Source organism: Cetorhinus maximus, unplaced genomic scaffold (assembly GCF_964194155.1).
Source record: "Cetorhinus maximus unplaced genomic scaffold, sCetMax3.hap1.1 HAP1_SCAFFOLD_882, whole genome shotgun sequence".
Lineage (NCBI taxonomy): Eukaryota > Metazoa > Chordata > Chondrichthyes > Lamniformes > Cetorhinidae > Cetorhinus > Cetorhinus maximus.
The window spans coordinates 71,809-142,769 of NW_027596824.1; the positions used below are offsets into that span (position 1 = coordinate 71,809).

General features: G+C 51.9%; 1 non-coding gene and 9 pseudogenes across 1 annotated transcript; all 10 read left to right on the top strand.

Moving 5' to 3' along the window:
• Positions 1–4,805: 4,805 nt before the first annotated feature.
• Positions 4,806–5,000, top strand: LOC144674993 (U2 spliceosomal RNA). The gene has a single exon (XR_013574711.1). It is a non-coding gene; the product is annotated as a U2 spliceosomal RNA (small nuclear RNA).
• A 7,470-nt stretch (positions 5,001–12,470) lies between these two features.
• LOC144674989 (U2 spliceosomal RNA) lies at positions 12,471–12,648 on the top strand (annotated as a pseudogene).
• Positions 12,649–15,997: 3,349 nt separating this feature from the next.
• Positions 15,998–16,175, top strand: LOC144674997 (U2 spliceosomal RNA; annotated as a pseudogene).
• A 6,841-nt stretch (positions 16,176–23,016) lies between these two features.
• LOC144674996 (U2 spliceosomal RNA) lies at positions 23,017–23,120 on the top strand (annotated as a pseudogene).
• Positions 23,121–28,893: 5,773 nt separating this feature from the next.
• On the top strand, positions 28,894–29,069 carry LOC144674983 (U2 spliceosomal RNA; annotated as a pseudogene).
• A 7,468-nt stretch (positions 29,070–36,537) lies between these two features.
• Positions 36,538–36,716, top strand: LOC144674981 (U2 spliceosomal RNA; annotated as a pseudogene).
• Positions 36,717–44,189: 7,473 nt separating this feature from the next.
• On the top strand, positions 44,190–44,367 carry LOC144674998 (U2 spliceosomal RNA; annotated as a pseudogene).
• Positions 44,368–47,716: 3,349 nt separating this feature from the next.
• LOC144674999 (U2 spliceosomal RNA) lies at positions 47,717–47,894 on the top strand (annotated as a pseudogene).
• Positions 47,895–60,723: 12,829 nt separating this feature from the next.
• LOC144674986 (U2 spliceosomal RNA) lies at positions 60,724–60,904 on the top strand (annotated as a pseudogene).
• A 7,470-nt stretch (positions 60,905–68,374) lies between these two features.
• LOC144674979 (U2 spliceosomal RNA) lies at positions 68,375–68,552 on the top strand (annotated as a pseudogene).
• Positions 68,553–70,961: the final 2,409 nt, after the last annotated feature.

Consider the following 70,961-nt stretch of genomic DNA (forward strand, 5'->3'; position numbering starts at 1 on the left):
CCAAAGTCCAGGACTACGTGCTGAGGGACGCACTAAAGCTTGGGGCAGCTGCCGCAAAGGCGCAATGGGGAAGGGTCGCTGTCTAAGACCTTTCTACCACAGCGCACCGAGAGACTGGGAACTGTTTAGAGCCCCTCGGGCTGTACAGATCAAAATGAAAGGCTGTAAATGACTGTAATAGTGTTTGTACTGATGCACCTGGTGATACATTTTGTAAAAGTTTAACCTGGATTGTACCCTTGTAATGTTGTTTTTGAAATGGTTTTGAATGTGATTGAAGATTTTTATGAATAAAGTATATTTTTACAAAAAAAAAAAAAAAAAAAAAAATCTGTTCTTAGGAGGAGGCTCAGTCCATAGCACCCTCGCCTTTGAATCAGAAGGTTGTGGGTTCATGTCCCACTCCCGGAAACCAAGAACTGTGATTGTACTCAAAAGAGTTGCAATCCGTGACTGTTGATAACTCGATCTGTTCTTAGGAGGACACAGAGAGAGACAAGGTGGAGAAAGAGATTGAGGCAACAGAGAGCCAATCAACAGCACCACCCCCTGAACCTTCCAGTCCTCAGGACAGCGAATCAATGGAGGAGGAGGCAGCAGTGGAAAAGCAGCAGGGGGAGTGGCGGACGGTGAAGAACAAGAAAAGTAAGAGGGAGCGAAGAAGAAGCAAAGGCGTTTCCCAGAGAAGCGGCAAGAGGCGTCTCCCATCCGACACGGATGACAAGGGCAGCAGCTCTTCGGATGAGGAAGTGCCAGAGCGGCACCGACAGAAGAGGCGGCAAAGCTCCAGGGCGTTGGAGGACGAGACACCCGAGCTCCAGAAAATTGGAGACAACAAGGAGACCAACGCACCCCAACTTTGCCTGCAACCTGAGGAGGCCAGTGCACCACAGCCCCTGGAATCTGGGAGCAGTGAGGCAATCATCGCACCCCAGCTCCAGGAAGCCGGGAACAGCAACCCCCCAGAGGGGGTGAGTTTTGGAGAAGCTTCTCCAGCAAAGGTCATCTCAAAATCCGCTCACTACGTGAACCTCCAGATGCCACTGGAGCAGAACACGGCCAAGGAGATCTACCTCAGCCCATCCAAAGTGAAGGAATTTGAGCTCACTACGGGTATGAAGGAGCAGACTAAAGGTCTGGGACTCTCAGAGACAGTGGGTTTGGTAGGAGAATAAATGCTTTAATATGGGTTTAAAGATTGTATCCATAAATGTGCGTAGCATTAAATCTACTACGCGATGTGTTGCGACCTTGGACTACCTAGCCAAGGTCAAAGCTGACCTGTTGTTTCTGCAGGAGTGTGCGATACCGCACCTCAGCTCCTACAGGCAATGGTCACGATGGTGGTCCCACGGGCCATCGATCTGGTCGGGCGGAAACGACTCTCGTTCCTCCGGCCTGGGTATTCTGCTGCGGGGAGGCAACTTCACCGTCTCCGAGGTCAAGGAGGTGGTGGGCGGGCGACTCCTGGTAGCAGACGTAATGTACAAGAACGCTCCACTCCGGTTAATTAACGTGTACGGCCCGGCACAAGGGGCTGAGCGGCTGGAGGTTTTTCAGCAGCTCCCACTGCTGCTGGCGACCTCCAGGCCGGTCATTCTGGGCGGGGACTTCAACTGCATCATCGATGCGGCTGGACGATCCGGCAGGGCCGGAAGCAGATTGGACGCTACGTCCAGATCCCTGATGGAAACAGTTAAGGATGCCAAGCTGCACGACGTCTTCAGCAACCCTGCAGACGGAGCGCAGCGTAGATACACCTGGTCGCGGCCAGACGGGTCCATTCGTTCCAGGATAGACTTCCTGTTTGTGTCCCGTGCATTCACAGTCAGATCCACCGAGGTCAAGCCGGTGTTCTTCTCTGACCACTGCCTCCTACTGGCGGACTGCCACTTGGAGGAAGACCTGAGGGTGGGCAGGGGGGCATGGAAGCTAAATGTGCAACTGCTGACCCCAGAGAACATTGAGGAGCTCAAGAGGGATTACAAAGGTTGGAGAACCGTGAAACCCCTCTTTGAGTCCCTGACACACTGGTGGGAAGTGATCAAGGGAAGCATCAAGAGGTTTTTCATCCTCAAAGGCACCCAGAAAGCTAGAAAGGAACAGAGGGAAATGTCCCGACTCCAGGAAAAGATGCAGAATCTGCTCCGGCTGCGGTCGATGGGGGTCGATGTCAAGGAGGAGCTCCAAGAGGTGAAGGGCCAGCAAGCCTCGCACTTTGCCTCGGAGGCCTCCAAGATCATCTTCCGTTCCAGAGTCCGCTCCGTGGAGCAGGATGAGACGTGCTCACGTTTCTTCTTCCAAAAGGTACACAGAGAGCGCTCTGTGATCAGCAGCCTGAAGGAAGAAGACGGCTCAGTAAAGTCATCACGGTCCGACATTCTGAGGATCAGCAAATCCTTTTATGCCGGACTGTATGACGTGAAGCCCACGGACAGCACGGCCTCCCAGTCCTTCCTGTCCTCTATCACGGAGGTCCTAGACCACAGTACGCGGGAGAGCCTAGACAAACCGCTAACTCCTGACGAACTGACTAAGGCCCTCGAGTCCTTCGAGAAGAGTAAAACCCCCGGAAGCGACGGCCTGCCGGCGGAGTTGTATTCGGCTCTGTGGGACTTGATCGGCCCAGACCTGCTAGAAGTGTACGAGAGTATGCTCCTGGCCGGCAGCATGTCAGAATCCATGAGGAAAGGCATCATCACCCTCATCTACAAGCACAAGGGGGAAAGGGAGGAAATTAGAAATTGGCGACCCATTTCACTGTTGAATGTGGACTATAAGATTCTGTCCAAGGTCATCGCCAACCGGGTCAAATCCGCTCTGGAATTGGTGATTCACCCTGACCAGACCTGCTCTGTGCCAGGCAGGAAGATCTCTGACAGCCTGGCGCTGCTCAGGGATACGATTGCCTATGTACAGGACAGGGGTGTGGATACCTGCCTCATCAGCTTGGATCAGGAGAAGGCCTTTGACAGAATATCGCACACCTACATGGGGGATGTGCTCTCCAAAATGGGCTTTGGGGAGGGAATTCGAAATTGGATCCAACTGCTCTACACTAACATCAGTAGCGCAGTCTCAATCAATGGGTGGGAAACAGATAGCTTTCCGATTAAATCTGGAGTCAGGCAGGGCTGCCCTCTCTCGCCTGTCCTTTTCGTGTGCTGCATAGAACCCTTTGCCGAGTCCATCAGGAAGGATCCGGGCATAAGAGGAGTGACGATCCCAGGCAGTGGAGGCACTCAGGTAAAAGCCTCCCTGTACATGGACGACGTCGCCGTCTTCTGCTCGGATCCGCTGTCGGTGCGCAGACTGATGCACGTCTGCGACCAGTTCGAACTGGCCTCGGGAGCCAAGGTAAATCGTGGGAAGAGCGAGGCCATGTTCTTTGGGAAGTGGGCTGACCGATCCTTTGTCCCCTTCACTGTCAGGGCTGACGGCCTGAAGGTGCTGGGGATATGGTTCGGAGGGACCGGGGCATGCGTTAGAAACTGGAAGGAGCGAGTGGCTATGGTGAAAAGGAAACTGGGCATGTGGGAGCGACGCTCCCTCTCCATTGCGGGTAAGAACCTGGTCATCAGGTGTGAGGTACTCTCGCTGTTGCTGTACGTGGCGCAGGTCTGGCCCATTCCACACTCCTGCGCGATGGCGATCACTCGAGCCATCTTCCGCTTTATCTGGAGGTCGAAAATGGATCGGGTCTGCAGGGACGCGATGTACAAGCCTCTAGATAAAGGGGGAAAAAACGTGCCCAACATCGCCCTCATACTGATGGCCACCTTTGTGTGCGGCTGCATCAAGCGGTGCGTAGACCCTCAGTACGCAAACACCAAGTGTCACTACGTGCTGAGGTTCTACCTGTCCCCGGTGTTGCGAAGGATGGGTCTGGCCACGCTGCCGCGGAACGCTCCAAGTAGTTGGACCGTGCCGTACCACCTGTCCCTGGTGGAAAAATTGATGCAGAAAAACACCTTTGACCACAAGTCCATCAGGCAGTGGTCAGCACGTAACGTCCTAGAGGCCCTGAGGGATAAGGAGAGGGTGGACCCTGTGGGATGGTTCCCCGAGCAGACTGTCAAAGTCATTTGGCAGAATGCCTCATCGCCAGAACTTTCCAACAAGCACCAAGACGTAGCTTGGCTGGTGGTGAGAAAGGCCCTCCCCGTCAGATCCTTCCTACACGCCAGGAGTCTCACCCCCTCTGCACGATGCCCTCGAGGTGGCTGTGGTGGGGAAGAGACCGTTGTTCACCTCCTTGTGGATTGTGCCTTTGCAAAGAAAGTCTGGAGAGAGATGCAGTGGTTGCTGTCGAGGTTCATCCCGAGCAGTTCTGTGACACAGGACTCTGTGCTCTACGGGCTGTTCCCAGGGACACACACCGAGACAAACATCGACTGCAGCTGGAGGATCATCAACTCGGTGAAAGACGCGCTTTGGTCTGCCCGAAACTTGTTGGTCTTCCAGCACAAAGAGTTGTCCCCGACCGATTGTTGCGGACTGGCACAATCCAAAGTCCAGGACTACGTGCTGAGGGACGCACTAAAGCTTGGGGCAGCTGCCGCAAAGGCGCAATGGGGAAGGGTCGCTGTCTAAGACCTTTCTACCACAGCGCACCGAGAGACTGGGAACTGTTTAGAGCCCCTCGGGCTGTACAGATCAAAATGAAAGGCTGTAAATGATTGTAATATTGTTTGTACTGATGCACCTGGTGATACATTTTGTAAAAGTTTAACCTGGATTGTACCCTTGTAATGTTGTTTTTGAAATGGTTTTGAATGTGATTGAAGATTTTTTATGAATAAAGTATATTTTTACAAAAAAAAAAAAAAAAAAAAAAAAAAAAAAAATCTGTTCTTATCAGTTTAATATCTGATACGTCCCTTATCTGGGGACCATATATTAAATTGATTTTTGGAGCAGGGAGATGGAATAGGGGCTTGCTCCGTCCACTCCACGCATCGACCCGGTATTGCAGTATCTCTGGGAACGGTGCACCCTCCCCTTTCCAGGGGATTTTCAATGCTAAAAATAGTTTTCTTACAAACATCTGCTTTCTTTACTTCTCAACATGTACATGTTCCAAAATCCAACTTTCTTTGGAAAAACTCAGCAAGTCTGGCAGCATCGGCGGAGAAGAAACCAGTCAACGTTTCGAGCCCTCATGGCCCTTCAGCAGAACTGAAGCATAGTTTCAACAAGGGAGAAATATAAATTGGTTTAAGGTGGGTGGGGGGGAAGAGACACATTGAGGGTGTGGTGTGAGCAGATAATCAAAAGATGTCAGAGACAAAAGGGTCAAAGAGGTGTTGAAGGTGGTGGTCTTTGTCTGAGAAAAGTGCTAATTAAGAATGCAAGACAGGATATTCAAAGTACAGCTCTAGTGGGGGTGGGGTGGAAAGACTAAAGGTCTTTAGTCATTCTTAATTAGCACTTTTCTCAGACAAAGACCACCACCTTCAACACCTCTTTGACCCTTTTGTCTCTGACATCTTTTGATTATCTGCTCACACCACACCCTCAATGTGTCTCTTCCCCCCCCACCCACCTTAAACCAATTTATATTTCTCCCTTGTTGAAACTATGCTTCAGTTCTGCTGAAGGGCCATGAGGGCTCGAAACGTTGACTGGTTTCTTCTCCGCCGATGCTGCCAGACTTGCTGAGTTTTTCCAGGTAATTCTGTTTTTATTTTGTTTTGGATTTCCAGCATCCGCAGTAGCTTTTAGCTTTTTGTTTTTATCCAACTTTCTTTCTTTCTCTCTCTCTCTCTCTCTCTCTCACTCACTCACCCGCAGCAGCTACACACAAAAAACACGCACGCTCACCCAACACTCACAGACAGCACTCTCATCTCACAAACACTCTACCTCACTTATACAAAAACAGCTTTCACTTGCAAATACACCTCTCAAACACTCTCTCAGCTGCACCTTTCGCCTCACAACATTTTAAACCAGCTCTCTGCTGCCGCTGCCGCTGCTGCTGCTGACACAGCAACAATCAAAACTCACACCTCAAAGCTCACACACTTTACACAGCTACTCCGAAACCTCTACATCCACATTCACACAATCCTTACATTGCACAAGGAGCCCATTCCGCCCGTCGTGCCTGCACCAGCTCTCCCGGTGAACATTTCACCTCGTGCCTTTCTCCTGCCTTCTCCACGTAACCCGGCACATGCTTTCTTTTCAAATAATCATCTCATTCCCTCTTCAATTGAACCTGCCTCCGCCGCGCTATCAGGTGGTGCATTCCAGACCCTGACCGCTCGCTGCTCCTATCGCTTTTGCTTCTTTTGCCAGTTACTTTAAACCTGTGCCCTCTCCTTCTCGATCCTTGCCCCGGTGCAAACAGTTTCTCCCTATCTACTCTCTCCAGACCCCTCATGATTTTCAATACCTCTATCAAGTCTCCTCTCAGACTTCTTTTCCCCAAGGAATACAGTCCCAACTTCTCCAATCTTACTTCATAACTCAACTTCCTCGCCCCTGGAACCAAACTCGTAAACCTCTTCTGCACTCTCTCCAATGCCTCCACTACCTTCCTAAAATGCAAGTCAAAATGCAATCCCTCAGAGTCGGCATGGCTTTACGAAGAGTAAATCGTGTTTGACTAATTTGCTAGAGTTCTTTGAAGATGTGACAAGCAAAGTGGATAACGGGGATCCTGTAGATGTAGTATGTCTGGACTTCCAGAAGGCATTTGATAAGGTGCCGCACAAAAGATTAATACACAAGATAAGATCACACGCAGCTAAGGGTAATATATTAGCTTGGATAGAGGATTGGCTAACCAACAGAAAGCAGAGAGTCAAGATAAATGGGTCTTTTGTGGATGCCAAGCTGTAACTAGTGGGGTGCCACAGGGTTCGGTCCTCGGGCCCCAACTATTTACTTGGATTCAGGAGTAGAAGGTACTATAGCTAAATTTGCAGATGACACCAAAATAGGTGGGAAAGTAAGTTGCAATGAAGAAATAAGAAATTTACAAATGGATATGGACAGGTTAGGTGAATGGGCCAAAATTTGGCAGATGGAGTTTAACTAAGTTAAATAAGTTTAATAAGTGTGCGGTTATCCATTTTGGTCAGAAGAATAAAAAGGCGACTTATTATTCAAATGGAGAGAAACTTCAGAAATGCTTCAGCACAGAGGGATCTGGGTGTCCTCGCGCACGAATCGCTGAAAGCTAGTATGCAGGTACAGCAGGTAACAAGGAAGGCAAATGGAATCGCTTCTCGGCCTTTTGGCTAAGATCAAGTGTTGCAGGGGCGACACCATGGTCCTACCAAGGCAAGGTCGGGATGGAAGGGCTATAACCAATCGCAATCGAAATCCATACCGTGGGTTACCTATCACCGTCCGAGTCACGGTGAACCACAGCGAAGGAGGATCACCTATGGATCGGGGCTTCTTCACCAGGAGGATCCTGTTGAAGGCGTGCGGCTTCCAAGCTACGGAGATCTTCACCCTGCACGACTCCCGCAAAGGCGGTTATTTTGACGTGACGTTCAAGCGGGTGGCAGACTGCGTCCGGCTCCTGAGGGTGTTCGAGGAGAAGAGAGACCTGCCGGAGATGAAGATCCTGACGGCGGAGCCGCACTTTTCTCTGCCGTTGCAACGGGAACGTGAGGTGATGGTGCATGTGTACAACCCCTTCGTCCCTGTCGCCGACGTGGTCACCTTCCTCACCAGGTACTTCGATAAGGTGGGGAGCGGCACTGAGATTCGAGACGACTTGGGGATCTGGACAGGCAAACGCCTGTTTAAGGTCACGCTAAAGACCGATGGTAAGGGAGCCATTTTCCACCCTCCTTCCAGTTTCGCAATCGGGGGAAACCGTGGCTACCTGGTCTACGCTGGGCAACCCAAGCATTGTCGCTCATGCGGCAAGGCTGGTCATGTGGCGGCCAACTGCAGCGCCTCCCTCTGCAAGATCTGCAAACAGGAAGGGCACCAGACAAAAGACTGCAAACAGGCCAAGTGCTGCAACCTGTGTGGCGAGGCAAGTCACCTCTACAGGACCTGCCCCAAACGCTGCCGTACTTACGCACAGGCAGCCAAAGCCGACCACGGGGAAGCAGAAGAAATGTTTCGTGTCACTCCAACCACCAAGGCCCCCAGGGAGCTCAACGGGACAAAGGAGGACACAGAGAGAGACAAGGTGGAGAAAGAGATTGAGGCAACAGAGAGCCAATCAACAGCACTACCCCCTGAACCTTCCAGTCCTCAGGACAACGAATCAATGGAGGAGGAGGCAGCAGTGGAAAAGCAGCAGGGGGAGTGGCGGACGGTGAAGAACAAGAAAAGTAAGAGGGAGCGAAGAAGAAGCAAAGGCGTTTCCCAGAGAAGCGGCAAGAGGCGTCTCCCATCCGACACGGATGACAAGGGCAGCAGCTCTTCGGATGATGAAGTGCCAGAGCGGCACCGACAGAAGAGGCGGCAAAGCTCCAGGGCGTTGGAGGACGAGACACCCGAGCTCCAGAAAATTGGAGACAACAAGGAGACCAGCGCACCCCAACTTTGCCTGCAACCTGAGGAGGCCAGTGCACCACAGCCCCTGGAATCTGGGAGCAGTGAGGCAATCATCGCACCCCAGCTCCAGGAAGCCGGGAACAGCAACACCCCAGAGGGGGTGAGTTTTGGAGAAGCTTCTCCAGCAAAGGTCATCTCAAAATCCGCTCGCTACGTGAACCTCCAGATGCCACTGGAACAGAACACGGCCAAGGAGATCTACCTCAGCCCATCCAAAGTGAAGGAATTTGAGCTCACTACGGGTATGAAGGAGCAGACTAAAGGTCTGGGACTCTCAGAGACAGTGGGTTTGGTAGGAGAATAAATGCTTTAAAATGGGTTTAAAGATTGTATCCATAAATGTGCGTAGCATTAAATCTACTACGCGATGTGTTGCGACCTTGGACTACCTAGCCAAGGTCAAAGCTGACCTGTTGTTTCTGCAGGAGTGTGCGATACCGCACCTCAGCTCCTACAGGCAATGGTCACGATGGTGGTCCCACGGGCCATCGATCTGGTCGGGCGGAAACGACTCTCGTTCCTCCGGCCTGGGTATTCTGCTGCGGGGAGGCAACTTCACCGTCTCCGAGGTCAAGGAGGTGGTGGGCGGGCGACTCCTGGTAGCAGACGTAATGTACAAGAACGCTCCACTCCGGTTAATTAACGTGTACGGCCCGGCACAAGGGGCTGAGCGGCTGGAGGTTTTTCAGCAGCTCCCACTGCTGCTGGCGACCTCCAGGCCGGTCATTCTGGGCGGGGACTTCAACTGCATCATCGATGCGGCTGGACGATCCGGCAGGGCCGGAAGCAGATTGGACGCTACGTCCAGATCCCTGATGGAAACAGTTAAGGATGCCAAGCTGCACGACGTCTTCAGCAACCCTGCAGACGGAGCGCAGCGTAGATACACCTGGTCGCGGCCAGACGGGTCCATTCGTTCCAGGATAGACTTCCTGTTTGTGTCCCGTGCATTCACAGTCAGATCCACCGAGGTCAAGCCGGTGTTCTTCTCTGACCACTGCCTCCTACTGGCGGACTGCCACTTGGAGGAAGACCTGAGGGTGGGCAGGGGGGCATGGAAGCTAAATGTGCAACTGCTGACCCCAGAGAACATTGAGGAGCTCAAGAGGGATTACAAAGGTTGGAGAACCGTGAAACCCCTCTTTGAGTCCCTGACACACTGGTGGGAAGTGATCAAGGGAAGCATCAAGAGGTTTTTCATCCGCAAAGGCACCCAGAAAGCTAGAAAGGAACAGAGGGAAATGTCCCGACTCCAGGAAAAGATGCAGAATCTGCTCCGGCTGCAGTCGATGGGGGTGGATGTCAAGGAGGAGCTCCAAGAGGTGAAGGGCCAGCAAGCCTCGCACTTTGCCTCGGAGGCCTCCAAGATCATCTTCCGTTCCAGAGTCCGCTCCGTGGAGCAGGATGAGACGTGCTCACGTTTCTTCTTCCAAAAGGTACACAGAGAGCGCTCTGTGATCAGCAGCCTGAAGGAAGAAGACGGCTCAGTAAAGTCATCACGGTCCGACATTCTGAGGATCAGCAAATCCTTTTATGGCGGACTGTATGACGTGAAGCCCACGGACAGCACGGCCTCCCAGTCCTTCCTGTCCTCTATCACGGAGGTCTTAGACCACAGTACGCGGGAGAGCCTAGACAAACCGCTAACTCCTGACGAACTGACTAAGGCCCTCGAGTCCTTCGAGAAGAGTAAAACCCCCGGAAGCGACGGCCTGCCGGCGGAGTTGTATTCGGCTCTGTGGGACTTGATCGGCCCAGACCTGCTAGCAGTGTACGAGAGTATGCTCCTGGCCGGCAGCATGTCAGAATCCATGAGGAAAGGCATCATCACCCTCATCTACAAGCACAAGGGGGAAAGGGAGGAAATTAGAAATTGGCGACCCATTTCACTGTTGAATGTGGACTATAAGATTCTGTCCAAGGTCATCGCCAACCGGGTCAAATCCGCTCTGGAATTGGTGATTCACCCTGACCAGACCTGCTCTGTGCCAGGCAGGAAGATCTCTGACAGCCTGGCGCTGCTCAGGGATACGATTGCCTATGTACAGGACAGGGGTGTGGATACCTGCCTCATCAGCTTGGATCAGGAGAAGGCCTTTGACAGAATATCGCACACCTACATGGGGGATGTGCTCTCCAAAATGGGCTTTGGGGAGGGAATTCGAAATTGGATCCAACTGCTCTACACTAACATCAGTAGCGCAGTCTCAATCAATGGGTGGGAAACAGATAGCTTTCCCATTAAATCTGGAGTCAGGCAGGGCTGTCCTCTCTCGCCTGTCCTTTTCGTGTGCTGCATAGAACCCTTTGCCGAGTCCATCAGGAAGGATCCGGGCATAAGAGGAGTGACGATCCCAGGCAGTGGAGGCACTCAGGTAAAAGCCTCCCTGTACATGGACGACGTCGCCGTCTTCTGCTCGGATCCGCTGTCGGTGCGCAGACTGATGCACGTCTGCGACCAGTTCGAACTGGCCTCGGGAGCCAAGGTAAATCGTGGGAAGAGCGAGGCCATGTTCTTTGGGAACTGGGCTGACCGATCCTTTGTCCCCTTCACTGTCAGGGCTGACGGCCTGAAGGTGCTGGGGATATGGTTCGGAGGGACCGGGGCATGCGTTAGAAACTGGAAGGAGCGAGTGGCTATGGTGAAAAGGAAACTGGGCATGTGGGATCGACGCTCCCTCTCCATTGCGGGTAAGAACCTGGTCATCAGGTGTGAGGTACTCTCGCTGTTGCTGTACGTGGCGCAGGTCTGGCCCATTCCAGACTCCTGCGCGACGGCGATCACTCGAGCCATCTTCCGCTTTATCTGGAGGTCGAAAATGGATCGTGTCCGCAGGGACGCGATCTACAAGCCTCTAGATAAAGGGGGAAAAAACGTGCCCAACATCGCCCTCATACTGATGGCCACCTTTGTGTGCGGCTGCATCAAGCGGTGCGTAGACCCTCAGTACGCAAACACCAAGCGTCACTACGTGCTGAGGTTCTACCTGTCCCCGGTGTTGCGAAGGATGGGTCTGGCCACGCTGCCGCGGAACGCTCCAAGTAGTTGGACCGTGCCGTACCACCTGTCCCTGGTGGAAAAATTGATGCAGAAAAACACCTTTGACCACAAGTCCATCAGGCAGTGGTCAGCACGTAACGTCCTAGAGGCCCTGAGGGATAAGGAGAGGGTGGACCCTGTGGGATGGTTCCCCGAGCAGACTGTCAAAGTCATTTGGCAGAATGCCTCATCGCCAGAACTTTCCAACAAGCACCAAGACGTAGCTTGGCTGGTGGTGAGAAAGGCCCTCCCCGTCAGATCCTTCCTACACGCCAGGAAGCTCACCCCCTCTGCACGTTGCCCTCGAGGTGGCTGTGGTGGGGAAGAGACCGTTGTCCACCTCCTTGTGGATTGTGCCTTTGCAAAGAAAGTCTGGAGAGAGATGCAGTGGTTGCTGTCGAGGTTCATCCCGAGCAGTTCTGTGACACAGGACTCTGTGCTCTACGGGCTGTTCCCAGGGACACACACCGAGACAAACATCAACTGCAGCTGGAGGATCATCAACTCGGTGAAAGAGGCGCTTTGGTCTGCCCGAAACTTGTTGGTCTTCCAGCACAAAGAGTTGTCCCCGACCGATTGTTGCGGACTGGCACAATCCAAAGTCCAGGACTACGTGCTGAGGGACGCACTAAAGCTTGGGGCAGCTGCCGCAAAGGCGCAATGGGGAAGGGTCGCTGTCTAAGACCTTTCTACCACAGCGCACCGAGAGACTGGGAACTGTTTAGAGCCCCTCGGGCTGTACAGATCAAAATGAAAGGCTGTAAATGATTGTAATATTGTTTGTACTAATGCACCTGGTGATACATTTTGTAAAAGTTTAACCCTGGATTGTACCCTTGTAAGGTTGTTTTTGAAATGGTGTGGAATGTGATTGAAGATATTTTATGAATAAAGTATATTTTTACAAAAAAAAAAAAAAATCTGTTCTTATCAGTTTAATATCTGATACGTCCCTTATCTGGGGACCATATATTAAATTGATTTTTGGAGCAGGGAGATGGAATAGGGGCTTGCTCCGTCCACTCCACGCATCGACCCGGTATTGCAGTATCTCTGGGAACGGTGCACCCTCCCCTTTCCAGGGGATTTTCAATGCTAAAAATAGTTTTCTTACAAACATCTGCTTTCTTTACTTCTCAACATGTACATGTTCCAAAATCCAACTTTCTTTCTTTCTCTCTCTCTCTCTCTCTCTCTCACTCACTCACTCACCCGCAGCAGCTACACACAAAAAACACGCACTCTCACCCAACACTCGCTGGCAGGGCCGGCAGCAGATTGGACGCTACGTCCAGATCCCTGATGGAAACAGTTAAGGATGCCAAGCTGCACGACGTCTTCAGCAACCCTGCAGACCGAGCGCAGCGTAGATACACCTGGTCGCGGCCAGACGGGTCCATTCGTTCCAGGATAGACTTCCTGTTTGTGTCCCGTGCATTCACAGTCAGATCCACCGAGGTCAAGCCGGTGTTCTTCTCTGACCACTGCCTCCTACTGGCGGACTGCCACTTGGAGAAGGACCTGAGGGTGGGCAGGGGGGCATGGAAGCTAAATGTGCAACTGCTGACCCCAGAGAACATTGAGGAGCTCAAGAGGGATTACAAAGGTTGGAGAACCGTGAAACCCCTCTTTGAGTCCCTGACACACTGGTGGGAAGCGATCAAGGGAAACATCAAGAGGTTTTTCATCCTCAAAGGCACCCAGAAAGCTAGAAAGGAACCGAGGGAAATGTCCCGACTCCAGAAAAAGATGCAGAATCTGCTCCGGCTGCAGTCGATGGGGGTGGATGTCAAGGAGGAGCTCCAAGAGGTGAAGGGCCAGCAAGCCTCGCACTTTGCCTCGGAGGCCTCCAAGATCATCTTCCGTTCCAGAGTCCGCTCCATGGAGCAGGATGAGACGTGCTCACGTTTCTTCTTCCAAAAGGTACACAGAGAGCGCTCTGTGATCAGCAGCCTGAAGGAAGAAGACGGCTCAGTAAAGTCATCACGGTCCGACATTCTGAGGATCAGCAAATCCTTTTATGGCGGACTGTATGACGTGAAGCCCACGGACAGCACGGCCTCCCAGTCCTTCCTGTCCTCTATCACGGAGGTCTTAGACCACAGTACGCGGGAGAGCCTAGACAAACCGCTAACTCCTGACGAACTGACTAAGGCCCTCGAGTCCTTCGAGAAGAGTAAAACCCCCGGAAGCGACGGCCTGCCGGCGGAGTTGTATTCGGCTCTGTGGGACTTGATCGGCCCAGACCTGCTAGCAGTGTACGAGAGTATGCTCCTGGCCGGCAGCATGTCAGAATCCATGAGGAAAGGCATCATCACCCTCATCTACAAGCACAAGGGGGAAAGGGAGGAAATTAGAAATTGGCGACCCATTTCACTGTTGAATGTGGACTATAAGATTCTGTCCAAGGTCATCGCCAACCGGGTCAAATCCGCTCTGGAATTGGTGATTCACCCTGACCAGACCTGCTCTGTGCCAGGCAGGAAGATCTCTGACAGCCTGGCGCTGCTCAGGGATACGATTGCCTATGTACAGGACAGGGGTGTGGATACCTGCCTCATCAGCTTGGATCAGGAGAAGGCCTTTGACAGAATATCGCACACCTACATGGGGGATGTGCTCTCCAAAATGGGCTTTGGGGAGGGAATTCGAAATTGGATCCAACTGCTCTACACTAACATCAGTAGCGCAGTCTCAATCAATGGGTGGGAAACAGATAGCTTTCCCATTAAATCTGGAGTCAGGCAGGGCTGTCCTCTCTCGCCTGTCCTTTTCGTGTGCTGCATAGAACCCTTTGCCGAGTCCATCAGGAAGGATCCGGGCATAAGAGGAGTGACGATCCCAGGCAGTGGAGGCACTCAGGTAAAAGCCTCCCTGTACATGGACGACGTCGCCGTCTTCTGCTCGGATCCGCTGTCGGTGCGCAGACTGATGCACGTCTGCGACCAGTTCGAACTGGCCTCGGGAGCCAAGGTAAATCGTGGGAAGAGCGAGGCCATGTTCTTTGGGAACTGGGCTGACCGATCCTTTGTCCCCTTCACTGTCAGGGCTGACGGCCTGAAGGTGCTGGGGATATGGTTCGGAGGGACCGGGGCATGCGTTAGAAACTGGAAGGAGCGAGTGGCTATGGTGAAAAGGAAACTGGGCATGTGGGATCGACGCTCCCTCTCCATTGCGGGTAAGAACCTGGTCATCAGGTGTGAGGTACTCTCGCTGTTGCTGTACGTGGCGCAGGTCTGGCCCATTCCAGACTCCTGCGCGACGGCGATCACTCGAGCCATCTTCCGCTTTATCTGGAGGTCGAAAATGGATCGTGTCCGCAGGGACGCGATCTACAAGCCTCTAGATAAAGGGGGAAAAAACGTGCCCAACATCGCCCTCATACTGATGGCCACCTTTGTGTGCGGCTGCATCAAGCGGTGCGTAGACCCTCAGTACGCAAACACCAAGCGTCACTACGTGCTGAGGTTCTACCTGTCCCCGGTGTTGCGAAGGATGGGTCTGGCCACGCTGCCGCGGAACGCTCCAAGTAGTTGGACCGTGCCGTACCACCTGTCCCTGGTGGAAAAATTGATGCAGAAAAACACCTTTGACCACAAGTCCATCAGGCAGTGGTCAGCACGTAACGTCCTAGAGGCCCTGAGGGATAAGGAGAGGGTGGACCCTGTGGGATGGTTCCCCGAGCAGACTGTCAAAGTCATTTGGCAGAATGCCTCATCGCCAGAACTTTCCAACAAGCACCAAGACGTAGCTTGGCTGGTGGTGAGAAAGGCCCTCCCCGTCAGATCCTTCCTACACGCCAGGAAGCTCACCCCCTCTGCACGTTGCCCTCGAGGTGGCTGTGGTGGGGAAGAGACCGTTGTCCACCTCCTTGTGGATTGTGCCTTTGCAAAGAAAGTCTGGAGAGAGATGCAGTGGTTGCTGTCGAGGTTCATCCCGAGCAGTTCTGTGACACAGGACTCTGTGCTCTACGGGCTGTTCCCAGGGACACACACCGAGACAAACATCAACTGCAGCTGGAGGATCATCAACTCGGTGAAAGAGGCGCTTTGGTCTGCCCGAAACTTGTTGGTCTTCCAGCACAAAGAGTTGTCCCCGACCGATTGTTGCGGACTGGCACAATCCAAAGTCCAGGACTACGTGCTGAGGGACGCACTAAAGCTTGGGGCAGCTGCCGCAAAGGCGCAATGGGGAAGGGTCGCTGTCTAAGACCTTTCTACCACAGCGCACCGAGAGACTGGGAACTGTTTAGAGCCCCTCGGGCTGTACAGATCAAAATGAAAGGCTGTAAATGATTGTAATATTGTTTGTACTAATGCACCTGGTGATACATTTTGTAAAAGTTTAACCCTGGATTGTACCCTTGTAAGGTTGTTTTTGAAATGGTGTGGAATGTGATTGAAGATATTTTATGAATAAAGTATATTTTTACAAAAAAAAAAAAAAATCTGTTCTTATCAGTTTAATATCTGATACGTCCCTTATCTGGGGACCATATATTAAATTGATTTTTGGAGCAGGGAGATGGAATAGGGGCTTGCTCCGTCCACTCCACGCATCGACCCGGTATTGCAGTATCTCTGGGAACGGTGCACCCTCCCCTTTCCAGGGGATTTTCAATGCTAAAAATAGTTTTCTTACAAACATCTGCTTTCTTTACTTCTCAACATGTACATGTTCCAAAATCCAACTTTCTTTCTTTCTCTCTCTCTCTCTCTCTCTCTCACTCACTCACTCACCCGCAGCAGCTACACACAAAAAACACGCACTCTCACCCAACACTCGCTGGCAGGGCCGGCAGCAGATTGGACGCTACGTCCAGATCCCTGATGGAAACAGTTAAGGATGCCAAGCTGCACGACGTCTTCAGCAACCCTGCAGACCGAGCGCAGCGTAGATACACCTGGTCGCGGCCAGACGGGTCCATTCGTTCCAGGATAGACTTCCTGTTTGTGTCCCGTGCATTCACAGTCAGATCCACCGAGGTCAAGCCGGTGTTCTTCTCTGACCACTGCCTCCTACTGGCGGACTGCCACTTGGAGAAGGACCTGAGGGTGGGCAGGGGGGCATGGAAGCTAAATGTGCAACTGCTGACCCCAGAGAACATTGAGGAGCTCAAGAGGGATTACAAAGGTTGGAGAACCGTGAAACCCCTCTTTGAGTCCCTGACACACTGGTGGGAAGCGATCAAGGGAAACATCAAGAGGTTTTTCATCCTCAAAGGCACCCAGAAAGCTAGAAAGGAACCGAGGGAAATGTCCCGACTCCAGAAAAAGATGCAGAATCTGCTCCGGCTGCAGTCGATGGGGGTGGATGTCAAGGAGGAGCTCCAAGAGGTGAAGGGCCAGCAAGCCTCGCACTTTGCCTCGGAGGCCTCCAAGATCATCTTCCGTTCCAGAGTCCGCTCCATGGAGCAGGATGAGACGTGCTCACGTTTCTTCTTCCAAAAGGTACACAGAGAGCGCTCTGTGATCAGCAGCCTGAAGGAAGAAGACGGCTCAGTAAAGTCATCACGGTCCGACATTCTGAGGATCAGCAAATCCTTTTATGCCGGATTGTATGACGTGAAGCCCACGGACAGCACGGCCTCCCAGTCCTTCCTGTCCTCTATCACGGAGGTCTTAGACCACAGTACGCGGGAGAGCCTGGACAAACCGCTAACTCCTGATGAACTGACTAAGGCCCTCGAGTCCTTGGAGAAGAGTAAAACCCCCGGAAGCGACGGCTTGCCGACGGAGTTGTATTCGGCTCTGTGGGACTTGATCGGCCCAGACCTGCTAGGAGTGTACGAGAGTATGCTCCTGGCCGGTAGTATGTCAGAATCCATGAGGAAAGGCATCATCACCCTCATCTACAAGCACAAGGGGGAAAGGGAGGAAATTAGAAATTGGCGACCCATTTCACTGTTGAATGTGGACTATAAGATTCTGTCCAAGGTCATCGCCAACCGGGTCAAATCCGCTCTGGAATTGGTGATTCACCCTGACCAGACCTGCTCTGTGCCAGGCAGGAAGATCTCTGACAGCCTGGCGCTGCTCAGGGATACGATTGCCTATGTACAGGACAGGGGGGTGGATACCTGCCTCATCAGCTTGGATCAGGAGAAGGCCTTTGACAGAATATCGCACACCTACATGGTAGATGTGCGCTCCAAAATGGGGTTTGGGGAGGGAATTCGAAATTGGATCCAACTGCTCTACACTAACATCAGTAGCGCAGTCTCAATCAACGGGTGGGAAACAGATAGCTTTCCGATTAAATCTGGAGTCAGGCAGGGCTGTCCTCTCTCGCCTGTTCTTTTCGTGTGTTGCATAGAACCCTTTGCCGAGTCCATCAGGAAGGATCCGGGCATAAGAGGAGTGACGATCCCAGGCAGTGGAGGCATTCAGGTAAAAGCCTCCCTGTACATGGACGACGTCGCCGTCTTCTGGTCGGATCCGCTGTCGGTGCGCAGACTGATCCACATCTGCGACAAGATAGGATATAAAGCAGTGTAAAGTAAGTTAATAACAAATTGAGAAAGTAAATATGGAACACAAAATATTTTAAAACGAGGGCACAGATTAAAAACATGATCCTAATTTCTGTTGAACTGAATGAGGCGAGTCATTACAGTGCGTGACCGATTTGTTTAAGTGTGCGGGCCCATTAAATTTTTTGCACAGCCGCGCAAATTTAAAGGGGCTTATGTGGCGGTGTGTCTGTGAGGAAACGTTGACTGTGACCTCTCCTCATATCTTGTATCCCACTGTGAAACCATCTTCAGCTCCCAAATTGCACTCAGACAATGTGCTACATTTGCATATTGTGCAGGAGTCGGGGGAGGGGTCATGGGGCTGCCCCTTGTCTCTGTACTTGAAAACTGTCTCTAATGGCAGCCAGGCAGCAACTGTTGTGCTTACTCAAAGCCAACCTGAAGAAAAGGCAAGACATGTTGGGTGCTGAGAGGGAGAAGCATTGCCACTTTAGGTTCTACTTGGATTTTACTGAGGTAAAAGGTGATTGAAAAAGTCAAGCATTTCTCCCCTAGCAGTTACCACTGAGGACAAATAATAGCGAGCGCTGATCTGTCACTGAGCACTGAGGCCGGCCAAGGGGAGGCATCTGAAAGCTGCAGAGAAAGCAAGAAGCCAGGATGGACGACTGAGAATACAGAAAAATACTGGCTGAGGTAGACAGCAAAAACTGTGACACAAGCTCAGGTAAGCGTGGTGTTTTGCAGTTCAAGTGCATCACTTTGTGACAGTATAGATATTTTTCACTTTCCTAGGATAAGGCTGTTCCCTTTCTAGAAGTTAGAAGCAGCCGTGCAGATGTATTTTCTGCGCTCCTTTGCTTGCCTGCTGAATAGGACTGATTGGAGGTGAAAAGGTGATTAAAAGAGAGCCGACATCATTGCAGGCTGGCAGATACTGTGCTGTGCTGTGCTGTGCTGTGCATGCAGGTGGTTTTGTTGTTTGGCTTGTATGTGACTTCTGGTTGAAGCTGAAAGATTTCTAAAATTTTGAAGGAAATAATCTTTGAGAAGGGGAGAAACATTTTCAACATTTTAACAGGATCTAAGGCTGTTCACTGTGTCGTACCTGTACTTATCCTTGCTGCCACCTGTCTTCTCACTGCTGATCATCATCTTGTGTTATTATAATGATATAATGCATTGGACTTATTTACTGTGACTTCATAACATGACACATTTCCCTTCTGGTGATGTCATGCTGACATCCCGTAAAGGAAATAGACCAACAGTCAGCCCAAAAGAAGGCCCAATGCCAAGCAAAGGAAGCCCATAACGAGGATGCTAGACAGCTCGTACAAAAGAAAGCAGGGCATCAGGAAACAACTCAACAGCAGCTGACGTAGTACTCTCCAGGTTCAGTGCAGGAGAAGTACTGGAATCAGTAAAAACTAATGCCCCTACATGTACGAACATACAACTTAGGAGCAGGAGTAGGCCACTGGGCCCCAAGAGCCTGCTCCACTATTCAGAAGATCATGGCTGATCTGATTGCAACCTCAACCCCACATTCCTGCCTACCACCGATAACCTTCCACCCCGCCTTGTTAATCTATCCAGCTCTGTCTTGAAAATATTCAAAGACCCTGTTTCCACCACCTTTTGAGGAAGAGAGTTCCAAAGACTCACTACGCTCTGAGAGAAACGCTCCTGACTTTGCCTTCCCTGTAGATGTGGAAGGAGTTTAGCTGCATGCCAGGTCAGCCGGCAAGCTCCACAGACTGATCGGCGCAGGCTTGGAGGGCCGAAATACATGTTCCTGTGCTGTACGTTTTTTTTGTTCTTTGTTCTTTGACTGCCCAAACTGAAAGCAAAGACAAAAATACAGCAGGCCTCGATCGAAGAACTCCTCTGCGCTGTGAGCTAGTTGCTCACACGGAAACTCAGCTACAAAGACTCGTGGATTGTCTCTCATGCCTGTCACGTGTTCTCCCTTGTGACTGACCGTTTCTCGAAATTTCCCATTACCTGCCAGTTACACGACACATCTAGCGCAACCATTGCAGGAAGGAACATTGCAGACATTTCAAAATGGTCATAACAGACAGTCAGACAGTGCAATGGTATTTAAGTTGCCTACATAGATCATGTTTCACTCTGAGGTGCTTCAAGGCAAAAGTGATACATGTAGTATTCACTGGAAACATTCACCGTGTGTCTTACAGCCCGAGGAGCCTATGCAAATCCCAGCCCCTTGGTGCACTATGGCTGAAAGGTCGTAGACAGCCACCTTTCCCCATTGCGCCTCTGCCCCAAACTTTAGTGCGTCCCTCAGCACGTAGTCCTGGACCTTGGAATGTGCCAACTCTTTGCAATGGAAGACCAAGAAGTTTCAGGCAGCCAAAGAGCGTCTTTCACCGAGTTGATCCTCCGGCTGCAGTTGATGCTTGTCTCGGCGTGTGTCCCTGGGAACAGCCCGTAGAGCACAGTGTCCGGACCTGTGTCACGGAACTGCTCGGGATGAACCTCGACAAGAACCACGGCCACTCTCTTCAGACCTTTTCTGCAAAGGCAGATTCCACAAGGAGGTGGGCAACGGTCTCTTCCCCACCACAGCCACCTCGAGGGCAACGTGCAGAGGGGGTGAGGCTCCTGGCGTGTAGGAAGGACCTGACGGCAAGGTCCTTTCTCACCACCAGCCAAGCTACGTCTTTGTGCTTGTTGGAAGGTTCTGGTGATGAGGCATTCTGCCAAATGACCCTGACAGTCTGTTCGGCGAACCATCCGACGGGATCCACCATCTCCTTTTCCCGCAGGGCCTCTAGGGTGATACGTGCTAACCACTGCCTGATGGACTTGCGGTTCCTCTGCATAATTTTTCCACACGGGACAGGTGATATGGCACTTGGAGCTTTCCGTGGCAGCGTGACCAGACCCATCCTTCGCAACACCAGGGACAGGTAGAACCTCAGCACGTAGTGACGCTTGGTGTTTGGGTCTACACACAGCTTGATACAGCCATACACAAAGGTGGCCATCAGGATGAGGGTGATGTTGGGCATGTTTTCTCCCCCTTCATCCAGAGGTTTTTTACATCATGTCCCTGCAAACATGGTCCACTTTTGACCTCCAGACAAAGCGGAAGTTGGCTCGCGTGATCGCCACAGCGCAGGAGTGAGGAATGGGCCAGACCTGCGCCATGTACAACACTGAGAGTGCCTCACGCCTGATGAGCAGGTTCTTACCCGCAATGGAGAGGGAGCTTTGCTCCCACAAGCCCAGTTCTTTTCTCACCATGGCTACTCGCTCCTTCCAGTTTCTAACGCATTCCCTGGTCCCTCCGAACCATATCCCCAGCAGCTTCAGGCAGTCTGACCTGCTGGTGAAAGGGACAAAGCTTAGTTCAGTTCCCAAAGGGCACGGCCTCGCTCTTGCCACGGTTTACCCTTGGCACCCGAGGCCGGTTCGAAGTGGTCGCAGGTGTTGATCGGTCTGCGCACCGATGTGTGAAAAGTGGGGAGTTGACCGTACTACCGCATCACCACACTGCCCCAGGTCCAATAGCATGGCGGAATGTATATACTGTAAAGTGCTTACTTATGAAATGTCAGCAAAGTAAACAAGGCTTGTGACGGCCTGTCACAATGCTACACCTTAGAGCGACAGCGCTCAGTGCAACCACTCCTTCACCAGCAGAATTACAGTGCGAACAACCCTTCCCAGTCATCATTGGACAAAAGGTATGACTACAACACCCAACCGATGGAACATGAAATCCGGCAGAAATCAGCAGCATCTGTCCAGAACCATGATCAGATCAAGTACGAGCACCCATTGTGAAGAAACCGATGGCGAATCAGGGAAGTACCAGAACAAGAAACACCAAGTAACCCCATCGCAAGCAGAACGCGATCTAAGACACGATCCCAGCGCAAGACTCCTACAGACAACCAGAATTGTGAGAACGTACGGCAATCTCAAACCAACTTCACAGTATCAACGAACCACCATTCCGTCCCAGGGACTCATAAGGTGATCACTTTGTACAATTGTAGGTTCAAACACAGAAGAGCAATTTGTTGTAATGTAAATAGTTCTTATTATTTAAGGGTACAGCTTGGAGTTGTTGTGGTATACCTTTAAAGAGCGTATCTAAAATTGCTGTGCATCGCCAGGCAGGGTGTGACGTGTATATACTCATGTATAATTCTCGGGCCGATGATAGGAGCTGTCCTAGAGACCTAGATATTGTTGTATATATTTCATCTCTTCAAATCAAAGAATTGAGTTAGCGATCCTCTTTGTGTCGTCGGTGTGTTTGCGTAAGGTGGAAAACACAACATGGAGGACCCCCATTTAAAGTGAATGGCAAAAGAACTAAGGCGACATGAGGAGAAACCTTCTTGCGCAGCGAGTGGTTAGAATCTGCAATGCACTGCCTGAGAGTGTGCTGGGGGCACTTTCAAGAGTGGCTTTCAAAAGAGAATCGGATAATTATCTGAAGAGAAAATATTTGCAGGGCTATGGGGAAAAGGCAGGTGAGTGGCACTAGGGGAGTTGCTCTTGCAAAGAGCTAGCACAGACACGACAGGCCGAATGGCCTCCTTTTCTGCTCTAACCAATCTAGGACTCTATGTGTGCAGCTCTGCACACTTGCTTGCTGCATTGTCACTCACGCCCTGCAAGACACGCAACTGCTTTCAAAAGCTTCTTCCACAGCAGCCTCTGACACTGACGTCCATGTGGATAGGCACAACCCTCTCCCATCTGATTGGTGGAATACTGCCGATCTACATAACTCTGATGCAGTCTCACTGAAAGAGAGAGAACAAAGGCAACTTTTCCAATTAGAAATCCCGGGACAAATATGCCAACAGTGAAACCGTCAGTGCTTAGATATATATATACATAAGTCTTTGAACGCTGTCAGTCTGCTTTAAAGGAGGGAAGGCAGATGGCACTCGGGGAAGTCAAGGGCGGCGCCGGCATCGCTTCTCGGCCTTTTGGCTAAGATCAAGTGTAGTATCTGTTCTTGAAAGGCTGTAAATGACTGTAATATTGTTTGTACTGATGCACCTGGTGATACATTTTGTAAAAGTTTAACCTGGATTGTACCCTTGTAATGTTGTTTTTGAAATGGTTTTGAATGTGATTGAAGATTTTTATGAATAAAGTATATTTTTACAATAAAAAAAAAAAAAAAAAATCTGTTCTTCAGAGAGAGACATGTGGGAGCGACGCTCCCTCTCCATTGCGGGTAAGAACCTGGTCATCAGGTGTGAGGTACTCTCGCTGTTGCTGTACGTGGCGCAGGTCTGGCCCATTCCACACTCCTGCGCGATGGCGATCACTCGAGCCATCTTCCGCTTTATCTGGAGGTCGAAAATGGATCGTGTCTGCAGGGACGCGATGTACAAGCCTCTAGATAAAGGGGGAAAAAACGTGCCCAACATCGCCCTCATACTGATGGCCACCTTTGTGTGCGGCTGCATCAAGCGGTGCGTAGACCCTCAGTACGCAAACACCAAGTGTCACTACGTGCTGAGGTTCTACCTGTCCCCGGTGTTGCGAAGGATGGGTCTGGCCACGCTGCCGCGGAACGCTCCAAGTAGTTGGACCGTGCCGTACCACCTGTCCCTGGTGGAAAAATTTATGCAGAAAAACACCTTTGACCACAAGTCCATCAGGCAGTGGTCAGCACGTAACGTCCTAGAGGCCCTGAGGGATAAGGAGAGGGTGGACCCTGTGGGATGGTTCCCCGAGCAGACTGTTAAAGTCATTTGGCAGAATGCCTCATCGCCAGAACTTTCCAACAAGCACCAAGACGTAGCTTGGCTGGTGGTGAGAAAGGCCCTCCCCGTCAGATCCTTCCTACACGCCAGGAGTCTCACCCCCTCTGCACGATGCCCTCGAGGTGGCTGTGGTGGGGAAGAGACCGTTGTTCACCTCCTTGTGGATTGTGCCTTTGCAAAGAAAGTCTGGAGAGAGATGCAGTGGTTGCTGTCGAGGTTCATCCCGAGCAGTTCTGTGACACAGGACTCTGTGCTCTACGGGCTGTTCCCAGGGACACACACCGAGACAAACATCAACTGCAGCTGGAGGATCATCAACTCGGTGAAAGAGGCGCTTTGGTCTGCCCGAAACTTGTTGGTCTTCCAGCACAAAGATTTGTCCCCGACCGATTGTTGCGGACTGGCACAATCCAAAGTCCAGGACTACGTGCTGAGGGACGCACTAAAGCTTGGGGCAGCTGCCGCAAAGGCGCAATGGGGAAGGGTCGCTGTCTAAGACCTTTCTACCACAGCGCACCGAGAGACTGGGAACTGTTTAGAGCCCCTCGGGCTGTACAGATCAAAATGAAAGGCTGTAAATGACTGTAATATTGTTTGTACTGATGCACCTGGTGATACATTTTGTAAAAGTTTAACCTGGATTGTACCCTTGTAATGTTGTTTTTGAAATGGTTTTGAATGTGATTGAAGATTTTTATGAATAAAGTATATTTTTACAAAAAAAAAAAAAAAAAAAAAAAAAAAATCTGTTCTTCAGAGAGAGACAAGGTGGAGAAAGAGATTGAGGCAACAGAGAGCCAATCAACAGCACCACCCCCTGAACCTTCCAGTCCTCAGGACAGCGAATCAATGGAGGAGGAGGCAGCAGTGGAAAAGCAGCAGGGGGAGTGGCGGACGGTGAAGAACAAGAAAAGTAAGAGGGAGCGAAGAAGAAGCAAAGGCGTTTCCCAGAGAAGCGGCAAGAGGCGTCTCCCATCCGACACGGATGACAAGGGCAGCAGCTCTTCGGATGAGGAAGTGCCAGAGCGGCACCGACAGAAGAGGCGGCAAAGCTCCAGGGCGTTGGAGGACGAGACACCCGAGCTCCAGAAAATTGGAGACAACAAGGAGACCAACGCACCCCAACTTTGCCTGCAACCTGAGGAGGCCAGTGCACCACAGCCCCTGGAATCTGGGAGCAGTGAGGCAATCATCGCACCCCAGCTCCAGGAAGCCGGGAACAGCAACCCCCCAGAGGGGGTGAGTTTTGGAGAAGCTTCTCCAGCAAAGGTCATCTCAAAATCCGCTCACTACGTGAACCTCCAGATGCCACTGGAGCAGAACACGGCCAAGGAGATCTACCTCAGCCCATCCAAAGTGAAGGAATTTGAGCTCACTACGGGTATGAAGGAGCAGACTAAAGGTCTGGGACTCTCAGAGACAGTGGGTTTGGTAGGAGAATAAATGCTTTAATATGGGTTTAAAGATTGTATCCATAAATGTGCGTAGCATTAAATCTACTACGCGATGTGTTGCGACCTTGGACTACCTTGCCAAGGTCAAAGCTGACCTGTTGTTTCTGCAGGAGTGTGCGATACCGCACCTCAGCTCCTACAGGCAATGGTCACGATGGTGGTCCCACGGGCCATCGATCTGGTCGGGCGGAAACGACTCTCGTTCCTCCGGCCTGGGTATTCTGCTGCGGGGAGGCAACTTCACCGTCTCCGAGGTCAAGGAGGTGGTGGGCGGGCGACTCCTGGTAGCAGACGTAATGTACAAGAACGCTCCACTCCGGTTAATTAACGTGTACGGCCCGGCACAAGGGGCTGAGCGGCTGGAGGTTTTTCAGCAGCTCCCACTGCTGCTGGCGACCTCCAGGCCGGTCATTCTGGGCGGGGACTTCAACTGCATCATCGATGCGGCTGGACGATCCGGCAGGGCCGGAAGCAGATTGGACGCTACGTCCAGATCCCTGATGGAAACAGTTAAGGATGCCAAGCTGCACGACGTCTTCAGCAACCCTGCAGACGGAGCGCAGCGTAGATACACCTGGTCGCGGCCAGACGGGTCCATTCGTTCCAGGATAGACTTCCTGTTTGTGTCCCGTGCATTCACAGTCAGATCCACCGAGGTCAAGCCGGTGTTCTTCTCTGACCACTGCCTCCTACTGGCGGACTGCCACTTGGAGGAAGACCTGAGGGTGGGCAGGGGGGCATGGAAGCTAAATGTGCAACTGCTGACCCCAGAGAACATTGAGGAGCTCAAGAGGGATTACAAAGGTTGGAGAACCGTGAAACCCCTCTTTGAGTCCCTGACACACTGGTGGGAAGTGATCAAGGGAAGCATCAAGAGGTTTTTCATCCTCAAAGGCACCCAGAAAGCTAGAAAGGAACAGAGGGAAATGTCCCGACTCCAGGAAAAGATGCAGAATCTGCTCCGGCTGCGGTCGATGGGGGTCGATGTCAAGGAGGAGCTCCAAGAGGTGAAGGGCCAGCAAGCCTCGCACTTTGCCTCGGAGGCCTCCAAGATCATCTTCCGTTCCAGAGTCCGCTCCGTGGAGCAGGATGAGACGTGCTCACGTTTCTTCTTCCAAAAGGTACACAGAGAGCGCTCTGTGATCAGCAGCCTGAAGGAAGAAGACGGCTCAGTAAAGTCATCACGGTCCGACATTCTGAGGATCAGCAAATCCTTTTATGCCGGACTGTATGACGTGAAGCCCACGGACAGCACGGCCTCCCAGTCCTTCCTGTCCTCTATCACGGAGGTCCTAGACCACAGTACTCGGGAGAGCCTAGACAAACCGCTAACCCCTGACGAACTGACTAAGGCCCTCGAGTCCTTCGAGAAGAGTAAAACCCCCGGAAGCGACGGCCTGCCGGCGGAGTTGTATTCGGCTCTGTGGGACTTGATCGGCCCAGACCTGCTAGAAGTGTACGAGAGTATGCTCCTGGCCGGCAGCATGTCAGAATCCATGAGGAAAGGCATCATCACCCTCATCTACAAGCACAAGGGGGAAAGGGAGGAAATTAGAAATTGGCGACCCATTTCACTGTTGAATATGGACTATAAGATTCTGTCCAAGGTCATCGCCAACCGGGTCAAATCCGCTCTGGAATTGGTGATTCACCCTGACCAGACCTGCTCTGTGCCAGGCAGGAAGATCTCTGACAGCCTGGCGCTGCTCAGGGATACGACTGCCTATGTACAGGACAGGGGTGTGGATACCTGCCTCATCAGCTTGGATCAGGAGAAGGCCTTTGACAGAATATCGCACACCTACATGGGGGATGTGCTCTCCAAAATGGGCTTTGGGGAGGGAATTCGAAATTGGATCCAACTGCTCTACACTAACATCAGTAGCGCAGTCTCAATCAATGGGTGGGAAACAGATAGCTTTCCGATTAAATCTGGAGTCAGGCAGGGCTGCCCTCTCTCGCCTGTCCTTTTTGTGTGCTGCATAGAACCCTTTGCCGAGTCCATCAGGAAGGATCCGGGCATAAGAGGAGTGACGATCCCAGGCAGTGGAGGCACTCAGGTAAAAGCCTCCCTGTACATGGACGACGTCGTCGTCTTCTGCTCGGATCCGCTGTCGGTGCGCAGACTGATGCACGTCTGCGACCAGTTCGAACTGGCCTCGGGAGCCAAGGTAAATCGTGGGAAGAGCGAGGCCATGTTCTTTGGGAAGTGGGCTGACCGATCCTTTGTCCCCTTCACTGTCAGGGCTGACGGCCTGAAGGTGCTGGGGATATGGTTCGGAGGGACCGGGGCATGCGTTAGAAACTGGAAGGAGCGAGTGGCTATGGTGAAAAGGAAACTGGGCATGTGGGAGCGACGCTCCCTCTCCATTGCGGGTAAGAACCTGGTCATCAGGTGTGAGGTACTCTCGCTGTTGCTGTACGTGGCGCAGGTCTGGCCCATTCCACACTCCTGCGCGATGGCGATCACTCGAGCCATCTTCCGCTTTATCTGGAGGTCGAAAATGGATCGTGTCTGCAGGGACGCGATGTACAAGCCTCTAGATAAAGGGGGAAAAAACGTGCCCAACATCGCCCTCATACTGATGGCCACCTTTGTGTGTGGCTGCATCAAGCGGTGCGTAGACCCTCAGTACGCAAACACCAAGTGTCACTACGTGCTGAGGTTCTACCTGTCCCCGGTGTTGCGAAGGATGGGTCTGGCCACGCTGCCGCGGAACGCTCCAAGTAGTTGGACCGTGCCGTACCACCTGTCCCTGGTGGAAAAATTTATGCAGAAAAACACCTTTGACCACAAGTCCATCAGGCAGTGGTCAGCACGTAACGTCCTAGAGGCCCTGAGGGATAAGGAGAGGGTGGACCCTGTGGGATGGTTCCCCGAGCAGACTGTCAAAGTCATTTGGCAGAATGCCTCATCGCCAGAACTTTCCAACAAGCACCAAGACGTAGCTTGGCTGGTGGTGAGAAAGGCCCTCCCCGTCAGATCCTTCCTACACGCCAGGAGTCTCACCCCCTCTGCACGATGCCCTCGAGGTGGCTGTGGTGGGGAAGAGACCGTTGTTCACCTCCTTGTGGATTGTGCCTTTGCAAAGAAAGTCTGGAGAGAGATGCAGTGGTTGCTGTCGAGGTTCATCCCGAGCAGTTCTGTGACACAGGACTCTGTGCTCTACGGGCTGTTCCCAGGGACACACACCGAGACAAACATCAACTGCAGCTGGAGGATCATCAACTCGGTGAAAGACGCGCTTTGGTCTGCCCGAAACTTGTTGGTCTTCCAGCACAAAGATTTGTCCCCGACCGATTGTTGCGGACTGGCACAATCCAAAGTCCAGGACTACGTGCTGAGGGACGCACTAAAGCTTGGGGCAGCTGCCGCAAAGGCGCAATGGGGAAGGGTCGCTGTCTAAGACCTTTCTACCACAGCGCACCGAGAGACTGGGAACTGTTTAGAGCCCCTCGGGCTGTACAGATCAAAATGAAAGGCTGTAAATGACTGTAATATTGTTTGTACTGATGCACCTGGTGATACATTTTGTAAAAGTTTAACCTGGATTGTACCCTTGTAATGTTGTTTTTGAAATGGTTTTGAATGTGATTGAAGATTTTTATGAATAAAGTATATTTTTACAAAAAAAAAAAAATCTGTTCTTATCAGTTTAATATCTGATACGTCCCTTATCTGGGGACCATATATTAAATTGATTTTTGGAGCAGGGAGATGGAATAGGGGCTTGCTCCGTCCACTCCACGCATCGACCCGGTATTGCAGTATCTCTGGGAACGGTGCACCCTCCCCTTTCCAGGGGATTTTCAATGCTAAAAATAGTTTTCTTACAAACATCTGCTTTCTTTACTTCTCAACATGTACATGTTCCAAAATCCAACTTTCTTTGGAAAAACTCAGCAAGTCTGGCAGCATCGGCGGAGAAGAAACCAGTCAACGTTTCGAGCCCTCATGGCCCTTCAGCAGAACTGAAGCATAGTTTCAACAAGGGAGAAATATAAATTGGTTTAAGGTGGGTGGGGGGGAAGAGACACATTGAGGGTGTGGTGTGAGCAGATAATCAAAAGATGTCAGAGACAAAAGGGTCAAAGAGGTGTTGAAGGTGGTGGTCTTTGTCTGAGAAAAGTGCTAATTAAGAATGCAAGACAGGATATTCAAAGTACAGCTCTAGTGGGGGTGGGGTGGAAAGACTAAAGGTCTTTAGTCATTCTTAATTAGCACTTTTCTCAGACAAAGACCACCACCTTCAACACCTCTTTGACCCTTTTGTCTCTGACATCTTTTGATTATCTGCTCACACCACACCCTCAATGTGTCTCTTCCCCCCCCACCCACCTTAAACCAATTTATATTTCTCCCTTGTTGAAACTATGCTTCAGTTCTGCTGAAGGGCCATGAGGGCTCGAAACGTTGACTGGTTTCTTCTCCGCCGATGCTGCCAGACTTGCTGAGTTTTTCCAGGTAATTCTGTTTTTATTTTGTTTTGGATTTCCAGCATCCGCAGTAGCTTTTAGCTTTTTGTTTTTATCCAACTTTCTTTCTTTCTCTCTCTCTCTCTCTCTCTCTCACTCACTCACCCGCAGCAGCTACACACAAAAAACACGCACGCTCACCCAACACTCACAGACAGCACTCTCATCTCACAAACACTCTACCTCACTTATACAAAAACAGCTTTCACTTGCAAATACACCTCTCAAACACTCTCTTAGCTGCACCTTTCGCCTCACAACATTTTAAACCAGCTCTCTGCTGCCGCTGCCGCTGCTGCTGCTGACACAGCAACAATCAAAACTCACACCTCAAAGCTCACACACTTTACACAGCTACTCCGAAACCTCTACATCCACATTCACACAATCCTTACATTGCACAAGGAGCCCATTCCGCCCGTCGTGCCTGCACCAGCTCTCCCGGTGAACATTTCACCTCGTGCCTTTCTCCTGCCTTCTCCACGTAACCCGGCACATGCTTTCTTTTCAAATAATCATCTCATTCCCTCTTCAATTGAACCTGCCTCCGCCGCGCTATCAGGTGGTGCATTCCAGACCCTGACCGCTCGCTGCTCCTATCGCTTTTGCTTCTTTTGCCAGTTACTTTAAACCTGTGCCCTCTCCTTCTCGATCCTTGCCCCGGTGCAAACAGTTTCTCCCTATCTACTCTCTCCAGACCCCTCATGATTTTCAATACCTCTATCAAGTCTCCTCTCAGACTTCTTTTCCCCAAGGAATACAGTCCCAACTTCTCCAATCTTACTTCATAACTCAACTTCCTCGCCCCTGGAACCAAACTCGTAAACCTCTTCTGCACTCTCTCCAATGCCTCCACTACCTTCCTAAAATGCAAGTCAAAATGCAATCCCTCAGAGTCGGCATGGCTTTACGAAGAGTAAATCGTGTTTGACTAATTTGCTAGAGTTCTTTGAAGATGTGACAAGCAAAGTGGATAACGGGGATCCTGTAGATGTAGTATGTCTGGACTTCCAGAAGGCATTTGATAAGGTGCCGCACAAAAGATTAATACACAAGATAAGATCACACGCAGCTAAGGGTAATATATTAGCTTGGATAGAGGATTGGCTAACCAACAGAAAGCAGAGAGTCAAGATAAATGGGTCTTTTGTGGATGCCAAGCTGTAACTAGTGGGGTGCCACAGGGTTCGGTCCTCGGGCCCCAACTATTTACTTGGATTCAGGAGTAGAAGGTACTATAGCTAAATTTGCAGATGACACCAAAATAGGTGGGAAAGTAAGTTGCAATGAAGAAATAAGAAATTTACAAATGGATATGGACAGGTTAGGTGAATGGGCCAAAATTTGGCAGATGGAGTTTAACTAAGTTAAATAAGTTTAATAAGTGTGCGGTTATCCATTTTGGTCAGAAGAATAAAAAGGCGACTTATTATTCAAATGGAGAGAAACTTCAGAAATGCTTCAGCACAGAGGGATCTGGGTGTCCTCGCGCACGAATCGCTGAAAGCTAGTATGCAGGTACAGCAGGTAACAAGGAAGGCAAATGGAATCGCTTCTCGGCCTTTTGGCTAAGATCAAGTGTTGCAGGGGCGACACCATGGTCCTACCAAGGCAAGGTCGGGATGGAAGGGCTATAACCAATCGCAATCGAAATCCATACCGTGGGTTACCTATCACCGTCCGAGTCACGGTGAACCACAGCGAAGGAGGATCACCTATGGATCGGGGCTTCTTCACCAGGAGGATCCTGTTGAAGGCGTGCGGCTTCCAAGCTACGGAGATCTTCACCCTGCACGACTCCCGCAAAGGCGGTTATTTTGACGTGACGTTCAAGCGGGTGGCAGACTGCGTCCGGCTCCTGAGGGTGTTCGAGGAGAAGAGAGACCTGCCGGAGATGAAGATCCTGACGGCGGAGCCGCACTTTTCTCTGCCGTTGCAACGGGAACGTGAGGTGATGGTGCATGTGTACAACCCCTTCGTCCCTGTCGCCGACGTGGTCACCTTCCTCACCAGGTACTTCGATAAGGTGGGGAGCGGCACTGAGATTCGAGACGACTTGGGGATCTGGACAGGCAAACGCCTGTTTAAGGTCACGCTAAAGACCGATGGTAAGGGAGCCATTTTCCACCCTCCTTCCAGTTTCGCTATCGGGGGAAACCGTGGCTACCTGGTCTACGCTGGGCAACCCAAGCATTGTCGCTCATGCGGCAAGGCTGGTCATGTGGCGGCCAACTGCAGCGCCTCCCTCTGCAAGATCTGCAAACAGGAAGGGCACCAGACAAAAGACTGCAAACAGGCCAAGTGCTGCAACCTGTGTGGCGAGGCAAGTCACCTCTACAGGACCTGCCCCAAACGCTGCCGTACTTACGCACAGGCAGCCAAAGCCGACCACGGGGAAGCAGAAGAAATGTTTCGTGTCACTCCAACCACCAAGGCCCCCAGGGAGCTCAACGGGACAAAGGAGGACACAGAGAGAGACAAGGTGGAGAAAGAGATTGAGGCAACAGAGAGCCAATCAACAGCACTACCCCCTGAACCTTCCAGTCCTCAGGACAACGAATCAATGGAGGAGGAGGCAGCAGTGGAAAAGCAGCAGGGGGAGTGGCGGACGGTGAAGAACAAGAAAAGTAAGAGGGAGCGAAGAAGAAGCAAAGGCGTTTCCCAGAGAAGCGGCAAGAGGCGTCTCCCATCCGACACGGATGACAAGGGCAGCAGCTCTTCGGATGATGAAGTGCCAGAGCGGCACCGACAGAAGAGGCGGCAAAGCTCCAGGGCGTTGGAGGACGAGACACCCGAGCTCCAGAAAATTGGAGACAACAAGGAGACCAGCGCACCCCAACTTTGCCTGCAACCTGAGGAGGCCAGTGCACCACAGCCCCTGGAATCTGGGAGCAGTGAGGCAATCATCGCACCCCAGCTCCAGGAAGCCGGGAACAGCAACACCCCAGAGGGGGTGAGTTTTGGAGAAGCTTCTCCAGCAAAGGTCATCTCAAAATCCGCTCGCTACGTGAACCTCCAGATGCCACTGGAACAGAACACGGCCAAGGAGATCTACCTCAGCCCATCCAAAGTGAAGGAATTTGAGCTCACTACGGGTATGAAGGAGCAGACTAAAGGTCTGGGACTCTCAGAGACAGTGGGTTTGGTAGGAGAATAAATGCTTTAAAATGGGTTTAAAGATTGTATCCATAAATGTGCGTAGCATTAAATCTACTACGCGATGTGTTGCGACCTTGGACTACCTAGCCAAGGTCAAAGCTGACCTGTTGTTTCTGCAGGAGTGTGCGATACCGCACCTCAGCTCCTACAGGCAATGGTCACGATGGTGGTCCCACGGGCCATCGATCTGGTCGGGCGGAAACGACTCTCGTTCCTCCGGCCTGGGTATTCTGCTGCGGGGAGGCAACTTCACCGTCTCCGAGGTCAAGGAGGTGGTGGGCGGGCGACTCCTGGTAGCAGACGTAATGTACAAGAACGCTCCACTCCGGTTAATTAACGTGTACGGCCCGGCACAAGGGGCTGAGCGGCTGGAGGTTTTTCAGCAGCTCCCACTGCTGCTGGCGACCTCCAGGCCGGTCATTCTGGGCGGGGACTTCAACTGCATCATCGATGCGGCTGGACGATCCGGCAGGGCCGGAAGCAGATTGGACGCTACGTCCAGATCCCTGATGGAAACAGTTAAGGATGCCAAGCTGCACGACGTCTTCAGCAACCCTGCAGACGGAGCGCAGCGTAGATACACCTGGTCGCGGCCAGACGGGTCCATTCGTTCCAGGATAGACTTCCTGTTTGTGTCCCGTGCATTCACAGTCAGATCCACCGAGGTCAAGCCGGTGTTCTTCTCTGACCACTGCCTCCTACTGGCGGACTGCCACTTGGAGGAAGACCTGAGGGTGGGCAGGGGGGCATGGAAGCTAAATGTGCAACTGCTGACCCCAGAGAACATTGAGGAGCTCAAGAGGGATTACAAAGGTTGGAGAACCGTGAAACCCCTCTTTGAGTCCCTGACACACTGGTGGGAAGTGATCAAGGGAAGCATCAAGAGGTTTTTCATCCGCAAAGGCACCCAGAAAGCTAGAAAGGAACAGAGGGAAATGTCCCGACTCCAGGAAAAGATGCAGAATCTGCTCCTGCTGCAGTCGATGGGGGTGGATGTCAAGGAGGAGCTCCAAGAGGTGAAGGGCCAGCAAGCCTCGCACTTTGCCTCGGAGGCCTCCAAGATCATCTTCCGTTCCAGAGTCCGCTCCGTGGAGCAGGATGAGACGTGCTCACGTTTCTTCTTCCAAAAGGTACACAGAGAGCGCTCTGTGATCAGCAGCCTGAAGGAAGAAGACGGCTCAGTAAAGTCATCACGGTCCGACATTCTGAGGATCAGCAAATCCTTTTATGCCGGACTGTATGACGTGAAGCCCACGGACAGCACGGCCTCCCAGTCCTTCCTGTCCTCTATCACGGAGGTCCTAGACCACAGTACGCGGGAGAGCCTAGACAAACCGCTAACTCCTGACGAACTGACTAAGGCCCTCGAGTCCTTCGAGAAGAGTAAAACCCCCGGAAGCGACGGCCTGCCGGCGGAGTTGTATTCGGCTCTGTGGGACTTGATCGGCCCAGACCTGCTAGAAGTGTACGAGAGTATGCTCCTGGCCGGCAGCATGTCAGAATCCATGAGGAAAGGCATCATCACCCTCATCTACAAGCACAAGGGGGAAAGGGAGGAAATTAGAAATTGGCGACCCATTTCACTGTTGAATATGGACTATAAGATTCTGTCCAAGGTCATCGCCAACCGGGTCAAATCCGCTCTGGAATTGGTGATTCACCCTGACCAGACCTGCTCTGTGCCAGGCAGGAAGATCTCTGACAGCCTGGCGCTGCTCAGGGATACGATTGCCTATGTACAGGACAGGGGTGTGGATACCTGCCTCATCAGCTTGGATCAGGAGAAGGCCTTTGACAGAATATCGCACACCTACATGGGGGATGTGCTCTCCAAAATGGGCTTTGGGGAGGGAATTCGAAATTGGATCCAACTGCTCTACACTAACATCAGTAGCGCAGTCTCAATCAATGGGTGGGAAACAGATAGCTTTCCGATTAAATCTGGAGTCAGGCAGGGCTGCCCTCTCTCGCCTGTCCTTTTTGTGTGCTGCATAGAACCCTTTGCCGAGTCCATCAGGAAGGATCCGGGCATAAGAGGAGTGACGATCCCAGGCAGTGGAGGCACTCAGGTAAAAGCCTCCCTGTACATGGACGACGTCGCCGTCTTCTGCTCGGATCCGCTGTCGGTGCGCAGACTGATGCACGTCTGCGACCAGTTCGAACTGGCCTCGGGAGCCAAGGTAAATCGTGGGAAGAGCGAGGCCATGTTCTTTGGGAAGTGGGCTGACCGATCCTTTGTCCCCTTCACTGTCAGGGCTGACGGCCTGAAGGTGCTGGGGATATGGTTCGGAGGGACCGGGGCATGCGTTAGAAACTGGAAGGAGCGAGTGGCTATGGTGAAAAGGAAACTGGGCATGTGGGAGCGACGCTCCCTCTCCATTGCGGGTAAGAACCTGGTCATCAGGTGTGAGGTACTCTCGCTGTTGCTGTACGTGGCGCAGGTCTGGCCCATTCCCCACTCCTGCGCGATGGCGATCACTCGAGCCATCTTCCGCTTTATCTGGAGGTCGAAAATGGATCGTGTCTGCAGGGACGCGATGTACAAGCCTCTAGATAAAGGGGGAAAAAACGTGCCCAACATCGCCCTCATACTGATGGCCACCTTTGTGTGCGGCTGCATCAAGCGGTGCGTAGACCCTCAGTACGCAAACACCAAGTGTCACTACGTGCTGAGGTTCTACCTGTCCCCGGTGTTGCGAAGGATGGGTCTGGCCACGCTGCCGCGGAACGCTCCAAGTAGTTGGACCGTGCCGTACCACCTGTCCCTGGTGGAAAAATTTATGCAGAAAAACACCTTTGACCACAAGTCCATCAGGCAGTGGTCAGCACGTAACGTCCTAGAGGCCCTGAGGGATAAGGAGAGGGTGGACCCTGTGGGATGGTTCCCCGAGCAGACTGTCAAAGTCATTTGGCAGAATGCCTCATCGCCAGAACTTTCCAACAAGCACCAAGACGTAGCTTGGCTGGTGGTGAGAAAGGCCCTCCCCGTCAGATCCTTCCTACACGCCAGGAGTCTCACCCCCTCTGCACGATGCCCTCGAGGTGGCTGTGGTGGGGAAGAGACCGTTGTTCACCTCCTTGTGGATTGTGCCTTTGCAAAGAAAGTCTGGAGAGAGATGCAGTGGTTGCTGTCGAGGTTCATCCCGAGCAGTTCTGTGACACAGGACTCTGTGCTCTACGGGCTGTTCCCAGGGACACACACCGAGACAAACATCAACTGCAGCTGGAGGATCATCAACTCGGTGAAAGAGGCGCTTTGGTCTGCCCGAAACTTGTTGGTCTTCCAGCACAAAGATTTGTCCCCGACCGATTGTTGCGGACTGGCACAATCCAAAGTCCAGGACTACGTGCTGAGGGACGCACTAAAGCTTGGGGCAGCTGCCGCAAAGGCGCAATGGGGAAGGGTCGCTGTCTAAGACCTTTCTACCACAGCGCACCGAGAGACTGGGAACTGTTTAGAGCCCCTCGGGCTGTACAGATCAAAATGAAAGGCTGTAAATGACTGTAATATTGTTTGTACTGATGCACCTGGTGATACATTTTGTAAAAGTTTAACCTGGATTGTACCCTTGTAATGTTGTTTTTGAAATGGTTTTGAATGTGATTGAAGATTTTTATGAATAAAGTATATTTTTACAAAAAAAAAAAAAAAATCTGTTCTTATCAGTTTAATATCTGATACGTCCCTTATCTGGGGACCATATATTAAATTGATTTTTGGAGCAGGGAGATGGAATAGGGGCTTGCTCCGTCCACTCCACGCATCGACCCGGTATTGCAGTATCTCTGGGAACGGTGCACCCTCCCCTTTCCAGGGGATTTTCAATGCTAAAAATAGTTTTCTTACAAACATCTGCTTTCTTTACTTCTCAACATGTACATGTTCCAAAATCCAACTTTCTTTGGAAAAACTCAGCAAGTCTGGCAGCATCGGCGGAGAAGAAACCAGTCAACGTTTCGAGCCCTCATGGCCCTTCAGCAGAACTGAAGCATAGTTTCAACAAGGGAGAAATATAAATTGGTTTAAGGTGGGTGGGGGGGAAGAGACACATTGAGGGTGTGGTGTGAGCAGATAATCAAAAGATGTCAGAGACAAAAGGGTCAAAGAGGTGTTGAAGGTGGTGGTCTTTGTCTGAGAAAAGTGCTAATTAAGAATGCAAGACAGGATATTCAAAGTACAGCTCTAGTGGGGGTGGGGTGGAAAGACTAAAGGTCTTTAGTCATTCTTAATTAGCACTTTTCTCAGACAAAGACCACCACCTTCAACACCTCTTTGACCCTTTTGTCTCTGACATCTTTTGATTATCTGCTCACACCACACCCTCAATGTGTCTCTTCCCCCCCCACCCACCTTAAACCAATTTATATTTCTCCCTTGTTGAAACTATGCTTCAGTTCTGCTGAAGGGCCATGAGGGCTCGAAACGTTGACTGGTTTCTTCTCCGCCGATGCTGCCAGACTTGCTGAGTTTTTCCAGGTAATTCTGTTTTTATTTTGTTTTGGATTTCCAGCATCCGCAGTAGCTTTTAGCTTTTTGTTTTTATCCAACTTTCTTTCTTTCTCTCTCTCTCTCTCTCTCTCTCACTCACTCACCCGCAGCAGCTACACACAAAAAACACGCACGCTCACCCAACACTCACAGACAGCACTCTCATCTCACAAACACTCTACCTCACTTATACAAAAACAGCTTTCACTTGCAAATACACCTCTCAAACACTCTCTCAGCTGCACCTTTCGCCTCACAACATTTTAAACCAGCTCTCTGCTGCCGCTGCCGCTGCTGCTGCTGACACAGCAACAATCAAAACTCACACCTCAAAGCTCACACACTTTACACAGCTACTCCGAAACCTCTACATCCACATTCACACAATCCTTACATTGCACAAGGAGCCCATTCCGCCCGTCGTGCCTGCACCAGCTCTCCCGGTGAACATTTCACCTCGTGCCTTTCTCCTGCCTTCTCCACGTAACCCGGCACATGCTTTCTTTTCAAATAATCATCTCATTCCCTCTTCAATTGAACCTGCCTCCGCCGCGCTATCAGGTGGTGCATTCCAGACCCTGACCGCTCGCTGCTCCTATCGCTTTTGCTTCTTTTGCCAGTTACTTTAAACCTGTGCCCTCTCCTTCTCGATCCTTGCCCCGGTGCAAACAGTTTCTCCCTATCTACTCTCTCCAGAGCCCTCATGATTTTCAATACCTCTATCAAGTCTCCTCTCAGACTTCTTTTCCCCAAGGAATACAGTCCCAACTTCTCCAATCTTACTTCATAACTCAACTTCCTCGCCCCTGGAACCAAACTCGTAAACCTCTTCTGCACTCTCTCCAATGCCTCCACTACCTTCCTAAAATGCAAGTCAAAATGCAATCCCTCAGAGTCGGCATGGCTTTACGAAGAGTAAATCGTGTTTGACTAATTTGCTAGAGTTCTTTGAAGATGTGACAAGCAAAGTGGATAACGGGGATCCTGTAGATGTAGTATGTCTGGACTTCCAGAAGGCATTTGATAAGGTGCCGCACAAAAGATTAATACACAAGATAAGATCACACGCAGCTAAGGGTAATATATTAGCTTGGATAGAGGATTGGCTAACCAACAGAAAGCAGAGAGTCAAGATAAATGGGTCTTTTGTGGATGCCAAGCTGTAACTAGTGGGGTGCCACAGGGTTCGGTCCTCGGGCCCCAACTATTTACTTGGATTCAGGAGTAGAAGGTACTATAGCTAAATTTGCAGATGACACCAAAATAGGTGGGAAAGTAAGTTGCAATGAAGAAATAAGAAATTTACAAATGGATATGGACAGGTTAGGTGAATGGGCCAAAATTTGGCAGATGGAGTTTAACTAAGTTAAATAAGTTTAATAAGTGTGCGGTTATCCATTTTGGTCAGAAGAATAAAAAGGCGACTTATTATTCAAATGGAGAGAAACTTCAGAAATGCTTCAGCACAGAGGGATCTGGGTGTCCTCGCGCACGAATCGCTGAAAGCTAGTATGCAGGTACAGCAGGTAACAAGGAAGGCAAATGGAATCGCTTCTCGGCCTTTTGGCTAAGATCAAGTGTTGCAGGGGCGACACCATGGTCCTGCCATGGCAAGGTCGGGATGGAAGGGCGAAAACCAATCGCAATCCGAATTCATACCGTGGGTTACCTATCACCGTCCGAGTCACGGTGAACCACAGCGACGAAGGAGGATCACCTATGGATCGGGGCTTCTTCACCAGGAGGATCCTGTTGAAGGCGTGCGGCTTCCAAGCTACGGAGATCTTCACCCTGCACGACTCCCGCAAAGGTGGTTATTTCGACGTGACGTTCAAGCAAGTGGCAGACTGCGTCCGGCTCCTGAGGGTGTTCGAGGAGAAGAGAGACCTGCCGGAGATGAAGATCCTGACGGCGGAGCCGCACTTTTCTCTGCCGTTGCAACGGGAACGTGAGGTGATGGTGCATGTGTACAACCCCTTCGTCCCTGTCGCCGACGTGGTCACCTTCCTCACCAGGTACTTCGATAAGGTGGGGAGCGGCACCGAGATTCGAGACGACTTGGGGATCTGGACAGGCAAACGCCTGTTTAAGGTCACGCTAAAGACCGATGGTAAGGGAGCCATTTTCCACCCTCCTTCCAGTTTCGCAATCGGGGGAAACCGTGGCTACCTGGTCTACGCTGGGCAACCCAAGCATTGTCGCTCATGCGGCAAGGCTGGTCATGTGGCGGCCAACTGCAGCGCCTCCCTCTGCAAGATCTGCAAACAGGAAGGGCACCAGACAAAAGACTGCAAACAGGCCAAGTGCTGCAACCTGTGTGGCGAGGCAAGTCACCTCTACAGGACCTGCCCCAAACGCTGCCGTACTTACGCACAGGCAGCCAAAGCCGACCACGGGGAAGCAGAAGAAATGTTTCGTGTCACTCCAACCACCAAGGCCCCCAGGGAGCTCAACGGGACAAAGGAGGACACAGAGAGAGACAAGGTGGAGAAAGAGATTGAGGCAACAGAGAGCCAATCAACAGCACTACCCCCTGAACCTTCCAGTCCTCAGGACAACGAATCAATGGAGGAGGAGGCAGCAGTGGAAAAGCAGCAGGGGGAGTGGCGGACGGTGAAGAACAAGAAAAGTAAGAGGGAGCGAAGAAGAAGCAAAGGCGTTTCCCAGAGAAGCGGCAAGAGGCGTCTCCCATCCGACACGGATGACAAGGGCAGCAGCTCTTCGGATGATGAAGTGCCAGAGCGGCACCGACAGAAGAGGCGGCAAAGCTCCAGGGCGTTGGAGGACGAGACACCCGAGCTCCAGAAAATTGGAGACAACAAGGAGACCAGCGCACCCCAACTTTGCCTGCAACCTGAGGAGGCCAGTGCACCACAGCCCCTGGAATCTGGGAGCAGTGAGGCAATCATCGCACCCCAGCTCCAGGAAGCCGGGAACAGCAACACCCCAGAGGGGGTGAGTTTTGGAGAAGCTTCTCCAGCAAAGGTCATCTCAAAATCCGCTCGCTACGTGAACCTCCAGATGCCACTGGAACAGAACACGGCCAAGGAGATCTACCTCAGCCCATCCAAAGTGAAGGAATTTGAGCTCACTACGGGTATGAAGGAGCAGACTAAAGGTCTGGGACTCTCAGAGACAGTGGGTTTGGTAGGAGAATAAATGCTTTAAAATGGGTTTAAAGATTGTATCCATAAATGTGCGTAGCATTAAATCTACTACGCGATGTGTTGCGACCTTGGACTACCTAGCCAAGGTCAAAGCTGACCTGTTGTTTCTGCAGGAGTGTGCGATACCGCACCTCAGCTCCTACAGGCAATGGTCACGATGGTGGTCCCACGGGCCATCGATCTGGTCGGGCGGAAACGACTCTCGTTCCTCCGGCCTGGGTATTCTGCTGCGGGGAGGCAACTTCACCGTCTCCGAGGTCAAGGAGGTGGTGGGCGGGCGACTCCTGGTAGCAGACGTAATGTACAAGAACGCTCCACTCCGGTTAATTAACGTGTACGGCCCGGCACAAGGGGCTGAGCGGCTGGAGGTTTTTCAGCAGCTCCCACTGCTGCTGGCGACCTCCAGGCCGGTCATTCTGGGCGGGGACTTCAACTGCATCATCGATGCGGCTGGACGATCCGGCAGGGCCGGAAGCAGATTGGACGCTACGTCCAGATCCCTGATGGAAACAGTTAAGGATGCCAAGCTGCACGACGTCTTCAGCAACCCTGCAGACGGAGCGCAGCGTAGATACACCTGGTCGCGGCCAGACGGGTCCATTCGTTCCAGGATAGACTTCCTGTTTGTGTCCCGTGCATTCACAGTCAGATCCACCGAGGTCAAGCCGGTGTTCTTCTCTGACCACTGCCTCCTACTGGCGGACTGCCACTTGGAGGAAGACCTGAGGGTGGGCAGGGGGGCATGGAAGCTAAATGTGCAACTGCTGACCCCAGAGAACATTGAGGAGCTCAAGAGGGATTACAAAGGTTGGAGAACCGTGAAACCCCTCTTTGAGTCCCTGACACACTGGTGGGAAGTGATCAAGGGAAGCATCAAGAGGTTTTTCATCCGCAAAGGCACCCAGAAAGCTAGAAAGGAACAGAGGGAAATGTCCCGACTCCAGGAAAAGATGCAGAATCTGCTCCGGCTGCAGTCGATGGGGGTGGATGTCAAGGAGGAGCTCCAAGAGGTGAAGGGCCAGCAAGCCTCGCACTTTGCCTCGGAGGCCTCCAAGATCATCTTCCGTTCCAGAGTCCGCTCCGTGGAGCAGGATGAGACGTGCTCACGTTTCTTCTTCCAAAAGGTACACAGAGAGCGCTCTGTGATCAGCAGCCTGAAGGAAGAAGACGGCTCAGTAAAGTCATCACGGTCCGACATTCTGAGGATCAGCAAATCCTTTTATGGCGGACTGTATGACGTGAAGCCCACGGACAGCACGGCCTCCCAGTCCTTCCTGTCCTCTATCACGGAGGTCTTAGACCACAGTACGCGGGAGAGCCTAGACAAACCGCTAACTCCTGACGAACTGACTAAGGCCCTCGAGTCCTTCGAGAAGAGTAAAACCCCCGGAAGCGACGGCCTGCCGGCGGAGTTGTATTCGGCTCTGTGGGACTTGATCGGCCCAGACCTGCTAGCAGTGTACGAGAGTATGCTCCTGGCCGGCAGCATGTCAGAATCCATGAGGAAAGGCATCATCACCCTCATCTACAAGCACAAGGGGGAAAGGGAGGAAATTAGAAATTGGCGACCCATTTCACTGTTGAATGTGGACTATAAGATTCTGTCCAAGGTCATCGCCAACCGGGTCAAATCCGCTCTGGAATTGGTGATTCACCCTGACCAGACCTGCTCTGTGCCAGGCAGGAAGATCTCTGACAGCCTGGCGCTGCTCAGGGATACGATTGCCTATGTACAGGACAGGGGTGTGGATACCTGCCTCATCAGCTTGGATCAGGAGAAGGCCTTTGACAGAATATCGCACACCTACATGGGGGATGTGCTCTCCAAAATGGGCTTTGGGGAGGGAATTCGAAATTGGATCCAACTGCTCTACACTAACATCAGTAGCGCAGTCTCAATCAATGGGTGGGAAACAGATAGCTTTCCCATTAAATCTGGAGTCAGGCAGGGCTGTCCTCTCTCGCCTGTCCTTTTCGTGTGCTGCATAGAACCCTTTGCCGAGTCCATCAGGAAGGATCCGGGCATAAGAGGAGTGACGATCCCAGGCAGTGGAGGCACTCAGGTAAAAGCCTCCCTGTACATGGACGACGTCGCCGTCTTCTGCTCGGATCCGCTGTCGGTGCGCAGACTGATGCACGTCTGCGACCAGTTCGAACTGGCCTCGGGAGCCAAGGTAAATCGTGGGAAGAGCGAGGCCATGTTCTTTGGGAACTGGGCTGACCGATCCTTTGTCCCCTTCACTGTCAGGGCTGACGGCCTGAAGGTGCTGGGGATATGGTTCGGAGGGACCGGGGCATGCGTTAGAAACTGGAAGGAGCGAGTGGCTATGGTGAAAAGGAAACTGGGCATGTGGGATCGACGCTCCCTCTCCATTGCGGGTAAGAACCTGGTCATCAGGTGTGAGGTACTCTCGCTGTTGCTGTACGTGGCGCAGGTCTGGCCCATTCCAGACTCCTGCGCGACGGCGATCACTCGAGCCATCTTCCGCTTTATCTGGAGGTCGAAAATGGATCGTGTCCGCAGGGACGCGATCTACAAGCCTCTAGATAAAGGGGGAAAAAACGTGCCCAACATCGCCCTCATACTGATGGCCACCTTTGTGTGCGGCTGCATCAAGCGGTGCGTAGACCCTCAGTACGCAAACACCAAGCGTCACTACGTGCTGAGGTTCTACCTGTCCCCGGTGTTGCGAAGGATGGGTCTGGCCACGCTGCCGCGGAACGCTCCAAGTAGTTGGACCGTGCCGTACCACCTGTCCCTGGTGGAAAAATTGATGCAGAAAAACACCTTTGACCACAAGTCCATCAGGCAGTGGTCAGCACGTAACGTCCTAGAGGCCCTGAGGGATAAGGAGAGGGTGGACCCTGTGGGATGGTTCCCCGAGCAGACTGTCAAAGTCATTTGGCAGAATGCCTCATCGCCAGAACTTTCCAACAAGCACCAAGACGTAGCTTGGCTGGTGGTGAGAAAGGCCCTCCCCGTCAGATCCTTCCTACACGCCAGGAAGCTCACCCCCTCTGCACGTTGCCCTCGAGGTGGCTGTGGTGGGGAAGAGACCGTTGTCCACCTCCTTGTGGATTGTGCCTTTGCAAAGAAAGTCTGGAGAGAGATGCAGTGGTTGCTGTCGAGGTTCATCCCGAGCAGTTCTGTGACACAGGACTCTGTGCTCTACGGGCTGTTCCCAGGGACACACACCGAGACAAACATCAACTGCAGCTGGAGGATCATCAACTCGGTGAAAGAGGCGCTTTGGTCTGCCCGAAACTTGTTGGTCTTCCAGCACAAAGAGTTGTCCCCGACCGATTGTTGCGGACTGGCACAATCCAAAGTCCAGGACTACGTGCTGAGGGACGCACTAAAGCTTGGGGCAGCTGCCGCAAAGGCGCAATGGGGAAGGGTCGCTGTCTAAGACCTTTCTACCACAGCGCACCGAGAGACTGGGAACTGTTTAGAGCCCCTCGGGCTGTACAGATCAAAATGAAAGGCTGTAAATGATTGTAATATTGTTTGTACTAATGCACCTGGTGATACATTTTGTAAAAGTTTAACCCTGGATTGTACCCTTGTAAGGTTGTTTTTGAAATGGTGTGGAATGTGATTGAAGATATTTTATGAATAAAGTATATTTTTACAAAAAAAAAAAAAAATCTGTTCTTATCAGTTTAATATCTGATACGTCCCTTATCTGGGGACCATATATTAAATTGATTTTTGGAGCAGGGAGATGGAATAGGGGCTTGCTCCGTCCACTCCACGCATCGACCCGGTATTGCAGTATCTCTGGGAACGGTGCACCCTCCCCTTTCCAGGGGATTTTCAATGCTAAAAATAGTTTTCTTACAAACATCTGCTTTCTTTACTTCTCAACATGTACATGTTCCAAAATCCAACTTTCTTTCTTTCTCTCTCTCTCTCTCTCTCTCTCACTCACTCACTCACCCGCAGCAGCTACACACAAAAAACACGCACTCTCACCCAACACTCGCTGGCAGGGCCGGCAGCAGATTGGACGCTACGTCCAGATCCCTGATGGAAACAGTTAAGGATGCCAAGCTGCACGACGTCTTCAGCAACCCTGCAGACCGAGCGCAGCGTAGATACACCTGGTCGCGGCCAGACGGGTCCATTCGTTCCAGGATAGACTTCCTGTTTGTGTCCCGTGCATTCACAGTCAGATCCACCGAGGTCAAGCCGGTGTTCTTCTCTGACCACTGCCTCCTACTGGCGGACTGCCACTTGGAGAAGGACCTGAGGGTGGGCAGGGGGGCATGGAAGCTAAATGTGCAACTGCTGACCCCAGAGAACATTGAGGAGCTCAAGAGGGATTACAAAGGTTGGAGAACCGTGAAACCCCTCTTTGAGTCCCTGACACACTGGTGGGAAGCGATCAAGGGAAACATCAAGAGGTTTTTCATCCTCAAAGGCACCCAGAAAGCTAGAAAGGAACCGAGGGAAATGTCCCGACTCCAGAAAAAGATGCAGAATCTGCTCCGGCTGCAGTCGATGGGGGTGGATGTCAAGGAGGAGCTCCAAGAGGTGAAGGGCCAGCAAGCCTCGCACTTTGCCTCGGAGGCCTCCAAGATCATCTTCCGTTCCAGAGTCCGCTCCATGGAGCAGGATGAGACGTGCTCACGTTTCTTCTTCCAAAAGGTACACAGAGAGCGCTCTGTGATCAGCAGCCTGAAGGAAGAAGACGGCTCAGTAAAGTCATCACGGTCCGACATTCTGAGGATCAGCAAATCCTTTTATGGCGGACTGTATGACGTGAAGCCCACGGACAGCACGGCCTCCCAGTCCTTCCTGTCCTCTATCACGGAGGTCTTAGACCACAGTACGCGGGAGAGCCTAGACAAACCGCTAACTCCTGACGAACTGACTAAGGCCCTCGAGTCCTTCGAGAAGAGTAAAACCCCCGGAAGCGACGGCCTGCCGGCGGAGTTGTATTCGGCTCTGTGGGACTTGATCGGCCCAGACCTGCTAGCAGTGTACGAGAGTATGCTCCTGGCCGGCAGCATGTCAGAATCCATGAGGAAAGGCATCATCACCCTCATCTACAAGCACAAGGGGGAAAGGGAGGAAATTAGAAATTGGCGACCCATTTCACTGTTGAATGTGGACTATAAGATTCTGTCCAAGGTCATCGCCAACCGGGTCAAATCCGCTCTGGAATTGGTGATTCACCCTGACCAGACCTGCTCTGTGCCAGGCAGGAAGATCTCTGACAGCCTGGCGCTGCTCAGGGATACGATTGCCTATGTACAGGACAGGGGTGTGGATACCTGCCTCATCAGCTTGGATCAGGAGAAGGCCTTTGACAGAATATCGCACACCTACATGGGGGATGTGCTCTCCAAAATGGGCTTTGGGGAGGGAATTCGAAATTGGATCCAACTGCTCTACACTAACATCAGTAGCGCAGTCTCAATCAATGGGTGGGAAACAGATAGCTTTCCCATTAAATCTGGAGTCAGGCAGGGCTGTCCTCTCTCGCCTGTCCTTTTCGTGTGCTGCATAGAACCCTTTGCCGAGTCCATCAGGAAGGATCCGGGCATAAGAGGAGTGACGATCCCAGGCAGTGGAGGCACTCAGGTAAAAGCCTCCCTGTACATGGACGACGTCGCCGTCTTCTGCTCGGATCCGCTGTCGGTGCGCAGACTGATGCACGTCTGCGACCAGTTCGAACTGGCCTCGGGAGCCAAGGTAAATCGTGGGAAGAGCGAGGCCATGTTCTTTGGGAACTGGGCTGACCGATCCTTTGTCCCCTTCACTGTCAGGGCTGACGGCCTGAAGGTGCTGGGGATATGGTTCGGAGGGACCGGGGCATGCGTTAGAAACTGGAAGGAGCGAGTGGCTATGGTGAAAAGGAAACTGGGCATGTGGGATCGACGCTCCCTCTCCATTGCGGGTAAGAACCTGGTCATCAGGTGTGAGGTACTCTCGCTGTTGCTGTACGTGGCGCAGGTCTGGCCCATTCCAGACTCCTGCGCGACGGCGATCACTCGAGCCATCTTCCGCTTTATCTGGAGGTCGAAAATGGATCGTGTCCGCAGGGACGCGATCTACAAGCCTCTAGATAAAGGGGGAAAAAACGTGCCCAACATCGCCCTCATACTGATGGCCACCTTTGTGTGCGGCTGCATCAAGCGGTGCGTAGACCCTCAGTACGCAAACACCAAGCGTCACTACGTGCTGAGGTTCTACCTGTCCCCGGTGTTGCGAAGGATGGGTCTGGCCACGCTGCCGCGGAACGCTCCAAGTAGTTGGACCGTGCCGTACCACCTGTCCCTGGTGGAAAAATTGATGCAGAAAAACACCTTTGACCACAAGTCCATCAGGCAGTGGTCAGCACGTAACGTCCTAGAGGCCCTGAGGGATAAGGAGAGGGTGGACCCTGTGGGATGGTTCCCCGAGCAGACTGTCAAAGTCATTTGGCAGAATGCCTCATCGCCAGAACTTTCCAACAAGCACCAAGACGTAGCTTGGCTGGTGGTGAGAAAGGCCCTCCCCGTCAGATCCTTCCTACACGCCAGGAAGCTCACCCCCTCTGCACGTTGCCCTCGAGGTGGCTGTGGTGGGGAAGAGACCGTTGTCCACCTCCTTGTGGATTGTGCCTTTGCAAAGAAAGTCTGGAGAGAGATGCAGTGGTTGCTGTCGAGGTTCATCCCGAGCAGTTCTGTGACACAGGACTCTGTGCTCTACGGGCTGTTCCCAGGGACACACACCGAGACAAACATCAACTGCAGCTGGAGGATCATCAACTCGGTGAAAGAGGCGCTTTGGTCTGCCCGAAACTTGTTGGTCTTCCAGCACAAAGAGTTGTCCCCGACCGATTGTTGCGGACTGGCACAATCCAAAGTCCAGGACTACGTGCTGAGGGACGCACTAAAGCTTGGGGCAGCTGCCGCAAAGGCGCAATGGGGAAGGGTCGCTGTCTAAGACCTTTCTACCACAGCGCACCGAGAGACTGGGAACTGTTTAGAGCCCCTCGGGCTGTACAGATCAAAATGAAAGGCTGTAAATGATTGTAATATTGTTTGTACTAATGCACCTGGTGATACATTTTGTAAAAGTTTAACCCTGGATTGTACCCTTGTAAGGTTGTTTTTGAAATGGTGTGGAATGTGATTGAAGATATTTTATGAATAAAGTATATTTTTACAAAAAAAAAAAAAAATCTGTTCTTATCAGTTTAATATCTGATACGTCCCTTATCTGGGGACCATATATTAAATTGATTTTTGGAGCAGGGAGATGGAATAGGGGCTTGCTCCGTCCACTCCACGCATCGACCCGGTATTGCAGTATCTCTGGGAACGGTGCACCCTCCCCTTTCCAGGGGATTTTCAATGCTAAAAATAGTTTTCTTACAAACATCTGCTTTCTTTACTTCTCAACATGTACATGTTCCAAAATCCAACTTTCTTTCTTTCTCTCTCTCTCTCTCTCTCTCTCACTCACTCACTCACCCGCAGCAGCTACACACAAAAAACACGCACTCTCACCCAACACTCGCTGGCAGGGCCGGCAGCAGATTGGACGCTACGTCCAGATCCCTGATGGAAACAGTTAAGGATGCCAAGCTGCACGACGTCTTCAGCAACCCTGCAGACCGAGCGCAGCGTAGATACACCTGGTCGCGGCCAGACGGGTCCATTCGTTCCAGGATAGACTTCCTGTTTGTGTCCCGTGCATTCACAGTCAGATCCACCGAGGTCAAGCCGGTGTTCTTCTCTGACCACTGCCTCCTACTGGCGGACTGCCACTTGGAGAAGGACCTGAGGGTGGGCAGGGGGGCATGGAAGCTAAATGTGCAACTGCTGACCCCAGAGAACATTGAGGAGCTCAAGAGGGATTACAAAGGTTGGAGAACCGTGAAACCCCTCTTTGAGTCCCTGACACACTGGTGGGAAGCGATCAAGGGAAACATCAAGAGGTTTTTCATCCTCAAAGGCACCCAGAAAGCTAGAAAGGAACCGAGGGAAATGTCCCGACTCCAGAAAAAGATGCAGAATCTGCTCCGGCTGCAGTCGATGGGGGTCGATGTCAAGGAGGAGCTCCAAGAGGTGAAGGGCCAGCAAGCCTCGCACTTTGCCTCGGAGGCCTCCAAGATCATCTTCCGTTCCAGAGTCCGCTCCATGGAGCAGGATGAGACGTGCTCACGTTTCTTCTTCCAAAAGGTACACAGAGAGCGCTCTGTGATCAGCAGCCTGAAGGAAGAAGACGGCTCAGTAAAGTCATCACGGTCCGACATTCTGAGGATCAGCAAATCCTTTTATGCCGGATTGTATGACGTGAAGCCCACGGACAGCACGGCCTCCCAGTCCTTCCTGTCCTCTATCACGGAGGTCTTAGACCACAGTACGCGGGAGAGCCTGGACAAACCGCTAACTCCTGACGAACTGACTAAGGCCCTCGAGTCCTTGGAGAAGAGTAAAACCCCCGGAAGCGACGGCTTGCCGGCGGAGTTGTATTCGGCTCTGTGGGACTTGATCGGCCCAGACCTGCTAGGAGTGTACGAGAGTATGCTCCTGGCCGGTAGTATGTCAGAATCCATGAGGAAAGGCATCATCACCCTCATCTACAAGCACAAGGGGGAAAGGGAGGAAATTAGAAATTGGCGACCCATTTCACTGTTGAATGTGGACTATAAGATTCTGTCCAAGGTCATCGCCAACCGGGTCAAATCCGCTCTGGAATTGGTGATTCACCCTGACCAGACCTGCTCTGTGCCAGGCAGGAAGATCTCTGACAGCCTGGCGCTGCTCAGGGATACGATTGCCTATGTACAGGACAGGGGGGTGGATACCTGCCTCATCAGCTTGGATCAGGAGAAGGCCTTTGACAGAATATCGCACACCTACATGGTAGATGTGCGCTCCAAAATGGGGTTTGGGGAGGGAATTCGAAATTGGATCCAACTGCTCTACACTAACATCAGTAGCGCAGTCTCAATCAACGGGTGGGAAACAGATAGCTTTCCGATTAAATCTGGAGTCAGGCAGGGCTGTCCTCTCTCGCCTGTTCTTTTCGTGTGTTGCATAGAACCCTTTGCCGAGTCCATCAGGAAGGATCCGGGCATAAGAGGAGTGACGATCCCAGGCAGTGGAGGCATTCAGGTAAAAGCCTCCCTGTACATGGACGACGTCGCCGTCTTCTGGTCGGATCCGCTGTCGGTGCGCAGACTGATCCACATCTGCGACAAGATAGGATATAAAGCAGTGTAAAGTAAGTTAATAACAAATTGAGAAAGTAAATATGGAACACAAAATATTTTAAAACGAGGGCACAGGTTAAAAACATGATCCTAATTTCTGTTGAACTGAATGAGGCGAGTCATTACAGTGCGTGACCGATTTGTTTAAGTGTGCGGGCCCATTAAATTTTTTGCACAGCCGCGCAAATTTAAAGGGGCTTATGTGGCGGTGTGTCTGTGAGGAAACGTTGACTGTGACCTCTCCTCATATCTTGTATCCCACTGTGAAACCATCTTCAGCTCCCAAATTGCACTCAGACAATGTGCTACATTTGCATATTGTGCAGGAGTCGGGGGAGGGGTCATGGGGCTGCCCCTTGTCTCTGTACTTGAAAACTGTCTCTAATGGCAGCCAGGCAGCAACTGTTGTGCTTACTCAAAGCCAACCTGAAGAAAAGGCAAGACATGTTGGGTGCTGAGAGGGAGAAGCATTGCCACTTTAGGTTCTACTTGGATTTTACTGAGGTAAAAGGTGATTGAAAAAGTCAAGCATTTCTCCCCTAGCAGTTACCACTGAGGACAAATAATAGCGAGCGCTGATCTGTCACTGAGCACTGAGGCCGGCCAAGGGGAGGCATCTGAAAGCTGCAGAGAAAGCAAGAAGCCAGGATGGACGACTGAGAATACAGAAAAATACTGGCTGAGGTAGACAGCAAAAACTGTGACACAAGCTCAGGTAAGCGTGGTGTTTTGCAGTTCAAGTGCATCACTTTGTGACAGTATAGATATTTTTCACTTTCCTAGGATAAGGCTGTTCCCTTTCTAGAAGTTAGAAGCAGCCGTGCAGATGTATTTTCTGCGCTCCTTTGCTTGCCTGCTGAATAGGACTGATTGGAGGTGAAAAGGTGATTAAAAGAGAGCCGACATCATTGCAGGCTGGCAGATACTGTGCTGTGCTGTGCTGTGCTGTGCATGCAGGTGGTTTTGTTGTTTGGCTTGTATGTGACTTCTGGTTGAAGCTGAAAGATTTCTAAAATTTTGAAGGAAATAATCTTTGAGAAGGGGAGAAACATTTTCAACATTTTAACAGGATCTAAGGCTGTTCACTGTGTCGTACCTGTACTTATCCTTGCTGCCACCTGTCTTCTCACTGCTGATCATCATCTTGTGTTATTATAATGATATAATGCATTGGACTTATTTACTGTGACTTCATAACATGACACATTTCCCTTCTGGTGATGTCATGCTGACATCCCGTAAAGGAAATAGACCAACAGTCAGCCCAAAAGAAGGCCCAATGCCAAGCAAAGGAAGCCCATAACGAGGATGCTAGACAGCTCGTACAAAAGAAAGCAGGGCATCAGGAAACAACTCAACAGCAGCTGACGTAGTACTCTCCAGGTTCAGTGCAGGAGAAGTACTGGAATCAGTAAAAACTAATGCCCCTACATGTACGAACATACAACTTAGGAGCAGGAGTAGGCCACTGGGCCCCAAGAGCCTGCTCCACTATTCAGAAGATCATGGCTGATCTGATTGCAACCTCAACCCCACATTCCTGCCTACCACCGATAACCTTCCACCCCGCCTTGTTAATCTATCCAGCTCTGTCTTGAAAATATTCAAAGACCCTGTTTCCACCACCTTTTGAGGAAGAGAGTTCCAAAGACTCACTACGCTCTGAGAGAAACGCTCCTGACTTTGCCTTCCCTGTAGATGTGGAAGGAGTTTAGCTGCATGCCAGGTCAGCCGGCAAGCTCCACAGACTGATCGGCGCAGGCTTGGAGGGCCGAAATACATGTTCCTGTGCTGTACGTTTTTTTTGTTCTTTGTTCTTTGACTGCCCAAACTGAAAGCAAAGACAAAAATACAGCAGGCCTCGATCGAAGAACTCCTCTGCGCTGTGAGCTAGTTGCTCACACGGAAACTCAGCTACAAAGACTCGTGGATTGTCTCTCATGCCTGTCACGTGTTCTCCCTTGTGACTGACCGTTTCTCGAAATTTCCCATTACCTGCCAGTTACACGACACATCTAGCGCAACCATTGCAGGAAGGAACATTGCAGACATTTCAAAATGGTCATAACAGACAGTCAGACAGTGCAATGGTATTTAAGTTGCCTACATAGATCATGTTTCACTCTGAGGTGCTTCAAGGCAAAAGTGATACATGTAGTATTCACTGGAAACATTCACCGTGTGTCTTACAGCCCGAGGAGCCTATGCAAATCCCAGCCCCTTGGTGCACTATGGCTGAAAGGTCGTAGACAGCCACCTTTCCCCATTGCGCCTCTGCCCCAAACTTTAGTGCGTCCCTCAGCACGTAGTCCTGGACCTTGGAATGTGCCAACTCTTTGCAATGGAAGACCAAGAAGTTTCAGGCAGCCAAAGAGCGTCTTTCACCGAGTTGATCCTCCGGCTGCAGTTGATGCTTGTCTCGGCGTGTGTCCCTGGGAACAGCCCGTAGAGCACAGTGTCCGGACCTGTGTCACGGAACTGCTCGGGATGAACCTCGACAAGAACCACGGCCACTCTCTTCAGACCTTTTCTGCAAAGGCAGATTCCACAAGGAGGTGGGCAACGGTCTCTTCCCCACCACAGCCACCTCGAGGGCAACGTGCAGAGGGGGTGAGGCTCCTGGCGTGTAGGAAGGACCTGACGGCAAGGTCCTTTCTCACCACCAGCCAAGCTACGTCTTTGTGCTTGTTGGAAGGTTCTGGTGATGAGGCATTCTGCCAAATGACCCTGACAGTCTGTTCGGCGAACCATCCGACGGGATCCACCATCTCCTTTTCCCGCAGGGCCTCTAGGGTGATACGTGCTAACCACTGCCTGATGGACTTGCGGTTCCTCTGCATAATTTTTCCACACGGGACAGGTGATATGGCACTTGGAGCTTTCCGTGGCAGCGTGACCAGACCCATCCTTCGCAACACCAGGGACAGGTAGAACCTCAGCACGTAGTGACGCTTGGTGTTTGGGTCTACACACAGCTTGATACAGCCATACACAAAGGTGGCCATCAGGATGAGGGTGATGTTGGGCATGTTTTCTCCCCCTTCATCCAGAGGTTTTTTACATCATGTCCCTGCAAACATGGTCCACTTTTGACCTCCAGACAAAGCGGAAGTTGGCTCGCGTGATCGCCACAGCGCAGGAGTGAGGAATGGGCCAGACCTGCGCCATGTACAACACTGAGAGTGCCTCACGCCTGATGAGCAGGTTCTTACCCGCAATGGAGAGGGAGCTTTGCTCCCACAAGCCCAGTTCTTTTCTCACCATGGCTACTCGCTCCTTCCAGTTTCTAACGCATTCCCTGGTCCCTCCGAACCATATCCCCAGCAGCTTCAGGCAGTCTGACCTGCTGGTGAAAGGGACAAAGCTTAGTTCAGTTCCCAAAGGGCACGGCCTCGCTCTTGCCACGGTTTACCCTTGGCACCCGAGGCCGGTTCGAAGTGGTCGCAGGTGTTGATCGGTCTGCGCACCGATGTGTGAAAAGTGGGGAGTTGACCGTACTACCGCATCACCACACTGCCCCAGGTCCAATAGCATGGCGGAATGTATATACTGTAAAGTGCTTACTTATGAAATGTCAGCAAAGTAAACAAGGCTTGTGACGGCCTGTCACAATGCTACACCTTAGAGCGACAGCGCTCAGTGCAACCACTCCTTCACCAGCAGAATTACAGTGCGAACAACCCTTCCCAGTCATCATTGGACAAAAGGTATGACTACAACACCCAACCGATGGAACATGAAATCCGGCAGAAATCAGCAGCATCTGTCCAGAACCATGATCAGATCAAGTACGAGCACCCATTGTGAAGAAACCGATGGCGAATCAGGGAAGTACCAGAACAAGAAACACCAAGTAACCCCATCGCAAGCAGAACGCGATCTAAGACACGATCCCAGCGCAAGACTCCTACAGACAACCAGAATTGTGAGAACGTACGGCAATCTCAAACCAACTTCACAGTATCAACGAACCACCATTCCGTCCCAGGGACTCATAAGGTGATCACTTTGTACAATTGTAGGTTCAAACACAGAAGAGCAATTTGTTGTAATGTAAATAGTTCTTATTATTTAAGGGTACAGCTTGGAGTTGTTGTGGTATACCTTTAAAGAGCGTATCTAAAATTGCTGTGCATCGCCAGGCAGGGTGTGACGTGTATATACTCATGTATAATTCTCGGGCCGATGATAGGAGCTGTCCTAGAGACCTAGATATTGTTGTATATATTTCATCTCTTCAAATCAAAGAATTGAGTTAGCGATCCTCTTTGTGTCGTCGGTGTGTTTGCGTAAGGTGGAAAACACAACATGGAGGACCCCCATTTAAAGTGAATGGCAAAAGAACTAAGGCGACATGAGGAGAAACCTTCTTGCGCAGCGAGTGGTTAGAATCTGCAATGCACTGCCTGAGAGTGTGCTGGGGGCACTTTCAAGAGTGGCTTTCAAAAGAGAATCGGATAATTATCTGAAGAGAAAATATTTGCAGGGCTATGGGGAAAAGGCAGGTGAGTGGCACTAGGGGAGTTGCTCTTGCAAAGAGCTAGCACAGACACGACAGGCCGAATGGCCTCCTTTTCTGCTCTAACCAATCTAGGACTCTATGTGTGCAGCTCTGCACACTTGCTTGCTGCATTGTCACTCACGCCCTGCAAGACACGCAACTGCTTTCAAAAGCTTCTTCCACAGCAGCCTCTGACACTGACGTCCATGTGGATAGGCACAACCCTCTCCCATCTGATTGGTGGAATACTGCCGATCTACATAACTCTGATGCAGTCTCACTGAAAGAGAGAGAACAAAGGCAACTTTTCCAATTAGAAATCCCGGGACAAATATGCCAACAGTGAAACCGTCAGTGCTTAGATATATATATACATAAGTCTTTGAACGCTGTCAGTCTGCTTTAAAGGAGGGAAGGCAGATGGCACTCGGGGAAGTCAAGGGCGGCGCCGGCATCGCTTCTCGGCCTTTTGGCTAAGATCAAGTGTAGTGTTGCAGGGGCGACACCATGGTCCTGCCATGGCAAGGTCGGGATGGAAGGGCGAAAACCAATCGCAATCTGAATTCATACCGTGGGTTACCTATCACCGTCCGAGTCACGGTGAACCACAGCGACGAAGGAGGATCACCTATGGATCGGGGCTTCTTCACCAGGAGGATCCTGTTGAAGGCGTGCGGCTTCCAAGCTACGGAGATCTTCACCCTGCACGACTCCCGCAAAGGTGGTTATTTCGACGTGACGTTCAAGCAAGTGGCAGACTGCGTCCGGCTCCTGAGGGTGTTCGAGGAGAAGAGAGACCTGCCAGAGATGAAGATCCTGACGGCGGAGCCGCACTTTTCTCTGCCGTTGCAACGGGAACGTGAGGTGATGGTGCATGTGTACAACCCCTTCGTCCCTGTCGCCGACGTGGTCACCTTCCTCACCAGGTACTTCGATAAGGTGGGGAGCGGCACTGAGATTCGAGACGACTTGGGGATCTGGACAGGCAAACGCCTGTTTAAGGTCACGCTAAAGACCGATGGTAAGGGAGCTATTTTCCACCCTCCTTCCAGTTTCGCTATCGGGGGAAACCGTGGCTACCTGGTCTACGCTGGGCAACCCAAGCATTGTCGCTCATGCGGCAAGGCTGGTCATGTGGCGGCCAACTGCAGCGCCTCCCTCTGCAAGATCTGCAAACAGGAAGGGCACCAGACAAAAGACTGCAAACAGGCCAAGTGCTGCAACCTGTGTGGCGAGGCAAGTCACCTCTACAGGACCTGCCCCAAACGCTGCCGTACTTACGCACAGGCAGCCAAAGCCGACCACGGGGAAGCAGAAGAAATGTTCCGTGTCACTCCAACCACCAAGGCCCCCAGGGAGCTCAACGGGACAAAGGAGGACACAGAGAGAGACAAGGTGGAGAAAGAGATTGAGGCAACAGAGAGCCAATCAACAGCACCACCCCCTGAACCTTCCAGTCCTCAGGACAGCGAATCAATGGAGGAGGAGGCAGCAGTGGAAAAGCAGCAGGGGGAGTGGCGGACGGTGAAGAACAAGAAAAGTAAGAGGGAGCGAAGAAGAAGCAAAGGCGTTTCCCAGAGAAGCGGCAAGAGGCGTCTCCCATCCGACACGGATGACAAGGGCAGCAGCTCTTCGGATGAGGAAGTGCCAGAGCGGCACCGACAGAAGAGGCGGCAAAGCTCCAGGGCGTTGGAGGACGAGACACCCGAGCTCCAGAAAATTGGAGACAACAAGGAGACCAACGCACCCCAACTTTGCCTGCAACCTGAGGAGGCCAGGGCACCACAGCCCCTGGAATCTGGGAGCAGTGAGGCAATCATCGCACCCCAGCTCCAGGAAGCCGGGAACAGCAACCCCCCAGAGGGGGTGAGTTTTGGAGAAGCTTCTCCAGCAAAGGTCATCTCAAAATCCGCTCACTACGTGAACCTCCAGATGCCACTGGAGCAGAACACGGCCAAGGAGATCTACCTCAGCCCATCCAAAGTGAAGGAATTTGAGCTCACTACGGGTATGAAGGAGCAGACTAAAGGTCTGGGACTCTCAGAGACAGTGGGTTTGGTAGGAGAATAAATGCTTTAATATGGGTTTAAAGATTGTATCCATAAATGTGCGTAGCATTAAATCTACTACGCGATGTGTTGCGACCTTGGACTACCTAGCCAAGGTCAAAGCTGACCTGTTGTTTCTGCAGGAGTGTGCGATACCGCACCTCAGCTCCTACAGGCAATGGTCACGATGGTGGTCCCACGGGCCATCGATCTGGTCGGGCGGAAACGACTCTCGTTCCTCCGGCCTGGGTATTCTGCTGCGGGGAGGCAACTTCACCGTCTCCGAGGTCAAGGAGGTGGTGGGCGGGCGACTCCTGGTAGCAGACGTAATGTACAAGAACGCTCCACTCCGGTTAATTAACGTGTACGGCCCGGCACAAAGGGCTGAGCGGCTGGAGGTTTTTCAGCAGCTCCCACTGCTGCTGGCGACCTCCAGGCCGGTCATTCTGGGCGGGGACTTCAACTGCATCATCGATGCGGCTGGACGATCCGGCAGGGCCGGAAGCAGATTGGACGCTACGTCCAGATCCCTGATGGAAACAGTTAAGGATGCCAAGCTGCACGACGTCTTCAGCAACCCTGCAGACGGAGCGCAGCGTAGATACACCTGGTCGCGGCCAGACGGGTCCATTCGTTCCAGGATAGACTTCCTGTTTGTGTCCCGTGCATTCACAGTCAGATCCACCGAGGTCAAGCCGGTGTTCTTCTCTGACCACTGCCTCCTACTGGCGGACTGCCACTTGGAGGAAGACCTGAGGGTGGGCAGGGGGGCATGGAAGCTAAATGTGCAACTGCTGACCCCAGAGAACATTGAGGAGCTCAAGAGGGATTACAAAGGTTGGAGAACCGTGAAACCCCTCTTTGAGTCCCTGACACACTGGTGGGAAGTGATCAAGGGAAGCATCAAGAGGTTTTTCATCCTCAAAGGCACCCAGAAAGCTAGAAAGGAACAGAGGGAAATGTCCCGACTCCAGGAAAAGATGCAGAATCTGCTCCGGCTGCAGTCGATGGGGGTCGATGTCAAGGAGGAGCTCCAAGAGGTGAAGGGCCAGCAAGCCTCGCACTTTGCCTCGGAGGCCTCCAAGATCATCTTCCGTTCCAGAGTCCGCTCCGTGGAGCAGGATGAGACGTGCTCACGTTTCTTCTTCCAAAAGGTACACAGAGAGCGCTCTGTGATCAGCAGCCTGAAGGAAGAAGACGGCTCAGTAAAGTCATCACGGTCCGACATTCTGAGGATCAGCAAATCCTTTTATGCCGGACTGTATGACGTGAAGCCCACGGACAGCACGGCCTCCCAGTCCTTCCTGTCCTCTATCACGGAGGTCCTAGACCACAGTACGCGGGAGAGCCTAGACAAACCGCTAACTCCTGACGAACTGACTAAGGCCCTCGAGTCCTTCGAGAAGAGTAAAACCCCCGGAAGCGACGGCCTGCCGGCGGAGTTGTATTCGGCTCTGTGGGACTTGATCGGCCCAGACCTGCTAGAAGTGTACGAGAGTATGCTCCTGGCCGGCAGCATGTCAGAATCCATGAGGAAAGGCATCATCACCCTCATCTACAAGCACAAGGGGGAAAGGGAGGAAATTAGAAATTGGCGACCCATTTCACTGTTGAATATGGACTATAAGATTCTGTCCAAGGTCATCGCCAACCGGGTCAAATCCGCTCTGGAATTGGTGATTCACCCTGACCAGACCTGCTCTGTGCCAGGCAGGAAGATCTCTGACAGCCTGGCGCTGCTCAGGGATACGATTGCCTATGTACAGGACAGGGGTGTGGATACCTGCCTCATCAGCTTGGATCAGGAGAAGGCCTTTGACAGAATATCGCACACCTACATGGGGGATGTGCTCTCCAAAATGGGGTTTGGGGAGGGAATTCGAAATTGGATCCAACTGCTCTACACTAACATCAGTAGCGCAGTCTCAATCAATGGGTGGGAAACAGATAGCTTTCCGATTAAATCTGGAGTCAGGCAGGGCTGCCCTCTCTCGCCTGTCCTTTTTGTGTGCTGCATAGAACCCTTTGCCGAGTCCATCAGGAAGGATCCGGGCATAAGAGGAGTGACGATCCCAGGCAGTGGAGGCACTCAGGTAAAAGCCTCCCTGTACATGGACGACGTCGCCGTCTTCTGCTCGGATCCGCTGTCGGTGCGCAGACTGATGCACGTCTGCGACCAGTTCGAACTGGCCTCGGGAGCCAAGGTAAATCGTGGGAAGAGCGAGGCCATGTTCTTTGGGAAGTGGGCTGACCGATCCTTTGTCCCCTTCACTGTCAGGGCTGACGGCCTGAAGGTGCTGGGGATATGGTTCGGAGGGACCGGGGCATGCGTTAGAAACTGGAAGGAGCGAGTGGCTATGGTGAAAAGGAAACTGGGCATGTGGGAGCGACGCTCCCTCTCCATTGCGGGTAAGAACCTGGTCATCAGGTGTGAGGTACTCTCGCTGTTGCTGTACGTGGCGCAGGTCTGGCCCATTCCACACTCCTGCGCGACGGCGATCACTCGAGCCATCTTCCGCTTTATCTGGAGGTCGAAAATGGATCGTGTCTGCAGGGACGCGATGTACAAGCCTCTAGATAAAGGGGGAAAAAACGTGCCCAACATCGCCCTCATACTGATGGCCACCTTTGTGTGCAGCTGCATCAAGCGGTGCGTAGACCCTCAGTACGCAAACACCAAGTGTCACTACGTGCTGAGGTTCTACCTGTCCCCGGTGTTGCGAAGGATGGGTCTGGCCACGCTGCCGCGGAACGCTCCAAGTAGTTGGACCGTGCCGTACCACCTGTCCCTGGTGGAAAAATTTATGCAGAAAAACACCTTTGACCACAAGTCCATCAGGCAGTGGTCAGCACGTAACGTCCTAGAGGCCCTGAGGGATAAGGAGAGGGTGGACCCTGTGGGATGGTTCCCCGAGCAGACTGTCAAAGTCATTTGGCAGAATGCCTCATCGCCAGAACTTTCCAACAAGCACCAAGACGTAGCTTGGCTGGTGGTGAGAAAGGCCCTCCCCGTCAGATCCTTCCTACACGCCAGGAGTCTCACCCCCTCTGCACGATGCCCTCGAGGTGGCTGTGGTGGGGAAGAGACCGTTGTTCACCTCCTTGTGGATTGTGCCTTTGCAAAGAAAGTCTGGAGAGAGATGCAGTGGTTGCTGTCGAGGTTCATCCCGAGCAGTTCTGTGACACAGGACTCTGTGCTCTACGGGCTGTTCCCAGGGACACACACCGAGACAAACATCAACTGCAGCTGGAGGATCATCAACTCGGTGAAAGAGGCGCTTTGGTCTGCCCGAAACTTGTTGGTCTTCCAGCACAAAGAGTTGTCCCCGACCGATTGTTGCGGACTGGCACAATCCAAAGTCCAGGACTACGTGCTGAGAGACGCACTAAAGCTTGGGGCAGCTGCCGCAAAGGCGCAATGGGGAAGGGTCGCTGTCTAAGACCTTTCTACCACAGCGCACCGAGAGACTGGGAACTGTTTAGAGCCCCTCGGGCTGTACAGATCAAAATGAAAGGCTGTAAATGACTGTAATATTGTTTGTACTGATGCACCTGGTGATACATTTTGTAAAAGTTTAACCTGGATTGTACCCTTGTAATGTTGTTTTTGAAATGGTTTTGAATGTGATTGAAGATTTTTATGAATAAAGTATATTTTTACAAAAAAAAAAAAAAAAAAAAAATCTGTTCTTATCAGAACTTTCCAACAAGCACCAAGACGTAGCTTGGCTGGTGGTGAGAAAGGCCCTCCCCGTCAGATCCTTCCTACACGCCAGGAGTCTCACCCCCTCTGCACGATGCCCTCGAGGTGGCTGTGGTGGGGAAGAGACCGTTGTTCACCTCCTTGTGGATTGTGCCTTTGCAAAGAAAGTCTGGAGAGAGATGCAGTGGTTGCTGTCGAGGTTCATCCCGAGCAGTTCTGTGACACAGGACTCTGTGCTCTACGGGCTGTTCCCAGGGACACACACCGAGACAAACATCAACTGCAGCTGGAGGATCATCAACTCGGTGAAAGACGCGCTTTGGTCTGCCCGAAACTTGTTGGTCTTCCAGCACAAAGATTTGTCCCCGACCGATTGTTGCGGACTGGCACAATCCAAAGTACAGGACTACGTGCTGAGGGACGCACTAAAGCTTGGGGCAGCTGCCGCAAAGGCGCAATGGGGAAGGGTCGCTGTCTAAGACCTTTCTACCACAGCGCACCGAGAGACTGGGAACTGTTTAGAGCCCCTCGGGCTGTACAGATCAAAATGAAAGGCTGTAAATGACTGTAATATTGTTTGTACTGATGCACCTGGTGATACATTTTGTAAAAGTTTAACCTGGATTGTACCCTTGTAATGTTGTTTTTGAAATGGTTTTGAATGTGATTGAAGATTTTTATGAATAAAGTATATTTTTACAAAAAAAAAAAAAAAAAATCTGTTCTTATCAGTTTAATATCTGATACGTCCCTTATCTGGGGACCATATATTAAATTGATTTTTGGAGCAGGGAGATGGAATAGGGGCTTGCTCCGTCCACTCCACGCATCGACCCGGTATTGCAGTATCTCTGGGAACGGTGCACCCTCCCCTTTCCAGGGGATTTTCAATGCTAAAAATAGTTTTCTTACAAACATCTGCTTTCTTTACTTCTCAACATGTACATGTTCCAAAATCCAACTTTCTTTGGAAAAACTCAGCAAGTCTGGCAGCATCGGCGGAGAAGAAACCAGTCAACGTTTCGAGCCCTCATGGCCCTTCAGCAGAACTGAAGCATAGTTTCAACAAGGGAGAAATATAAATTGGTTTAAGGTGGGTGGGGGGGAAGAGACACATTGAGGGTGTGGTGTGAGCAGATAATCAAAAGATGTCAGAGACAAAAGGGTCAAAGAGGTGTTGAAGGTGGTGGTCTTTGTCTGAGAAAAGTGCTAATTAAGAATGCAAGACAGGATATTCAAAGTACAGCTCTAGTGGGGGTGGGGTGGAAAGACTAAAGGTCTTTAGTCATTCTTAATTAGCACTTTTCTCAGACAAAGACCACCACCTTCAACACCTCTTTGACCCTTTTGTCTCTGACATCTTTTGATTATCTGCTCACACCACACCCTCAATGTGTCTCTTCCCCCCCCACCCACCTTAAACCAATTTATATTTCTCCCTTGTTGAAACTATGCTTCAGTTCTGCTGAAGGGCCATGAGGGCTCGAAACGTTGACTGGTTTCTTCTCCGCCGATGCTGCCAGACTTGCTGAGTTTTTCCAGGTAATTCTGTTTTTATTTTGTTTTGGATTTCCAGCATCCGCAGTAGCTTTTAGCTTTTTGTTTTTATCCAACTTTCTTTCTTTCTCTCTCTCTCTCTCTCTCTCTCACTCACTCACCCGCAGCAGCTACACACAAAAAACACGCACGCTCACCCAACACTCACAGACAGCACTCTCATCTCACAAACACTCTACCTCACTTATACAAAAACAGCTTTCACTTGCAAATACACCTCTCAAACACTCTCTCAGCTGCACCTTTCGCCTCACAACATTTTAAACCAGCTCTCTGCTGCCGCTGCCGCTGCTGCTGCTGACACAGCAACAATCAAAACTCACACCTCAAAGCTCACACACTTTACACAGCTACTCCGAAACCTCTACATCCACATTCACACAATCCTTACATTGCACAAGGAGCCCATTCCGCCCGTCGTGCCTGCACCAGCTCTCCCGGTGAACATTTCACCTCGTGCCTTTCTCCTGCCTTCTCCACGTAACCCGGCACATGCTTTCTTTTCAAATAATCATCTCATTCCCTCTTCAATTGAACCTGCCTCCGCCGCGCTATCAGGTGGTGCATTCCAGACCCTGACCGCTCGCTGCTCCTATCGCTTTTGCTTCTTTTGCCAGTTACTTTAAACCTGTGCCCTCTCCTTCTCGATCCTTGCCCCGGTGCAAACAGTTTCTCCCTATCTACTCTCTCCAGAGCCCTCATGATTTTCAATACCTCTATCAAGTCTCCTCTCAGACTTCTTTTCCCCAAGGAATACAGTCCCAACTTCTCCAATCTTACTTCATAACTCAACTTCCTCGCCCCTGGAACCAAACTCGTAAACCTCTTCTGCACTCTCTCCAATGCCTCCACTACCTTCCTAAAATGCAAGTCAAAATGCAATCCCTCAGAGTCGGCATGGCTTTACGAAGAGTAAATCGTGTTTGACTAATTTGCTAGAGTTCTTTGAAGATGTGACAAGCAAAGTGGATAACGGGGATCCTGTAGATGTAGTATGTCTGGACTTCCAGAAGGCATTTGATAAGGTGCCGCACAAAAGATTAATACACAAGATAAGATCACACGCAGCTAAGGGTAATATATTAGCTTGGATAGAGGATTGGCTAACCAACAGAAAGCAGAGAGTCAAGATAAATGGGTCTTTTGTGGATGCCAAGCTGTAACTAGTGGGGTGCCACAGGGTTCGGTCCTCGGGCCCCAACTATTTACTTGGATTCAGGAGTAGAAGGTACTATAGCTAAATTTGCAGATGACACCAAAATAGGTGGGAAAGTAAGTTGCAATGAAGAAATAAGAAATTTACAAATGGATATGGACAGGTTAGGTGAATGGGCCAAAATTTGGCAGATGGAGTTTAACTAAGTTAAATAAGTTTAATAAGTGTGCGGTTATCCATTTTGGTCAGAAGAATAAAAAGGCGACTTATTATTCAAATGGAGAGAAACTTCAGAAATGCTTCAGCACAGAGGGATCTGGGTGTCCTCGCGCACGAATCGCTGAAAGCTAGTATGCAGGTACAGCAGGTAACAAGGAAGGCAAATGGAATCGCTTCTCGGCCTTTTGGCTAAGATCAAGTGTTGCAGGGGCGACACCATGGTCCTACCAAGGCAAGGTCGGGATGGAAGGGCTATAACCAATCGCAATCGAAATCCATACCGTGGGTTACCTATCACCGTCCGAGTCACGGTGAACCACAGCGAAGGAGGATCACCTATGGATCGGGGCTTCTTCACCAGGAGGATCCTGTTGAAGGCGTGCGGCTTCCAAGCTACGGAGATCTTCACCCTGCACGACTCCCGCAAAGGCGGTTATTTTGACGTGACGTTCAAGCGGGTGGCAGACTGCGTCCGGCTCCTGAGGGTGTTCGAGGAGAAGAGAGACCTGCCGGAGATGAAGATCCTGACGGCGGAGCCGCACTTTTCTCTGCCGTTGCAACGGGAACGTGAGGTGATGGTGCATGTGTACAACCCCTTCGTCCCTGTCGCCGACGTGGTCACCTTCCTCACCAGGTACTTCGATAAGGTGGGGAGCGGCACTGAGATTCGAGACGACTTGGGGATCTGGACAGGCAAACGCCTGTTTAAGGTCACGCTAAAGACCGATGGTAAGGGAGCCATTTTCCACCCTCCTTCCAGTTTCGCAATCGGGGGAAACCGTGGCTACCTGGTCTACGCTGGGCAACCCAAGCATTGTCGCTCATGCGGCAAGGCTGGTCATGTGGCGGCCAACTGCAGCGCCTCCCTCTGCAAGATCTGCAAACAGGAAGGGCACCAGACAAAAGACTGCAAACAGGCCAAGTGCTGCAACCTGTGTGGCGAGGCAAGTCACCTCTACAGGACCTGCCCCAAACGCTGCCGTACTTACGCACAGGCAGCCAAAGCCGACCACGGGGAAGCAGAAGAAATGTTCCGTGTCACTCCAACCACCAAGGCCCCCAGGGAGCTCAACGGGACAAAGGAGGACACAGAGAGAGACAAGGTGGAGAAAGAGATTGAGGCAACAGAGAGCCAATCAACAGCACCACCCCCTGAACCTTCCAGTCCTCAGGACAGCGAATCAATGGAGGAGGAGGCAGCAGTGGAAAAGCAGCAGGGGGAGTGGCGGACGGTGAAGAACAAGAAAAGTAAGAGGGAGCGAAGAAGAAGCAAAGGCGTTTCCCAGAGAAGCGGCAAGAGGCGTCTCCCATCCGACACGGATGACAAGGGCAGCAGCTCTTCGGATGAGGAAGTGCCAGAGCGGCACCGACAGAAGAGGCGGCAAAGCTCCAGGGCGTTGGAGGACGAGACACCCGAGCTCCAGAAAATTGGAGACAACAAGGAGACCAACGCACCCCAACTTTGCCTGCAACCTGAGGAGGCCAGTGCACCACAGCCCCTGGAATCTGGGAGCAGTGAGGCAATCATCGCACCCCAGCTCCAGGAAGCCGGGAACAGCAACCCCCCAGAGGGGGTGAGTTTTGGAGAAGCTTCTCCAGCAAAGGTCATCTCAAAATCCGCTCACTACGTGAACCTCCAGATGCCACTGGAGCAGAACACGGCCAAGGAGATCTACCTCAGCCCATCCAAAGTGAAGGAATTTGAGCTCACTACGGGTATGAAGGAGCAGACTAAAGGTCTGGGACTCTCAGAGACAGTGGTTTTGGTAGGAGAATAAATGCTTTAATATGGGTTTAAAGATTGTATCCATAAATGTGCGTAGCATTAAATCTACTACGCGATGTGTTGCGACCTTGGACTACCTTGCCAAGGTCAAAGCTGACCTGTTGTTTCTGCAGGAGTGTGCGATACCGCACCTCAGCTCCTACAGGCAATGGTCACGATGGTGGTCCCACGGGCCATCGATCTGGTCGGGCGGAAACGACTCTCGTTCCTCCGGCCTGGGTATTCTGCTGCGGGGAGGCAACTTCACCGTCTCCGAGGTCAAGGAGGTGGTGGGCGGGCGACTCCTGGTAGCAGACGTAATGTACAAGAACGCTCCACTCCGGTTAATTAACGTGTACGGCCCGGCACAAGGGGCTGAGCGGCTGGAGGTTTTTCAGCAGCTCCCACTGCTGCTGGCGACCTCCAGGCCGGTCATTCTGGGCGGGGACTTCAACTGCATCATCGATGCGGCTGGACGATCCGGCAGGGCCGGAAGCAGATTGGACGCTACGTCCAGATCCCTGATGGAAACAGTTAAGGATGCCAAGCTGCACGACGTCTTCAGCAACCCTGCAGACGGAGCGCAGCGTAGATACACCTGGTCGCGGCCAGACGGGTCCATTCGTTCCAGGATAGACTTCCTGTTTGTGTCCCGTGCATTCACAGTCAGATCCACCGAGGTCAAGCCGGTGTTCTTCTCTGACCACTGCCTCCTACTGGCGGACTGCCACTTGGAGAAGGACCTGAGGGTGGGCAGGGGGGCATGGAAGCTAAATGTGCAACTGCTGACCCCAGAGAACATTGAGGAGCTCAAGAGGGATTACAAAGGTTGGAGAACCGTGAAACCCCTCTTTGAGTCCCTGACACACTGGTGGGAAGCGATCAAGGGAAACATCAAGAGGTTTTTCATCCTCAAAGGCACCCAGAAAGCTAGAAAGGAACCGAGGGAAATGTCCCGACTCCAGAAAAAGATGCAGAATCTGCTCCGGCTGCAGTCGATGGGGGTGGATGTCAAGGAGGAGCTCCAAGAGGTGAAGGGCCAGCAAGCCTCGCACTTTGCCTCGGAGGCCTCCAAGATCATCTTCCGTTCCAGAGTCCGCTCCGTGGAGCAGGATGAGACGTGCTCACGTTTCTTCTTCCAAAAGGTACACAGAGAGCGCTCTGTGATCAGCAGCCTGAAGGAAGAAGACGGCTCAGTAAAGTCATCACGGTCCGACATTCTGAGGATCAGCAAATCCTTTTATGGCGGACTGTATGACGTGAAGCCCACGGACAGCACGGCCTCCCAGTCCTTCCTGTCCTCTATCACGGAGGTCTTAGACCACAGTACGCGGGAGAGCCTAGACAAACCGCTAACTCCTGACGAACTGACTAAGGCCCTCGAGTCCTTCGAGAAGAGTAAAACCCCCGGAAGCGACGGCCTGCCGGCGGAGTTGTATTCGGCTCTGTGGGACTTGATCGGCCCAGACCTGCTAGCAGTGTACGAGAGTATGCTCCTGGCCGGCAGCATGTCAGAATCCATGAGGAAAGGCATCATCACCCTCATCTACAAGCACAAGGGGGAAAGGGAGGAAATTAGAAATTGGCGACCCATTTCACTGTTGAATGTGGACTATAAGATTCTGTCCAAGGTCATCGCCAACCGGGTCAAATCCGCTCTGGAATTGGTGATTCACCCTGACCAGACCTGCTCTGTGCCAGGCAGGAAGATCTCTGACAGCCTGGCGCTGCTCAGGGATACGATTGCCTATGTACAGGACAGGGGTGTGGATACCTGCCTCATCAGCTTGGATCAGGAGAAGGCCTTTGACAGAATATCGCACACCTACATGGGGGATGTGCTCTCCAAAATGGGCTTTGGGGAGGGAATTCGAAATTGGATCCAACTGCTCTACACTAACATCAGTAGCGCAGTCTCAATCAATGGGTGGGAAACAGATAGCTTTCCCATTAAATCTGGAGTCAGGCAGGGCTGTCCTCTCTCGCCTGTCCTTTTCGTGTGCTGCATAGAACCCTTTGCCGAGTCCATCAGGAAGGATCCGGGCATAAGAGGAGTGACGATCCCAGGCAGTGGAGGCACTCAGGTAAAAGCCTCCCTGTACATGGACGACGTCGCCGTCTTCTGCTCGGATCCGCTGTCGGTGCGCAGACTGATGCACGTCTGCGACCAGTTCGAACTGGCCTCGGGAGCCAAGGTAAATCGTGGGAAGAGCGAGGCCATGTTCTTTGGGAACTGGGCTGACCGATCCTTTGTCCCCTTCACTGTCAGGGCTGACGGCCTGAAGGTGCTGGGGATATGGTTCGGAGGGACCGGGGCATGCGTTAGAAACTGGAAGGAGCGAGTGGCTATGGTGAAAAGGAAACTGGGCATGTGGGATCGACGCTCCCTCTCCATTGCGGGTAAGAACCTGGTCATCAGGTGTGAGGTACTCTCGCTGTTGCTGTACGTGGCGCAGGTCTGGCCCATTCCAGACTCCTGCGCGACGGCGATCACTCGAGCCATCTTCCGCTTTATCTGGAGGTCGAAAATGGATCGTGTCCGCAGGGACGCGATCTACAAGCCTCTAGATAAAGGGGGAAAAAACGTGCCCAACATCGCCCTCATACTGATGGCCACCTTTGTGTGCGGCTGCATCAAGCGGTGCGTAGACCCTCAGTACGCAAACACCAAGCGTCACTACGTGCTGAGGTTCTACCTGTCCCCGGTGTTGCGAAGGATGGGTCTGGCCACGCTGCCGCGGAACGCTCCAAGTAGTTGGACCGTGCCGTACCACCTGTCCCTGGTGGAAAAATTGATGCAGAAAAACACCTTTGACCACAAGTCCATCAGGCAGTGGTCAGCACGTAACGTCCTAGAGGCCCTGAGGGATAAGGAGAGGGTGGACCCTGTGGGATGGTTCCCCGAGCAGACTGTCAAAGTCATTTGGCAGAATGCCTCATCGCCAGAACTTTCCAACAAGCACCAAGACGTAGCTTGGCTGGTGGTGAGAAAGGCCCTCCCCGTCAGATCCTTCCTACACGCCAGGAAGCTCACCCCCTCTGCACGTTGCCCTCGAGGTGGCTGTGGTGGGGAAGAGACCGTTGTCCACCTCCTTGTGGATTGTGCCTTTGCAAAGAAAGTCTGGAGAGAGATGCAGTGGTTGCTGTCGAGGTTCATCCCGAGCAGTTCTGTGACACAGGACTCTGTGCTCTACGGGCTGTTCCCAGGGACACACACCGAGACAAACATCAACTGCAGCTGGAGGATCATCAACTCGGTGAAAGAGGCGCTTTGGTCTGCCCGAAACTTGTTGGTCTTCCAGCACAAAGAGTTGTCCCCGACCGATTGTTGCGGACTGGCACAATCCAAAGTCCAGGACTACGTGCTGAGGGACGCACTAAAGCTTGGGGCAGCTGCCGCAAAGGCGCAATGGGGAAGGGTCGCTGTCTAAGACCTTTCTACCACAGCGCACCGAGAGACTGGGAACTGTTTAGAGCCCCTCGGGCTGTACAGATCAAAATGAAAGGCTGTAAATGATTGTAATATTGTTTGTACTAATGCACCTGGTGATACATTTTGTAAAAGTTTAACCCTGGATTGTACCCTTGTAAGGTTGTTTTTGAAATGGTGTGGAATGTGATTGAAGATATTTTATGAATAAAGTATATTTTTACAAAAAAAAAAAAAAATCTGTTCTTATCAGTTTAATATCTGATACGTCCCTTATCTGGGGACCATATATTAAATTGATTTTTGGAGCAGGGAGATGGAATAGGGGCTTGCTCCGTCCACTCCACGCATCGACCCGGTATTGCAGTATCTCTGGGAACGGTGCACCCTCCCCTTTCCAGGGGATTTTCAATGCTAAAAATAGTTTTCTTACAAACATCTGCTTTCTTTACTTCTCAACATGTACATGTTCCAAAATCCAACTTTCTTTCTTTCTCTCTCTCTCTCTCTCTCTCTCACTCACTCACTCACCCGCAGCAGCTACACACAAAAAACACGCACTCTCACCCAACACTCGCTGGCAGGGCCGGCAGCAGATTGGACGCTACGTCCAGATCCCTGATGGAAACAGTTAAGGATGCCAAGCTGCACGACGTCTTCAGCAACCCTGCAGACCGAGCGCAGCGTAGATACACCTGGTCGCGGCCAGACGGGTCCATTCGTTCCAGGATAGACTTCCTGTTTGTGTCCCGTGCATTCACAGTCAGATCCACCGAGGTCAAGCCGGTGTTCTTCTCTGACCACTGCCTCCTACTGGCGGACTGCCACTTGGAGAAGGACCTGAGGGTGGGCAGGGGGGCATGGAAGCTAAATGTGCAACTGCTGACCCCAGAGAACATTGAGGAGCTCAAGAGGGATTACAAAGGTTGGAGAACCGTGAAACCCCTCTTTGAGTCCCTGACACACTGGTGGGAAGCGATCAAGGGAAACATCAAGAGGTTTTTCATCCTCAAAGGCACCCAGAAAGCTAGAAAGGAACCGAGGGAAATGTCCCGACTCCAGAAAAAGATGCAGAATCTGCTCCGGCTGCAGTCGATGGGGGTGGATGTCAAGGAGGAGCTCCAAGAGGTGAAGGGCCAGCAAGCCTCGCACTTTGCCTCGGAGGCCTCCAAGATCATCTTCCGTTCCAGAGTCCGCTCCATGGAGCAGGATGAGACGTGCTCACGTTTCTTCTTCCAAAAGGTACACAGAGAGCGCTCTGTGATCAGCAGCCTGAAGGAAGAAGACGGCTCAGTAAAGTCATCACGGTCCGACATTCTGAGGATCAGCAAATCCTTTTATGGCGGACTGTATGACGTGAAGCCCACGGACAGCACGGCCTCCCAGTCCTTCCTGTCCTCTATCACGGAGGTCTTAGACCACAGTACGCGGGAGAGCCTAGACAAACCGCTAACTCCTGACGAACTGACTAAGGCCCTCGAGTCCTTCGAGAAGAGTAAAACCCCCGGAAGCGACGGCCTGCCGGCGGAGTTGTATTCGGCTCTGTGGGACTTGATCGGCCCAGACCTGCTAGCAGTGTACGAGAGTATGCTCCTGGCCGGCAGCATGTCAGAATCCATGAGGAAAGGCATCATCACCCTCATCTACAAGCACAAGGGGGAAAGGGAGGAAATTAGAAATTGGCGACCCATTTCACTGTTGAATGTGGACTATAAGATTCTGTCCAAGGTCATCGCCAACCGGGTCAAATCCGCTCTGGAATTGGTGATTCACCCTGACCAGACCTGCTCTGTGCCAGGCAGGAAGATCTCTGACAGCCTGGCGCTGCTCAGGGATACGATTGCCTATGTACAGGACAGGGGTGTGGATACCTGCCTCATCAGCTTGGATCAGGAGAAGGCCTTTGACAGAATATCGCACACCTACATGGGGGATGTGCTCTCCAAAATGGGCTTTGGGGAGGGAATTCGAAATTGGATCCAACTGCTCTACACTAACATCAGTAGCGCAGTCTCAATCAATGGGTGGGAAACAGATAGCTTTCCCATTAAATCTGGAGTCAGGCAGGGCTGTCCTCTCTCGCCTGTCCTTTTCGTGTGCTGCATAGAACCCTTTGCCGAGTCCATCAGGAAGGATCCGGGCATAAGAGGAGTGACGATCCCAGGCAGTGGAGGCACTCAGGTAAAAGCCTCCCTGTACATGGACGACGTCGCCGTCTTCTGCTCGGATCCGCTGTCGGTGCGCAGACTGATGCACGTCTGCGACCAGTTCGAACTGGCCTCGGGAGCCAAGGTAAATCGTGGGAAGAGCGAGGCCATGTTCTTTGGGAACTGGGCTGACCGATCCTTTGTCCCCTTCACTGTCAGGGCTGACGGCCTGAAGGTGCTGGGGATATGGTTCGGAGGGACCGGGGCATGCGTTAGAAACTGGAAGGAGCGAGTGGCTATGGTGAAAAGGAAACTGGGCATGTGGGATCGACGCTCCCTCTCCATTGCGGGTAAGAACCTGGTCATCAGGTGTGAGGTACTCTCGCTGTTGCTGTACGTGGCGCAGGTCTGGCCCATTCCAGACTCCTGCGCGACGGCGATCACTCGAGCCATCTTCCGCTTTATCTGGAGGTCGAAAATGGATCGTGTCCGCAGGGACGCGATCTACAAGCCTCTAGATAAAGGGGGAAAAAACGTGCCCAACATCGCCCTCATACTGATGGCCACCTTTGTGTGCGGCTGCATCAAGCGGTGCGTAGACCCTCAGTACGCAAACACCAAGCGTCACTACGTGCTGAGGTTCTACCTGTCCCC